This window comes from Aquarana catesbeiana, linkage group LG03 (assembly GCF_042186555.1).
Source record: "Aquarana catesbeiana isolate 2022-GZ linkage group LG03, ASM4218655v1, whole genome shotgun sequence".
Lineage (NCBI taxonomy): Eukaryota > Metazoa > Chordata > Amphibia > Anura > Ranidae > Aquarana > Aquarana catesbeiana.
The window spans coordinates 647,207,692-647,279,780 of NC_133326.1; the positions used below are offsets into that span (position 1 = coordinate 647,207,692).

At 44.1% G+C, this 72,089-nt stretch overlaps 1 protein-coding gene across 1 annotated transcript; it reads right to left on the reverse strand.

The window, feature by feature from the left end:
* Positions 1 to 7,728: 7,728 nt before the first annotated feature.
* LOC141134710 (beta-1,3-galactosyltransferase 2-like) lies at positions 7,729 to 49,467 on the reverse strand. Its single transcript, XM_073624146.1, has 2 exons — positions 49,361 to 49,467; positions 7,729 to 9,156 (listed from the first exon to the last, which is right to left on the reverse strand). Exon 2 carries the CDS (start codon positions 9,131 to 9,133, stop codon positions 8,114 to 8,116), a length of 1,020 nt encoding a protein of 339 aa, XP_073480247.1. The 5' UTR covers positions 9,134 to 9,156; positions 49,361 to 49,467; the 3' UTR covers positions 7,729 to 8,113.
* Positions 49,468 to 72,089: the final 22,622 nt, after the last annotated feature.

The following is a 72,089-nucleotide window of genomic DNA, read 5'->3' on the forward strand; positions in this document are numbered from 1 at the left end:
AAAGTTCGTACAAAAAAAAAAAAGGGAGCTGTGCGATGCGGTGAATCAGGGGTCACACTACCCCCTACCACAGCCGGCAACGGACAGCTGGCAGAGTGGTAAGCTACCTGTTGAAGTGTGAATACAGCCTTAGGCCCATTTTACATGGGCGATCCAATCAGATCCGCCTGTCAGTTTTTCAGCCAGTCTCTTCTATGGAGCAGTGGATGTGTCCGCTGACACCGGCCGCCATCTGATCTGATCCTGTCCACCAAAATCGGATGGAAACGGACAGGCGATAGCCCCATAGACGAGAGCTGGCTGTGTTGGTGTCTGCTCTGCATATCCTGTCATCAGTGTTGCCAACCGCCCGTGTTTTTACGGGCAGCCCGTAAAAACGGGGCTATTTTTTCATGTCAGTGAAAACCCGTAAAGAAAATTTCATGCCCGTAAAAATGACGGTCCCGGCTCGGAACTGCGCATGTGCAGTCCCGAAGCATCCCGAAGCATTGCCGAGAGTCTCCGATCATCCCTGTGACTGCTGCTACTTGTCTTGTACCCTCCCCCTTCCTCCGACAGCGCGCCTTATTTGATTCTGGGAGATGCTGGGAGGTGGGGGAGGAGAGGAGTGGAGTGAGCGAGCCTGCAGTGAAGCGCCCGCCCGGACGGACTTCAGCCTAGCAGGGGGTAAGCTTATCTAGCCTAGCAATTAGCTAAATGCAGTTGTGTCTTTACTTGTGTTAATGGGCAGGAGGAGGGGGGCAGAGGATGGGCTGTGTTGCAGGCTTCTGTAGCAGGCTTGTGTGCACTGTGCAGATGTTTTTTTTGTGTGTCAGATCTGCTTTTCTTCTAAAGGGAGGAGGTTTTCTCCCCAATCTCCTATTACCTGCAGTGCTCACCACCAGTACAGGCACAGCCACGTCAGTCCTCCCCAGAGTTAGCAACTCATGTGTCTGAGGCACAGTGGCACTACAAATCCAAGCATGCCAGGAGAGGGGAGGCAGCAGCAATATGATTTGGCTGGTATTTTCTGATGAAAAAGTGCTGCTGTATATTGTGTTTGTACTGTATGGTGATAATATAATTATGTAATCTGCTTGATGGTCTTGAGGTGTTTATTTATATATTTTTTTTTATCTGAGTAAGTAGTGAGCACATTTGGTCTCCTGTACCATGTCCGCAGCCTATGACCGTCTCCTGTAGCATGTCCGCAGCCTATGACCGTCTCCTGTAGCATGTCCGCAGCCTATGACCATCTCCTGTAGCATGTCCGCAGCCTATGACCGTCTCCTGTAGCATGTCCGCAGCCTATGACCGTCTCCTGTAGCATGTCCGCAGCCTATGACCGTCTCCTGTAGCATGTCCGCAGCCTATGACCGTCTCCTGTAGCATGTCCGCAGCCTATGACCGTCTCCTGTAGCATGTCCGCAGCCTATGACCGTCTTCTGTACCATGTCCGCAGCCTATGACCGTCTCCTGTACCATGTCCGCAGCCTATGACCGTCTCCTGTAGCATGTCCGCAGCCTATGACCGTCTCCTGTAGCATGTCCGCAGCCTATGACCGTCTCCTGTAGCATGTCCGCAGCCTATGACCGTCTCCTGTAGCATGTCCGCAGCCTATGACCGTCTCCTGTAGCATGTCCGCAGCCTATGACCGTCTTCTGTACCATGTCCGCAGCCTATGACCGTCTCCTGTACTATGTCCGCAGCCTATGACCGTCTCCTGTAGCATGTCCGCAGCCTATGACCGTCTCCTGTAGCATGTCCGCAGCCTATGACCGTCTCCTGTAGCATGTCCGCAGCCTATGACCGTCTCCTGTAGCATGTCCGCAGCCTATGACCGTCTCCTGTAGCATGTCCGCAGCCTATGACCGTCTCCTGTAGCATGTCCGCAGCCTATGACCGTCTCCTGTAGCATGTCCGCAGCCTATGACCGTCTCCTGTAGCATGTCCGCAGCCTATGACCGTCTCCTGTAGCATGTCCGCAGCCTATGACCGTCTCCTGTAGCATGTCCGCAGCCTATGACCGTCTCCTGTAGCATGTCCGCAGCCTATGACCGTCTCCTGTAGCATGTCCGCAGCCTATGACCGTCTCCTGTAGCATGTCCGCAGTCTATGACCGTCTCCTGTAGCATGTCCGCAGCCTATGACCGTCTCCTGTAGCATGTCCGCAGCCTATGACCATCTCCTGTAGCATGTCCGCAGCCTATGACCGTCTCCTGTAGCATGTCCGCAGTCTATGACCGTCTCCTGTAGCATGTCTGCAGTCTCTGACCGTCTCCTGTAGCATGTCCGCAGTCTCTGACCGTCTCTTGTAGAATAAAACCCAGAGCCACCAAGCTGGAGCCATTTGACTGAGCCCTGCACGGTGCACCTGAGAGGAGGTCAGTGACAGCGCCGCCAGGCCAATCTGAGGGGGAGTCACTGATGTAAGGGGGCACCGATATAAAGGTTTCCCCCCTATATTAGTAAACCCCCTTACCTTAGTGTATTCACTGTATGGAAGGTGGTCTCTTGTCACCAGAGTGCGCCCCACATCAGAGTTCCTGGCGTTCCCCTTTACATCAGAGTCTGCAGGATTCCCCCTTACAGTGCAACAAGGAACTCAATCTGAGGATCCTGATGTAATTGGGAACTCTGATGTAAAGAGAACAAAGTGGACTCTGATATAAGGTGGTCTCTGGTCACCAGAGCCCCCCTCTACATCAGAGTTCCACCTTAGATCATGATTTGCAGCATTTCCCTTTACATAAGAGTTTCATTTCACTGCAAGAGGGAATCCTGCAGACTCTGATGTAAGGGGGAACTCTGTGCTGGCCGGGTTATAGTAACCTGACCTTCGTGTCAATGCAGAAATATGTTTTTTACTTTTGTTAAACTTAAACACATTGCTAATAGCACTAGATATATGTTTATAGTTTAAATATTCATATTTGCACTGTTTAGCACTGAAAACTGTAATTATAGGTACTTTTTTGCAGTGCCAGTAAAAAATTTGTGCCGTTTGTAAATTTTTGGTATCCTGCCAGTAAATTTTGCCTCGGAAGGTTGGTAACACTGCCTGTCATCCCCCTGCTCAGCAGGGATCAGCAGAGAGATCCCCTGCCGAGCAAGCGGATCCGCTTCAGAAAGGTGCCTGTGTGAAAGGGGCCTTACATCGGCAGTCAACAAAAATGTCTTCCTTATATTGGCATATCTCCCAACTTTTTGAGATGGGAACGAGGGACACCTTTTAGCAAAAGTATGTAGGCATAGGACACACCCCCTGCTACACCCCTTTAGAGGAGAATTATACAAATAAATGATTAGTTAAGCCCATGAGTGCTTTTTTCTTACCACTACTATCACTTTATATTGGCTTTTGAAATTTACAGATGCAGCAATTTAGAAATTGTATGAAAGGTTTAGCACCGGGAAAAACTTTTTGAAAGATAAAAAGTGCATCTTATATACTATATAGATCAGACCAAAATGAGGGCCAAATGAGGAGGAAAGAGGGACAGAGGGACTTTGTTCCAAATCAGGGACAGTCCCTCGAAATCAGAGACAGTTGGGAGGTAAGTATTGGTAGTCAGCGAAAATATCTTCTTTAGGCCCGGTTCACACTTGTGCGATGCCAGACATCGCATGTAATTCGCAGCGCACTGCTGTTCACATTACATGCGATGTCTATGCGGTGCGATATCATCCATACAGATAGTATGGCTGATATCGCACCATATTTGGTCCAAACACGCACAGGACCCTTTTTTCTGTTCGGACCAGAATCGGATCGCATGTGTGCTCACACATATGCGATCCGATTCATGTCCGAACTGTCAGTTCACAGTGCGATATGCAAGCTGAACTGGGGGTGTTGTTAGCAATGTATTGACACTCCCCAGCGATTCGCATGTGGCAGTGTGAACTGACATGCGAGTCGGTGCGATGCGGGAACCCGCAGTGGATTCGTGGTGTTCTCGCATCGCACAAGTGTGAACTGGGCCTCATATTGGTAGTCAGCAGGAAAGGTCACATTTACATTGGAAGCCAGTGACCTTTACATTAACAGACAAAACTAAAACAAAGAGTAATCAGCGCAAAGGATCTTGGTTTAGTAAAAACAATAGGTGTTTATTGAACATTGAACAAATAGCAAAGGCACTCACAAAAAGACAGTTTCAGAGGCTGCAGTTATAATGAGACAATGTCCCGCTGTACCCCCCGGACTGCTCCTGTCATCCAGCTGATCCGATGGTGAACTGCCCGGCCAGGCTGTGGAGTAAGCAGCTGACAGAAGCCGGTTCTGGCGCTGACACTTGTAAAGCCCGCCTCCAGGGATGTCGTCTTTTGATGGCATGTGCCCATAACAATGCATTTCTGGGGGGATTCCCCTCTCCTCGGGCTGAAGCGAGGATAATCCCCCCAAAAAAGTGTTTTATGCATCTATGCAATGTTTTTTAGTCTTGACCGTAATAATATAGGAATTCAGGATACATTTCATTTAAAGGAGCAACGATAATATTTGTGAAAATAAATATAAGACAATAAATTCAACAGTAATGCATTTTTAATTTAAAAACAAATTATGCAGAGTAATAAAAATACCACACTGATGGTGAACTGTCTGGCAAGGCTGCAAAGTAAGCCGCACTGCTGTCATGCTGGTACCCGCTGACAGAAGCCCGCTCTGGCGCTGACGCTTGTGAAGCCCGCCCTCTGGGATGTCATCTTCTGATGGGGTGTGACTGTAATAAAATGTGTTTCTGGGAGGATTCCCCTTTCCTCAGCCACGAACCGAGGAGAGAGGAATCCCCCCAGAAATGCATTCTGTGCATCTGTGTTATGTGTTTTTTAGTCTTGACTGTAATGAGATAAGAAAGCAGGATACATTTCATTTTAAAGAGCAGCAATAATATTCGTAAATATAGTGCAATAAATTCAACGATAATTTATTAATTGGAAAAGAATACATAAATGATGCAAAGTAATCAAAATACCGCGCATGTTATGAATGTGCAAAGTGTGCCTGGGCGGCCATCCCACTTGTGATGGGTGGAATTGTGTTGGCCTGGGAGAGAAGATTAATCAGCTGAAAAGTAGACTGCCCTTTTCAAGCCTGGGCTAGTGGATTGGCTCTTCATTTACAATGAAGAAAGAATGGCCAGCTTGGTTTAACCTCTAATTGGCAAGGGCTTATACTTTGTGCATAGCTCTTGTGGATTTAATTAACCTTTTTTTGGGGTTAATTCTTCTTTAAGGGGGTGTGGCAGGGGGCGTGTTTTATGCCTACATACATTTGCTAGTAGGTGTCCCTCATTCCCATCTGAAAATGTTGGGAGGTATGCTTTGCGTCATTGAATTTAAATGGTTAAAATAGTAGTAATAACAGCTGCGAACATTTTTTATCATTTCAGGGAGGTTCGGGGTGGGGAGTAGTGGAAGATTAGTGAATAATCTCTAGGCTGAAGGAGTTATCAGTGGCCAGGTAACCAGTAGATCAGGGACATCTCTTATGTCTCTATAAAGGGTAAAAGTCGCTTGTCAAATAAAAAAAAAAAATGGTTAAATACTGTATATTGGAATAAATAGAAATGATTAAAAATACTCCCTGCACGTGCGCACACACACAAACAAACAAATACGTGCAGCTATGATGAACGTACTTAAAAGTGTGCGACACAAATTAAAATAATTTTTGGGCTATCATTTACTGTAGGTCTATCTATAATCTTATGAGCTGTAAAGGTTTTTAATGTGTCACCTATTTGCAAATTTGGCAATCATAGTTTTTCACGGTTTTGCAAACATGCGATTTTAAGGCCTTACATATTTGGCATTAACTTAAAGTTGAAGTAAACTCTCTCCCATCACTTTAGCACATATAAATCAGCATTAAAAGCATTATTAACCGCTGTACTCAGATGTCACCTTACTTGCTTAGTTTGCTTGTAATCCATCCCGTTATCTGTAATGACGTCACTGGTGCATGCACATCTCTCCCACGATTCAAAGCACGCTCTTTGTGTTGTCAGTCCTTTAAGCAGTGAGCACTGCACTCCAATACCACGAGACTACATTCTCAACCTCGGGAACTAGAAGGAGGCTTGGCTGAAAAACTATCGCACATGCGTGAGATTATAGCAAGGACTACATAGAGGGGCGGAAGTATTTTCCACTATAGACGCGGAAAACAACACTTAATATGGCACTGGCTTATCCCGGGACGAATAAATGTATAAACAACTTAAACACAGTAAGGAACATGCGATTGGGGCTAATATATATATTGGTTTAAGGGTCCTTTCACACTGGGGCGGTTTGCAGGCGCTATTGCGCTAATAATAGCGCCTGCAAACCGACCCAAAAGTGCCGCTGCTTTAATTCCAGTGTGAAAGCCCAGAGGGCTTTCACACTGGAGCGGTGCGCTAGCAGGACGGGAAAAAAAGTCCTGCTAGCAGCATCTTCGGAGCGGTGAAGGAGCGGAGTGTATACCGCTCCTTCACCACTCCTGCCCATTGAAATCAATGGGACGGCGTGGCTATACCGCCGGCAAAGCGCCTCTGCAGAGGCGCTTTGCGGTGGTTTTAATCCTTTCTCGGCCGCTAGCGGGGAGTAAAACCGCCCCGCTAGCGGCCGAATACCAACGGTAAAGCGCCGCTTACAATAGCGGCACTTTACCGCCGACAACGCCCCCGCCCCAGTGTGAAAGGACCCTAATTGAAAAGCAGCATAGGAGGGGGGAGAGTTTACTTCTGCTTCAACACAGCCATATATACAGTATATACTGCATATTATGTACTTTTAACTTGTGAGTTGTGATAACATAACATTTTTAAATAAACTGTTTGTTTGCCCATTGCTGCACTTCTTAGACCCCATACACACTCTGCACGAGCTGCACGATTCAAAATGAGAATCACAATTTTTTTGCTTAGAATAAAAAGATCACGATTCTCGCTACATAAAATCTTTTACATTATACAAAAAAACTGGGCTAACTTTACTGGTTAGTATTTTTTTTTTAATTCATTAAAGTAATTTTTTCCCAGAAAATTGCATTTGAAAGACCGCTGTGCAAATACAGTGTGACATAAAATATTGCAACAACCACCATTTTATTCTCTAGGGTCTCTACTAAAAAATATATATATATAATGTTTGGAGGTTCTAAGTAATTTTCTAGCAAAAAAAAAAAAGATTATAACTTGAAACCAACAAATGGCAGAAAAAGGTTTAGTGTTTAAGTGGTTAAACTTTCTTCATTTACACACAAAGTCTATTCCTTTGACAAATTGTTACAATGTTTATACTTAGTTCCACTGCTAAAGAATGTTGTGATTCTTGGCAGACTACCCGGATTTTCTCTTCCTTTCTTTTGAAGGCTGTGGCTTCGGAAGAGCAGAGAGAATTCTTTGCATAGACAGAATCGTGAAACACTTTTGTCAAGATCGCAACAGGGAAAAAATTGCAATAACGATTCTTGATGATTAATCGTGCAGCTCTACAACACTGTACAACTTTTGCTGTCTGATTTCCTTTAGATTTACCAAAACTATGTAGGGCAAGGGCCTGCCTGATTAAAAATCGACATAAAATTGCATAGTGTGTATCCAGCCTAAGATGGCGCTTTCCTGCAATTCTATACTGGGATCACACAAGAGCGGTGGAGGAAACCGCTTGCGATTAGGACCCCCCCCCCCCCCAGAAAAGTAAGTATAAATCTTTTTTTTTTTTTCCTTGTCAAAAGAAGTTTATTGAGTATACAATGTTATAAAGATACATAAAGTAAGTTTACAAGGATCTATAAAGTAAGCTCATTGTTTTACAGTAGGGTTTATATAGGTAAATATCATAAAATTTCAAATAATAAACATTGGGTTCACGTAAACCTAAATTAAAGATATATATCATTTCCTTAGTTACTTTTGTAGGTATTTAAATGATTTATACCTACTATACATATTGTTAACAAGCTTTTTTTTTTTTTTTTTTTTTTTAAGGCAGGGTCTCTTTAATTTTTTTAGGTCCTTTTACAGAGGAAATCCTAACAGTTGGGTGCTACCTAGTGAACCAAAATTGGTGTGCATACAGGATACTGTAAAGTCTAGCACTCTTGTGTCCCTGTGTTGTAAAATATTTAAATGCCTTTTATCAGCATTCTAAAGTTTTGTTAGTCCAAAAATCTGCCCATACTGTCCTCAGCTCAGTAACCCCATAATGGTGGACTGTAATGAGCTTGTTAAATTGACAACGATTATAATTTATCCGGTGTTCATTGAATATACCTTGAGGGGATGCAGTGGGTGCAATATGGAGTTCATAAAGGCAAATTCCCATAAAAGCATCTTCCATGGGTATGACTCGAATCACCTGTGCTATATCATATATTTTTTTTGCCATGTCTGCAGAAAAGACATAGCCAGGTCCAGAGCAGTAGGGTGGGTAGGTGTCATTGGGGTAGACTTCCTTAGGGACATACCATTTGTGTTCTTTACCCCTCAGTGGTCCTGCATTTTTCCATATGTGCCCTGTGAAATAGTTGGTACGGACTGGAAATTCTGGGCGAAGAAGCTGGTCGACAAGGTAGTCTACATTGAGGAACATGTCATCATCTATTTTCAACACGTAGCTGGCTGTGGGGCAGAATTTAGTAACCCATTCCATGCCCATTAAGGTTTTTAAAGTAAGATTATAGTACGTGTCCATGAAGTCTTGTTGGACAATATCCCCAAAGGCTTCACTTTCCTCCTCCAGCATCCTCTGGGTTCTGTTCACAACGAAATTTGGAAGACCAACCAAAAAGATCCTCACCACGTCAACATTGTAATTACTCTCATTGCCCCAGGTTTCTCGAATGACATGCCTAGTATTGATATTATGAGACCTACTAATTACCATCATGACTAGAAAGGGGTTCCGGTCTCTGCACTTCTTCTCCTGGTTGATGAGGAACTTGTATGGGTAAGGGTAAGGGGGGGCCAGAGGGTGTTGGAAGCCTGGATAGATCAGGTTGTTTACAGGAGGAGGGATTCCCTGGTCACTTAAATGCCCCCAAAACATCATCAATCTTTTATTGAGCCATTCTTCATTTTCAAAGTACAGGTATCCAGATGCAAATATCAATGTGAACAGAAGGGAACTAGAAATCCTCGCCACACAGCGTCGTTCCATTGAGCTGAATCCCACCGGAACCTCTGCACAAAGATAAGAGAGGCACCTAATTTTACCACAAAAAACTGGGAAAACTTATTGACTTAAGTATAAGCCTACGGTGGAAAATGCAGCGTAAACAATGCACATCTGCAGCCTCACTGTGCCCACCTGTAACATCAGTATCCATCTGCAGCCTCACTGTGCCCATCTGCAGCCTCACTGTGCCCATCCGCTGCCTCACTGTGCCCACTTGTATCATCAGTGCCCATCTGCAGCCTCACTGTGCCCATTTACAGCCTCATTGTGTCCATCTGCAGCCTCACTGTGCACATCTGCAGCCTCACTGTGCCCATCCGCAGCCTCACTGTGCCCACTTGTATCATCAGTGCCAATCTGCAGCCTCACTATGCCTATCTGCAGCCTCACTGTGCCCATTTGCAGCCTCATTGTGCCCATCTGCAGCCTCGCTGTGCCCATCTGCAGCCTCACTGTGCCCATCTGCAGCTGTACCTTTGATAACCAAAACAGCGGGTGTCTCCCACTGTGTCATGCAGTCTGTTCGGTGGCCGTCCACTGTAACAAAGCCCCGCCTCCTCCTTGTCCGTGATGGATGGAACAATGATTCCCAGCATTGTATCAGTGTTCAGTGTTCCTTCTATCATGGACGAGGAGGAGGCGGGGCTTTGTTACAGTGGATGGCCGCCGAACAGACTGCATGACACAGTGGGAGACACCCACTGTTTTGGTTATCAAAGGTACAGCTTCAGATGGGCACAGTGAGGGCACAGTGAGGCTGCACCACCACTCGAGACCCTCACTCGAGTATAAGCCGAGGGGGTTTTTTCAGCATAAAAAAATATGCTGAAAAAGTTGGCTTATACTCAAGTATATACGGTACATAATTAGTCTGGTTGAAAAAAAAGTACAAGTCTGTCTAGTTCAACCAATAAAAGGGGAAAAAAAAAACTATACAATCCTATACCCACAGTTGATCCAGTTACATAGTAGGTGAGGTTGAAAAAAAGACACAAGTCCATCAAGTCTAACCTATGTGTGTGATTATATGTCAGTATTATATGTCAGTATTACATTGTATATCCCTGTATGTTGTGGTTGTAATGGAAATTTGTACGTTCTGTATATAATTGTATTGTATTTTGTATGTATTGCACACTGCCCTCACTGTGCACACAGCACTAATAATGTTTTCAGTAAATGTTTATATTCTTTTGAGTCCTGATTAGAATTAGCCTGCCTGTGTAACGCCCCTTGTTACCATAAACGTACAATTGTAATATTAATGTGATACCTACGTAATCATGTGCATAAAAACCTTCAATTGCGTCATAATAAAGCAGAACAGTTATTTGGAAAGATGCTGAGCGTATCTTTTGTGTCTGTTCCCTACTGCAGTACTTATTATTAATTTGGAACCACTAATCAATATGAGGATAGGAGTTGCCTATCATCAATTTAACCGAGTCAGCATCTCACATCTTGCATTCAAGTGCTTATCTAATAGTTTTTTGAAACTATCGATTCTCCCCGCTGAAACCACTGCCTGTGGAAGGGAATTCCACATCCTTGCCGCTCTTACAGTAAAGAAACCTCAACTCAGTTTAAGGTTAAACCTCTTTTTTTCTAATTTTAGTGAGTGGCCACGTGTCTTATTAACTACTTCCATACAGGGCATTTTCACCCCCTTCCTGCCCAAGCCAAACAAAACAAGAGTGACAAGTTTGAAAAAAACACAATATTTTTTACTTTTTGCTATAATAAGTATCCAAATTTTTTTTTTTTTAAACAAATTTTTTCCTCAGTTTAGGCGGATACGTATTCTTCTACATATTTTTGGTAAAAAATATCGCAATAAGCGTATATTTATTGGTTTGCGAAAAAGTTATAGCGTGTACAAAATAAGGGGATAGATTTATGGCATTTTTATTATATATTTTTTTTTTTTACTAGTAATGGCGGCGATCTGCGATTTTTATCGTGACTGCGATATTGCGGCGGACACATCGGACAATTTTGACACATTTTTGGGACCATTCACATTTATACAGCGATCCGTGCTATAAAAATGCATTGATTACTATATAAATGTGACTGGCAATGAAGGGGTTAACTAGGAGGGGGCGCTGTAGGGGTTAATGTGTTGCTAGGGAGTGATTCTAACTGTGGGGGGAGGGGATTCACAAGGGGAGGAGACCGATCGGTGTTCCTCTGTACAAGGAACACACCATCGGTCTCCTCCCATCTGACAGGACGTGGATCTGTGTGTTTACACACACAGATCCACGGTCCTGCTCGGTTACCGGGCAATCGCGGCCGCCGGGCACGCGCACTGGGACCCGAGCGATGCGGCGGGCGCACGAACGCCCCCTGGGCTGCCTGGAAGGCTGCGCCGTCATGTGACGGTGGCCCAGAACAACAGCTGCACCGTCCCGCCGTTATATGACGGCGGGCGGGCAGCAAGTGGTTAAACTCCCTTCCGCGGAAGTTTTATCCCTTTTGTAGGGTCACCAGTACGGTATTTGTAAATTGAAATCATATGCCCTCTCAAGCGTCTCTTCTCCAGAGAGAATAAGTTCAGTGCTCGCAACCTTTCTTCATAACTAATATCCTCCAGACCCTTTATTAGCTTTGTTGTCCTTCTTTGTACTCGCTCCATTTCCAGTACATCCTTCCTGAGGACTGGTGCCCAGAACTGGACAGCATACTCTAGATGCGGCCAGTCCAGAGTCTTGTAGAGTGGGAGAATTATCGCTTTATCTCTGGAGTTAATCCCTTTTTTTAATGCATGCCAATATTTTGTTTGCTTTGTTAGCAGAAGCTTGGCATTGCATGCCATTGCTGAGCCTATCATCTACTAGGACCCCCAGGTCCTTTTCCATCCTAGATTCCCCCAGAGGTTCTCCCCCCAGTGAGTAGATTGCATTCAAATTTTTGCCACCCAAATGCATTATTTTACATTTTGCACATTAAACCTCATTTGCCATGTAGTTACCCACCCCATTAATTTGTTCAGATCTTCTTGCAAGGTTTTCACATCCTGCGTAGAAGTTATTGCCCTGCTTAGCTTAGTATCGTCCACAAATACAGAGATAGAACTGTTTACCCCATCTTCCAGGTCGTTTATGAAAAAATTAAATAGGATTGGTCCCAGCACAGAACCCTGGGGAACCCCACTACCCACCCCTGACCATTCCGAGTACTCCCCATTTATCACCACCCTCTGAACTCGCCCTTGTAGCCAGTTTTCAATCCAGGTACTCACCCTATGGTCCATGCCAACGGACCTTACTTTGTACAGTAAATGTTTATGGGGAACTGTGTCAAATGCTTTTGTAAAATCCAGATACACTACGTCTTCGGGCCTTCCTTTATCTAGATGGCTGCTCACCTCCTCATAGAAGGTTAATAGATTGGTTTGGCAAGAACGATTCTTCATGAATCCATGCTGATTACTGCTAATGATATCGCTTTCATTACTAAAATCTTGTATATAGTCCCTTATCACCTCTCCAAGAGCTTGCATACTATTGATGTTGGTCTGTAATTCCCAGGGATGTATTTTGGCCCTTTTTTAAATATTGGTGCTACATTGGCTTTTCTCCAATCAGCTGGTACCATTCCAGTCAGTAGACTGTCAGTAAAAATTATTTACAATGGTCTGGCGATTACTTGACTGAGTTCCCTAAGGACCCTCGGGTTCAAGCCATCTGGTCCCAGTGACTTATTAACCATTTGCCGACCAGCCACCACAGATTTACTGTGGCAGAATGGCACGGCTGGGCGAAACAATGTTATGTATGGTCGCTTCGCCCTGTGGCCACTAGGTGTGCACGCCGCCGGAGCTGATGTGAGTGCCTGGCGGTCGCGATCACTGCCGGTCTCCCGTGATCACTGCTGAGACACCGGGAACTGGGATCTGTGTGTGTAAACACACAGTTTCCGGTTCTCTGAGGGGAGAAGTGACCAATCGTCTGTTCATACAAAGTATGAACAGCGATCTGTCATCTCCCCTAGACAGTCCCATCCCCCCTTCAGTTAGAACACAGAGAGGGAACACAATTAACCCCTTGATTGTCCCCTAGTGGTCAACCCCTTCCCTGCCAGTGACATTTTTACTGTAATCAGGGCATTTTTATAGGACTGATCGCTGTATGTGGATAATGGTGAGAAAAAACAGTCTCTAGTGTACACAGATGGAGTTTAAAGCTGATAATTGATGAGTGCACCTTTCACCAAAATCAGTGACAGTGACATCGAGGCTTGGGCAATACCCGGACACCTTTTTACAAAAAAGTGATATGGCTACGAAAGCCTATTTGAAAGACGCAAAAAGTTTACTGCAGGAATTACAAGAGATTATCCTCACGGGAAAAGATGAAGTATATCTGGTTACATTTGATGTGACCAGTTTATACACGGTTATCCAACATGAGGATGCTTTGTTGGCCCTTAATCAGTTGCCGACTGCCGCACGACGATGTACGTCGGCAGAATGGCACGGGCAGGCAAAAGGGCTTAAAGGTACGTCCTTGTCTGCCCGCGTGTGGGGGGTCCGATCACACCCCCATCCATTCGTGGCCCCCCCCTCACGATCGCTCCTGGCCAATGGGATCATTTCCCTGCCTCTGTATTGTACACAGAGGCAGAGGAAATGATGTCATCTCTCCTCGGCTCGGCATTTTCCGTTCTGGCGCCGAGGAGAGAAGACTGGAATGTGAGTACACCAACACACACACACACAGTAGAACATGCCAGGCACACAATACACCCCCGATCACCCCCCCGATCACCCGCCGATCCCCCCCGATCACCCCTCCCCCCGTCACACTGACACCAAGCAGTTTTTTTTTTTTTTTTCTGATTACTGCATGGTGTCATTTTGTGAGAGTTAGTGTGGTAGGGCAGTTAGGGTTAGCCCCCTTTAGGTCTAGGATACCCCCCTAACCCCCTCCAATAAAGTTTTAACCCCTTGATCACCCCCCGTCGCCAGTGTCGCTAAGCGATCATATTTCTGATCGCTGTATTAGTGTCGCTGGTGACGCTAGTTAGGGAGGTAAATATATAAGTTCGCCGTCAGTGTTTTATAGTGTCAGGGACCCCCATATACTACCCAATAATTGTTTTAACCCCTTGATTGCCCCCTAGTTAACCCTTTCACCACTGATCACCGTATAACTGTTACAGGTGACGCTGGTTAGTTCGTTTATTTTTTATAGTGTCAGGGCACCCGCCGTTTATTACCGAATAAAGGTTTAGCCCCCTGATCGCCCGGCGGTGATATGCGTCGCCCCAGGCAGCGTCAGATTAGCGCCAGTACCGCTAACACCCACGCACGCAGCATACACCTCCCTTAGTGGTATAGTATCTGAACGGATCAATATCTGATCCGATCAGATCTATACTAGCGTCCCCAGCAGTTTAGGGTTCCCAAAAACGCAGTGTTAGCGGGATCAGTCCAGATACCTGCTAGCACCTGCGTTTTGCCCCTCGGCCCAGCCCAGCCCACCCAAGTGCAGTATCGATCGATCACTGTCACTTACAAAACACTAAACGCATAACTGCAGCGTTCGCAGAGTCAGGCGTGATCCCTGCGATCGAAAACAGTTTTTTTGGTAGCGTTTTGGTGAACTGGCAAGCAACAGCCCCAGGCAGCGTCAGGTTAGCGCCAGTACCGCTAACACCCACGCACGCACCGTACACCTCCCTTAGTGGTGTAGTATCTGAACGGATCAATATCTGATCCGATCAAATCTATACTAGCGTCCCCAGCAGTTTAGGGTTCCCAAAAATGCAGTGTTAGCGGGATCAGCCCAGATACCTGCTAGCACCTGCGTTTTGCCCCTCCGCCCGGCCCAGCCCAGCCCACGTGCAGTATCGATCGATCACTGTCACTTACAAAACACTAAACACATAACTGCAGCGGAGGGATCAGGCCTGATCCCTGCGATCGCTAACAGTTTTTTTGGTAGCGTTTTGGTGAACTGGCAAGCACCAGCGGCCTAGTACACCCCGGTCGTAGTCAAACCAGCACTGCAGTAACACTTGGTGACGTGGCGAGTCCCATAAGTGCAGTTCAAGCTGGTGAGGTAACAAGCACAAGTAGTGTCCCGCTGCCACCAAGAAGACAAACACAGGCCCGTCGTGCCCATAGTGCCCTTCCTGCAGCATTCGCCAATCCTAATTGGGAACCCTCCACTTCTGCAGCGCCCGTACTTCCCCCATTCACATCCCCAATCAAATGCAGTCGGCTGCATGAAAGGCATTTTCTTTATGTCCTCCCGAGTACCCCTACCCAACGAACCCCCCAAAAAAAGATGTTGTGTCTGCAGCAAGCGCTGATATAGGCGTGACACACGCTATTATTGTCCCTCCTGTCCTGACAATCCTGGTCTTTGCATTGGTGAATGTTTTGAACGCTACCATTCACTAGTTGAGTATTAGCGTAGGGTACAGCATTGCACAAACTAGGCACACTTTCACAGGGTCTCCCAAGATGCCGTTGCATTTTGAGAGACCCGAACATGGAACCGGTTACAGTTATAAAAGTTCGTTACAAAAAAAAGTGTAAAAAAAAAAAATATATATATATAAAATAAAAAAAAAAAATTTTCGTTTTATTGTTCTCTCTCTCTCTATTCTCTCTCTATTGTTCTGCTCTTTTTTACTGTATTCTATTCTGCAATGTTTTATTGTTATTATGTTTTATCATGTTTGCTTTTCATGTATGCAATTTTTTATACTGTACCGTTTACTGTGTTTTATTGTTAACCATTTTTATGTCTTCAGGTACGCCATTCACGACTTTGAGTGGTTATACCAGAATGATGCCTGCAGGTTTAGGTATCATCTTGGTAAATTCTTTTCAGCCAGTGGTCGGCTTTCATGTAAAAGCAATCCTAGTGGCTAATTAGCCTCTAGACTGCTTTTACAAGCAGTGGGAGGGAATGCCCCCCCACCGTCTTCCGTGTTTTTCTCTGGCTCTCCTGTCTCGACAGGGAACCTGAGAATGCAGCCGGTGATTCAGCCAGCTGACCATATAGCTGATCAGAGACCAGAGTGGCTCCAAACATCTCTATGGCCTAAGAAACCGGAAGCTACGAGCATTTCATGACTTAGATTTCGCAGGATGTAAACAGCGCCATTGGGAAATTGGGAAAGCATTTTATCACACCGATCTTGATGTGGTCAGATTTTTTCAAAAAAGAGTACCTGTCACTACCTATTGCTATCATAGGGGATATTTACATTCCCTGAGATAACAATAAAAATGATTACAAAAAAAAAAAAAATGAAAGGAACAGTTTAAAAATAAGATAAAAAAGCAAAAAAATAATAAAGAAAAAAAAAAAAAAGCACCCCTGTCCCCCCCTGCTCTCGCGCAAAGGCGAACGCAAGCGTTGGTTTGGCGTCAAATGTAAACAGCAATTGCACCATGCATATGAGGTATCACCACGAAGGTCAGATCGAGGGCAGAAATTTAGCAGTAGACCTCCTCTGTAAATCTAAAGTGGTAACCTGTAAAGGCTTTTAAAGGCTTTTAAAAATGTATTTATTTTGTTGCCACTGCACGTTTGTGCGCAATTTTAAAGCATGTCATGTTTGGTATCCATGTACTCGGCCTAAGATCATCTTTTTTATTTCATCAAACATTTGGGCAATATAGTGTGTTTTAGTGCATTAAAAGTTAAAAAAGTGTGTTTTTTCCCCAAAAAATGCGTTTGAAAAATCGCTGCGCAAATACTGTGTGAAAAAAAAAAAATGAAACACCCACCATTTTAATCTGTAGGGCATTTGCTTTAAAAAAATATATAATGTTTGGGGGTTCAAAGTAATTTTCTTGCAAAAAAAATAATTTTTTCATGTAAACAAAAAGTGTCAGAAAGGGCTTTGTCTTCAAGTGGGTAGAAGAGTGGGTGATATGTGACATAAGCTTCTAAATGTTGTGCATAAAATGCCAGGACAGTTAAAAACCCCCCAAATGACCCCATTTTGGAAAGTAGACACCCCAAGCTATTTGCTGAGAGGCATGTCGAGTCCATGGAATATTTTATATTGTGACACAAGTTGCGGGAAAGATACAATTTTTTTTTTTTTTTTTTTTTTGCACAAAGTTGTCACTAAATGATATATTGCTCAAACATGCCATGGGAATATGTGAAATTACATCCCAAAATACATTCTGTTGCTTCTCCTGAGTATGGGGATACCACATGTGTGAGACTTTTTGGGAGCCTAGCCGCGTACGGGACCCCGAAAACCAAGCACCGCCTTCAGGCCTTCTAAGGGCGTAAATTTTTTATTTCACTCTTCACTGCCTATCACAGTTTCGGAGGCAATGGAATGCCCAGGTGGCACAAATCCCCCCAAATGACCCTATTTTGGAAAGTAGACACCCCAAGCCATTTGCTGAGAGGTATGGTGAGTATTTTGCAAACCTCACTTTTTGTCACAAAGTTTTGAAAATTGAAAAAAGAAAAAAAAACGTTTTTTCTTGTCTTTCTTCATTTTCAAAAACAAATGAGAGCTGCAAAATACTCACCATGCCTCTCAGCAAATAGCTTGGGGTGTCTACTTTCCAAAATGGGGTCATTTGGTGGGGGGGGTTGTGCCACCTGGGCATTCCATGGCCTCCGAAACTGTGATAGGCAGTGAAGAGTGAAATCAAAAATTTACACCCTTAGAAATCCTGAAGGCAGAGATTGGTTTTCGGAGCCCCGTACGCGGCTAGGCTCCCAAAAAGTCCCACACATGTGATATCCCTATACTCAGGAGAAGCAGCTAAATGTATTTCGGGGTGCAATTCCACATATGCCCATGGCCTGTGTGAGCAATATATCATTTAGTGACAACTTTGTGCAAAAAAAAAAAAAATAAATAAATTTGTCACTTTCCCACAACTTGTGTCAAAATATAAAATATTCCATGGACTCAACATGCCTCTCAGCAAATAGCTTGGGGTGTCTACTTTCCAAAATGGGGTCATTGGGGGGGGGGTTGTGCCATCTGGGCATTTTATGGCCTTCAAAACTGTGATAGGTAGTGAGGAGTGAAATCAAAAAGCCGGCTTTTACAGACCCTATACACTGCTTTTTACTTTGTGATCACTTTTTATATGTATTGTGGTTTTTTATGAATAAAAATACCCAGAGTTACACTATGTGAAAGCATTCCTTCTTTTTTCCACATATCCTGGGGAACTGAGAAACCACTTTGTTTTTTGGAATCCATTTTGGCTCTACTTCGATGGATAAAGAGGGGACGTCCCGGCCTTGCAGAGGCTCTACCCTTGCCTCCAACACTTCACCACTTTGCCCAGGGTGGCATTAAGCTCCATTGATTCTATGCTCATGGCAGTAGAATCCAACCTCTCTTTTAAGCGTATTCCATCTATTCGCTAAAGTTGATGATATACAAGTTGACGGTTGGGAAGCAGACAGGATTGATACACGGATTATTTATTCTCACTGCGGACTGTTGTCCTTTTGGATTATATATTCCTTTCTTTCTTGGGACATTATGTTTATATGCACTTTGAACTTTTTATTCACCATTAATATATGTGTGTTTTTAGCGCTACAATTTATTCTATATTTGTTACTTTTTTTGTCACATGGTTTGTAGCAGCTGGTTTTGTTTCTTCTGGGTAGCGCATTAATCATCCCCTTTTTTCACTGTGTCTACTTTCCAAAATGGGGTCATTTGGGGGGGTTTTGTACTGCCCTGCCATTTTAGCACCTCAAGAAATAACATAGGAAGTCATAAACTAAAAGCTGTGTAAATTCCAGAAAATGTACCCTAGCTTGTAGACGCTAAAACTTTTGCGCAAACCAATAAATATACACTTATTGACATTTTTTTTACCAAAGACATGTGGCCGAATACATTTTGGCCTAAATGTATGATTAAAATTGAGTTTATTGGATTTTTTTATAACAAAAAGTAGAAAATATCATTTTTTTTCAAAATTTTCGGTCTTTTTCCGTTTATAGCGCAAAAAATAAAAATGGCAGAGGTGATCAAATACCATCAAAAGAAAGCTCTATTTGTGGGAAGAAAAGGACGCAAATTTCGTTTGGGTACAGCATTGCATGACCGCGCAATTGGCAGTTAAAATGACGCAGTGCCAAATTGTAAAAAGTGCTCTGGTCAGGAAGGGGGTAAATCCTTCCGGGGCTGAAGTGGTTAATTGGGCACTCAGTCATAAAGTATTTTTAAGAAATGCATTAGACTTCTGCCTTTCGCACAACTATTTTTGGTTTGGTCATAATTTTTTTACCCAAAAGAGGGAAGTGGCAATGGGCGCAAAATTCTTGCCCAGTATTGCCAACCTCTTCATGGGCGAGTTACGTAACTGGTGACCCCACCCCCCTCTGACGTCATGGGGAATGCCACAGGGAAGTCCCTGTCAAGTCCCCGTGCGTCAGAGGGGGGCGGGGTCACCGGATGGCCCCACCCCCCATTATTTAAGAACCGTCAGAAGAGGAGAAGCATCACACAGCGGGAGCCTCCCTCCATGCCATCATGGATGCGGAGCTGCCCGAGGAGAAGAAGATAAGAAGACGCCGCAGATGAAGATGCAGGACGAGAACACCAGAGGAAGAACCAGAAGAACCAGGAGAACCAGAAGAAGAAGATGGAGGAAGGAACCGAAGGAAGAGAGAAGATAAAAGAAAGAAGAAGCATTTAAATAAAGGAATTGTCAAAAACTGTCTCTTGTCACTTTTAACATTTTTGACAGTTTTTTTGTGAAATGGTAGGGGTACAGTACCCCCTTACCATTTCACACAGGGGGGAGGGCCGGGATCTGGGGGTCCCCTTGTTAAAGGGGACTTCCAGATTCCGATAAGCCCCCCGCCCGCAGACCCCCACAACCACTGGGCAAGGGTTGTGGGGATGAGGCCCTTGTCCCCATCAACATGGGGACAAGGTGTTTTGGGGTGCTACCCTAAAGCACCCTCCCAATGTTGAGGGCATGTGGCCTGGTACGGTTCAGGAGGGGGGGCGCTCTCTTGTCCCCCCTCTTTTCCTGTGGCCTGCCAGGTTGCGTGCTCAGATAAGGGTCTGGTATGGATTTTTAGGGGGACCCCACGCCATTTTTTTAAAAAATTTTGGCGAAGGGTTCCACTTAAAATTCATACCAGACCTGAAGGGTCTGGTAAAGATTTTGAGGGGGCCCCACGCCATTTTTTTAAAAAACATTTGGCCGGGGTTCCCCTTAATATCCATACCAGACCTGAAGGGCCTGTTATGGAATTTAGGGGGACCCCCACATCATTTGTTTTTTAAATTGTGGTTCGGGGTTCCCCTGTGGTGAATTCCCATGGCGTTTTTATCAATGAACTTTTATGTGTATTGTCGGACCGGCAATTCATTAATAGCCGCGAGTAGTTTTAAATGACTTTTTTTCCTTTGAAATGTCATTTTGCTGTCAGACTGTTCTAAACACGGGAAACATGCGCCCCTTTACAGGCATACTATAGACACCCCCAGGTACGAAATTTAAAGAAATATTACACTTTTATTGTTTCACTTTAAGCATTATTAAAATCACTGCTCCCGCAAAAACGGACGTTTTTAAAACTTTTTTTTGCATTGATCCTTGTCCCCTGGGGCAGGACCCAGGTCCCCAAACACTTTTTATGACAATAACTTGCATATAAGCCTTTAAAATTAGCACTTTTGATTTCTCCCATAGACTTTTAAAGGGTGTTCCGCGGCTTTCGAATTTGTCGTGAACACCCCAAATTGTTCGCTGTTCAGCGAACGGGCGAACAGCCAGTGTTCGAGTCGAACTCAAAGCTCATCCCTACTGGTGATGATCCCTCAGCCTTTTATTTTTTTGAAGGCCTTCTCCTTTGCTTTTATATGCATTTTTACATTGGAGTTAAGCCATCCAGGACTTTTGTTCCCTCTTTTAAATTTATTACCCAATGGGATGCATTGGCTAATGCCCTTATTTAATATGCTCTTAAAGCAAACCAATCTCTCTGTGTTCTTTGTTCCAAAGATTTTATCCCAATTTATATCTTCTAGCAAGGTTCCTAGTTTAGGGAAGTTGGCTCTTTTGAATATTAGTGTGATTTATACTGAAGCTAATTGACCTGTGACCGCTGTTTCCTAAATTTCCCCTTATTTCCACATCCGTGATCAGGTCTGTATTGTTGGTAATCAGTAGGTCTAGTAACGCTTTGTTTCTAGTTGGTGCATCTACCATCTGACCCATGAAATTGTCCTGCAAGACATTTAGGAACTGGCGAGCCTTAGACGAATGCACGGTTCCTTCCGCCCAGTCTATGTCTGGATAATTAAAATCCCCCATTATGATTACACTTCCCATCTTTGCTGCTAATCCAAATTGTGATAGGAGGTCTGTCTCCCCCTCCTCCCTCAGGTTAGGGGGCCTATAGCATACTTGCATACTCCCAGTATTATTTTCCCCTTAGTTTCATCCCTTTGGAGCTCTACCCATAAGGATTCCACCTCCTCCCTAGCTCCCTTAGTGATGTCATCTCTCATATTCACTTGTACATTATTCTTGATATACAGGCATACCCCTCCCCCTTTTTTACCCTCTCTATCCCCGCGATAAAGGGAATACCCTTGAATGGTTGCCAGGCATTCATGAGAGCTGTTGAACCAAGTCTATGAAATTCCCACAAAATCAAAATCCTCCTCGTACAACGGTATCTCTAGTTCTTCCCTCTTGTCCACCAGGCTTCTGGCATTGGTGAACAACATGCCACGTCGTTTAGACCGGTCGCATACTGTCCTCTTATTGGGTGTTCCGAGATTGCAAATAGGACTTGTTACTATACTTACCTCCGGTTTATGTGCTTTAGTCAACCTACCACTAATTCCCCCAATACTACCCTCTGGAATATGTTCCGTGCTGACTATCTCTACCTCTGGACCCTCCCCCCTTGCCTAGTTGTAATATATTTTTATTTTTTATGTATTTCTAAACATACAGTATGTATTTACTAGACTTTGCCTGTTAAAGTGACAAGGTCTTTTTAAATTGTTGGCACTTGAGTCACATAGTTGAGTCCTTTTTTTATGGTTTAATCTCTTTGAGAATTGTAATTTTTTAATTGGATTTATAATTAATATAACCCAAAAAAGGGCATAACAATCCAGACATCAATTTACTCTGTTTATTTAATTGATATTTAAGTTGGGATTTTTAATAATGTTTTGATTTTTTTAAGGTCCCTTTATACATACACTATATTACCAAAAGTATTGGGACACCTGCCTTTACACGCACATGAACTTTAATGGCATCCGAATCTATGTCCGTAGGGTTCAATATTGAGTTGGCCCACCCTTTGCAGCTATAACAGCTTCAACTCTTCTGGGAAGGCTGTCCACAAGGTTTAGGAGTGTGTCTATGGGAATGTTTGACTATTCCTCCAGAAGTGCATTTGTGAGGTCAGGCACTGATGTGGATGAGAAGGGCTGGCTTGCAGTCTCTGCTCTAATTCATAACAAAGGTGTTCTATCGGGTTGAAGTCAGGACTCTGTGCAGGACAGTCAAGTTTCTTCATCCCAAACTCACTCATCCATGTCTTTATGGACCTTGCTTTGTGCACTAATGCGCAGTCATGTTGGAACAGGAAGGGCCATCACCAAACTGTTCCCACAAAGTTGGGATCATGAAATTGTCCAAAATATCTTAGTATGCTGACGCCTTAAGAGCTCCCTTCAGTAGAAATAAGGGGTCAAGCCCAACCCCTGAAAAACAACCCCACACCATAATCACCCCTCCACCAAATGATTTGAACCAGTGCACAAAGCAAGGTCCATAAAGACAAGGATAAGCGAGTTTGGGGGAGGAATTTAAATGGCCTGCACAGAGTCCTGACCTCAACCTGCATTCATGGAAGGAGACTCACCCCTTTTTACACAATGCGGAAGATTACCCCTTAGGTTCCACAGTGAGTATAACAAGCATACTGCATATACAGACTGATTTTACTGTTGTGGGTTTAGTAGCACTTTAAGTATAGAGCAGGGTTATGGAATGTGTATACTTTTGCTGTTGCCCTCAAAGTCCCTTGAAAAGATCCTTTCTTTGCTGTACAGAATTTTTCTAATGTTTTCTTTTTTGCATTGGTAGCTGTCCACAATAGCAATAAACAGCTTCTCATCCCTTTTTTTTTTTTTTTATAGTAGTTTGCCTATTAGCCCTTAAAATGGCCAGACATTATTAACATGTTTCGCCTCCTCCGTAGACTTCAGTGGGACTTCTAAGTTTGGGCTTGCCAAATTTCAAGATTTGCCAAACCCTTGATGATGTGGACCCAGGCAGATTTGCTCATCCCTAGTTGGACTAACCTGATCATTAGGCAGTGAAGTCCTCAACAACCAAACTGACTTTTCAAAGCCTTATTATGGATAATGGGTGGAGTGGCACCTCAGTGCATAGGTATTGTAATTAGAACTCCGTAGGAGGTAAATGTACCTCCCCATCCTCATTCCAATGATCAATTCAAAACGCTGCATATCTTTGAACACAAGAGGATAGATGTGTTAAGCTATCAGCTTACCTGACTAGCATTGGTCATTCAGTCAACTTGACATCCAGGTTTACTGGCAACATACACACTCAACAAATAAATAGGAATATTATTACAGAGTTCACCTAATAAAAAAACACCATACATGACTAGTAAATTGTACAGTAGGGATTGTCCTAAGAATTTTGATATATTATCTATTGTAGTAGTGTAATTCTATACACTAAACTAAATAGTAATTATTGTTGTCAAGGTCGCGGTATATAGAAGTTAAAGTGTTACTAAACCCATAACAGTAAAATCAGTCTGTATATGCAATAAAGCATCTTTGTTATACTCACCCTGGAACCTAAAGAGTTAATCATCTGCATTGTGTAAAAAGGCTGTTTGATCCAGTCTTCTCTGGTCCTCCCCTTCTTTTACTGTTCCCAATCCATCTCCTAATAGTACAGAACCTTAGGAGTCACTTTGCGCATGTTCAGTCCTTTTTTTTTTTTTTTTTTGGGGGGGGGGGGTGCATGTGATCAGCACTGTCCAGACAGAGGGTCAGAGGTCCCGCAGCTTCACAGGACAATCAGAGGAGAATGAAAACTCCTCCTACAAGCTTTGAACCAGTGCTCGGCTGGACACTGATAGAAGTTGATGAGAAAAGGAATTTAGCAGTTTAAATTTACTAAAATAATTGCATTTCCATGTTCTGTGTACTGTGGGAGACCAGATATAGTGAATACAGGGTTCTGGGTTTAGTATTTTTATATACATTTTTAGCTTTCAGGGCTCATATTTGTGCAGGGTAAATATATACAGCAAAAAATATGTGAAGAACAAAAAAAAAAAACAGGCCATCAAAGCGTAACTCCAGTTTTTTTGGTAAACAAAAAGGAAAGAAAAAAAGAATTATAACATATACCATTGCTACACAAGCCATATTGTAATTGAAAGTTTCCTTTTCAATCTGCAGCATTATCATTTTCTGTAAAATTCAACACAATATGGCAACCTGGAGGCATTCTGGTCCATGCAACACCCCTAGAAATGTAATTTCCTGCTTGTGTGATTAGCTTACTGACTTCCCAGAAGTCTGCAGAAAAGTACAAGTACATCAGCTGAGTGATAATGAAAAAGTCACTCCCATTCAGATTCTGCAGACAACAAACAGCTTTTTCTTTAAAGCCGAAACAGGTAGGAATCTGCAATAAAATTTGTTAAAATCCTTGCATTATACATTGATTGTTTCAACAAAAGTGGTGCTATTTTAAACAATGCGTTATGGATTTACCTAATTCTTTCCTCAGAGTTAAACAAAATGTGCCTATTCCTGCAGGACTTAAAGTGCTTGTGAAGTCTCGTTTTTTTTTAGTTAAAAATAACAAACATGTTATACTTACCTGCTCTGTGTAGTAGTTTTGCAGAGAGCTGCCCGGATCCTCCTCTTCTTGGGTCCCTCCTCTGTGCTCCTGGCCCCTCCCTCTTGCCGAGTGCCCCCACAGCAAGCAGCTTGCTATGGGGGGCACCTGAGCCGAGCCACAGCTCCCTGTGTCCATTCAGACATGGAGCCGCAACCCGAGGCCCGCCCCCTCTCTCTCCTCATTGGCTGACTGACTTTGATTGACAGCAATGGGAGCCAATGGCACCGCGCTGCTATCTCAGTCAAAGAGGAGGGGAGTCCCAGGCAGCCAAGACACTCCTACAACATTGCTGAATCTAGCTGGACCTCAGGTAAGAATTAGGGGGGCTGTGAGAGGCTGCTGCACACAGAAGGTTTTTTATCTTAATGCATTAAAATAAAAAAACTTCTGCCTTTACAACCACTTTAATGTTTTACGCTATCATTCACCTTTAATTTCTTTTTTGCAGGTGTGTGTTTTCCAAATTTGTATTTCTGCTTCCTAAGAGATTAACCAATTCCCACCCGCCCCATTGTGGATTGATGTCTGCAATGTCGCTCCGTTATCCTGACTGGACATCATATGACGTCCAGCAGGATAAGCGGCGATCGGTGGTGCTGTGTGTCACTCTGACACAACGCATCTCCAATCGTGGTAAAGAGCCTATGATGTAGGCTGTTTACCACATGATCAGCTGTGACCAATCACAGCTGATCACAGCGGGAACCAGGGAGTGACGGTAATCAGCTTTCCTCGGCGGATCTCCTGTTAATGGTTGGTCTGCGCTGATAATCAGCACATTGATTATCAGCACAGCCCCCACCAGATGTGCCCACCAAAGCTGCCAATCAGTGCCCATCAGAAGCCAGTCAGTGTCCACTAAAATGCTAGTCAGTGCCCAAAGTGCCAATCAGTGCCCATCAGTAACGCCTGTTAGTGCCCTTCACAGATGCCAATCAGTGCCCATCATTATTGAATGTCAGTACCTCCTCATCATTGTTGCCCATCATTGTTGCCCATCAGTGCCACCCATCAGTTCCGCCTGTCACTGCCCATGAGTGCCACCTATCAGTGCCCATCAGTGCCGCCTATCGGTGCCCATCAGTGCTGAATATCAGTGCCACAAGGGGTTAATTAACTGCCACTGGTCACTAATGCATCAGTGACCAATGGCAATACATTACCCCCCTCCATGCTGCATATTCCAAATAGCATTGTAGATTAATTAACCCCCCCAGCCAAAAAAAAACTTCAGTAAGATCAGGCAAAGCAGTGCAGCAATGTTCAGCCTCTGCTCACTCACCCGCAGTAATGCATGTCCCCGCAGGTCGCAGAAGCAGCACTCCTTCTCTTCCATCCCGCCTCCCGGCCTCTGAATGACGTCACGACAGGCGGGACCTGGGAAGCTCCTGTCGGGCGTAGATCCCTGACAGGGAAATGACTGATGGTACACTTGCCGGCCCAGTGCAAGAGCGCACGTGGCATATTCGTACCGCTCCACTGCAGCTCTACAAGCACAGCACTGTGTACTGGCGGACGGTGGCCCATATTTACCCCAGCCCTGAGTGCGGCCTTTTTACCAGGCATCAGTGTGGCCTGGGGGGAGATTGCCACCCTGCCCCCAGGCCCAGTCCGCCCCTGTATACAACCCCCCTCCCTTCCTTCCTTTCCAGGCTATTTTCAGTATATACAGTATCTCTCAAAAGTGAGTACACCCCTTACATTTTTGTAAATATTTATTATATCTTTTTATGTGATAACACTGAAGAAATTACACTTTGCTACAATGTAAAGCAGTGAGTGTTCAGCTTGTATAACAGTGTAAATTTGCTGTCCCCTCAAAATAAATCAACACACAGCCATTAATGTCCAAACCACTGGCAACAAAAGTGACTACACCCCTAAGTGAAAATGTCCAAATTGGGCCCAATTAGCCATTTTCACTCCTCGGTATCATGATCTATCAAAAATAGATTAATATATAAAAAACAAACTACCAAAAAATTGTGAGAAAACCAAAGTGCATGTGTGCCATTAAAGTGCAATCGAATATAATAGACACAGTTTGGGATCACCCTAGTGAAACAAACAGCTATTCTTTCACAGCAACAAAAGTACGAGAACAATATGAGGATGTGGATCTAAAGCTTCCAGTCAAGTTTAACATTAATTGGAACGGAGGACCCCCTAGTGGTGGATGTCGAAATAGCGGAACAGATTCTCTTTACAATTTTTGCTGTTGATCCAAGATATTAAGGTGAGGATTCTGTGAGCTCATTGTTGGGATTTCATAACTCTCGCTTGTAAGATGTGCAGTTTGTTTAAACCCATTTCATAGGAATATTTTGGACACTAATTGAAAACATCTGAGTAGAAGATTTTCACCACATTGACTTTTACTTGATTTAATATATTTATAATTGCCCCTGGATCGATTCGCCAGTTTATTAATTAATTAATTGTACACCATGTATTAATTGTATTTATTTAGCACTATTTGCACTTTATCTTTATTTGATAGCTGTAGCGCCGGATCATTATTTGTTTGAAACCCTAGACATGGTTGTGTGTGAAAATCCCAGTAGATCAGCAGTTTTTGAAATACTCTGACCAGCCCGTCTGGCACCAACAACCATGCCATGTTCAAAGTCACCTAAATCCTCTTCCCTATTCTGATGCTCGATTTGAACTTCAGCAAGTCGCCCTTCACCTCATCTAGATGGTTGCCTTGACAAGCTTCCTGATGATGTGGAAACATGAAATGCATTGAGGCTGCTCGCTCGCCCGCACTGAAGTCACTTCTGGTACGCCTGGTTCCTATCTCTGGGGTGTTGGAACGCACGCCGAAAGCTTCAGGAACGGCGTGGATCCCTGCTGTTTGGCCGTACATGTTAGTGCTAGGTTATTAGCACCCACAAATGTAAGGGCATTACCTGGCAATTTGGCTGCCAATCTTTATAGGCTGTATTGCGATGAACTTTGCTTTTTTTGAGCTCCTGTCTTTGCACAAGTCCAAGGATACACCAGCTGACAGTGTTAAGTTATGAGGACCTTCCCTCCTGGTATCCCTACCTCTTAAGGAATTGATTTTGTATTAGCCATCATTTTTTAGTTATCTGGTGAGTTTATTATTCTCCTGCACAAGTGATGGAGGAGCACAGATCACTCAGGACACTTTCAATCACACCAATTTCTTTACATAGAATTCTTTCCTTTGGTGTATGGAGGTTTCTTTAAAGATTTTCAGAATTTTATTTTATTTATTCACCCAATTATGATGTGATTCTAAATTACTTGTGTTATGTTTATGTACATTCACTTGAATTAGCGCCAACCTTTTATATTATATTTTAATTTAATTATCTTTAACGACTAACAGATTATACTTCACTTCTACTTTGACAGAAATAGTAGTCATATGACCTAGCCATAGACAGAGAAGTAAAACCATTGCGATATTGAAAAAAAAAAAATTACATCCTTAGCTTAGGAGTTACCAGATGGCATATATTTCTTCCTTCTTCCTTGGAGATTCATTCAATCCAGTCATTGAAAGCTTTAGGGTCCTTTCACCCGGGACGGATCCGTGATGATCCACCCCGTGAACATCCGCTTGCTCAGCGGGGATCGTTCCGTTGATCCCCGCTGAGCCAGCGGTGGACAGGGCGGTCCCTGCACACTGTTCAGGGACCGCCCTGTCAGTTCTCTGCTCCCCCCTATGGGAGGATCAGATGAACACGGACCGTCTGTCCGTGTTCATCCAATCCACTCTGCAGACAGATAGAAAAATAGGATTTTCCTCCGTCTGCAGAATCGGACCATAGCGGGGACAGATAATATCGGGTGTCAGTGGATGTTCATCCGCTGACACCCGCTATCCCATAGGGATGCATGTATATCCGTATTTCATCCAAAAACGGATGGATGAAATACGGACATACTGTCCGCACGTGTGAGAGGGGCCTAAGAATGAAACTGCCCTACCCTATGGCTACACAGGTGAATGAATCTCCTTGTAACTAAGAGGATCAAAACTTAAATCCATGTTTTCTATAGAGCAGGAAGTGCTTATATATAAATCAACTTCAGTATAACCAGCCTTTTGGGTTTTTTTCCTGCAATCTCACTCATCTGAATTATTTTTTTTTTTTGCTGCTCCTTCTTTCCTGTTATCTTATCTCTAATGCCATGTACACACGAGCAGGCTTTTCGGCATCAAAGGTCCGACAGTCTTTCCGACGGACTTTTGACAGACTTTCGAACGAACGGACTTGCCTACACACGATCACACCAAAGTCCAACGAATTCGTACGTGATGATGTACGACCAGACTAAAATAAGGAAGTTGATAGCCAGTAGCCAATAGCTGCCCTAGCGTCGGTTTTCATCCGTCGGACTAGCATACAGACAAGCGGATTTTTCAATCGAGTCCGCCGGAAAGATTTGAAACATGTTCGAAATCTAAAGGCCGTCTGATTTTCGATCGAAAAAGTCCGCTGCAGGTCCGATGAAGCCCACACACGGTCGGATTATCTGACAGATTCGTCCCGTCGGACCAGTCCGGTCGAAAAGTCCGCCCGTGTGTACATGGCATCACTCCCACTCAATACCTTCATCCACAATAAACAATGTAGTTTATTGTGGATGAATGTCACAATGAATGTCAGAATACCCAAACACCAGCTGGGTCTAATTGGACGCAGCCACTGTTCGGTCAACAATTTTTGCAGGTTGGCACCCAGAAGATTCTGGCACCAGCAAGGGACGGCAGACTGTTGAAAGATAAGTAAGTATTTTAGCTAGGGTTGCCACCTCATCTCTTTTCCGAACAACGGAAAATTGTTACCAATACTTACCGTAATTTTCTTTTCCTGGCCAGACTCATGTCAGCACACAATGGGATCTGATTTATCTGATATAGGGTGGGATAACAAAACTAAAAAAAAACAACTAGCAATGCTGCTTAAGTGAATATTTTATTTTGCTTGGAAGGGTGCTGACACCACTGCATTTCCAAAATTTGATGCACTAGCCGTCATGACATCCAAACTGTAATATTTAGCGAAGGTTTCGCAGGAGCTCCAACTAGCTGTCCTGCATATGTCTTCAACCGATATTTTAGCAGAAGCTGCCCATGAGACTGCCCCCCCTCTTGTTGAATGAGCTCTAATAACTTGTGGAGGTGTCAGCCCCTGTTTCTCATACTTAAGGCTTATCACCTTGGTGATTCAGGTAGCTATGATTCTAGCTGACGCGGCTTCTCCTCTCCTAGGTCCTGATGGTAGGACGAATAAAGTATCAGTTTTGCGCATCTGCAGAGAGCGGTGTAAGTATGTTGAGAACAAGTTGACCATATCCAGCGGTCTGAGATCTACTTCCTCCGCTTGTCTCAGCGGTTGTGTGAAGATAGGTAGGACCGACTCCCAATTTACATGAAACTTGGAAACCACCTTATGGGTTAAGGCTGGTGAGGGCCTTAGGATTACTTTGTCTGGGAGAATGATGCAAAAAGGATCCCTGCAAGATAGAGCTGACAGCTCTGAAACTCTCCTTGCTGACATTATGGCTGTAAGAAAGATCAGCTTGACTGTCAGGAACCATAGTGGGCATGTTTCAGCAGGCATGAATGGATGTTTGAGCAGAGCTCTTAGCACTGTGCCCAAGTCCCAGGCTGGGAACAGGGACCTCCTTGATGGTTTCATTCTTATGGCCGCTCTAAGAAATTTCTTTATTAGCAGCTCGTCTGCCCACTTGCGGCCTGTGAAGCAAGACAAGGCTGACACCTGTACTTTTATAGTGTTATATGCTAAGCCCATCCTTAGTGCTGAGTGTAAAAACTCTAGCACCTGCGCAATGTTTGCGGTCAATGGGGAGAATTTCTGTTGTGAAGCGAATGCTGTAAACTTCTTTCAAATCCTGGTGTATGTGGCATTGGTGGTGGCCCTTCTTGACTTCAATAGTGTCGAGATTACCTCCTCTGAAATGCCTTGAGACTGCAGTCTGGCTAATTTAACAGCCATGCTGTCAGTTGCAATCTGCCTGGGTTGGGGTGATTCCAAAGGGCCTGCTGTAGTAGGTCCCTCTTCAGTGGCAGCCACACTGGGGTGACTGACGCCATCTACAGGAGCAGTGGGAACCATGGCCTTCGTGGCCAGAAGAGTAGGATTACAATTGCATGAACGTTCTCTCTTGCAATTTTTAGTAGGGTTTTCAGGATTAGAGGCACCAGTAGGAAGAAGTAGACTAGGGGAAATTCCCAAGGAATTGAGAAGGCGTCTTGAGCTAGTGCTTCGTTGCAGTGGAATCTTGACATGAACCGAGGCACTTGCGCATTCCATGGGTTTGCCATCAGATCCCCCGAGGGCGTACCCCACCTGCCAAAGATTATTCTCAGATAGTCCCTGTTGAGTGATCACTCATTGTTGTTGAGAAAATCTCGACTCAGATGTCGAGATATTATATGTAATTTTGACTGCCTGGAATGTAGGCTGGCGTCAAAGCTTCCACATGTGCTTTGGCCCAGACGAATATCTTGGTTGCCAACTGCAGCAGTGGCAAGCTCTTGGTTCCTCCTTGTTTGGTTATGTATGCGACCGCCTTCCGGTTGTCCAACATAAGCTTGACTCGAGCTCCCTGAATCAGGTTCTCGAATGCTAGTAGGGCTAGGTATGTTGCCTGTAACTCCAAAAGGTTGGAGTGTCTGGTCTCCATTTTGCCCCATTTTCCTTGGACCTGACTGCCAAGGCAGTGAGAGCCCCAGCCCCGGAGACTGGCATCCAAGGTTATCTGGATCCAATCTCCGGGGGTGAGAGGCATACCCCGTGACAGAGTCCCTGGCGCTATCCACCATGCCAAGCCCTAGTAGATCCATCTTGGTAGGAAGATTCTCTGGTGGAGTGACACGCCATTCCACTGGTTCAGAAAGGATGTTTGGAATCCCCTTGTATGGAATCTTGCCCAGGGAACAGCTGGAGTTGCTGCTGTGAACATACCCAGGAGCTTCATACAGTCTCTCAACGAAAGCGTTGAGGATTCCATCACACTGTTCACGCAGGTTACTAACTCGGCCATTTTGCGTTATGGTAGCGAGATCTACTCTCTCCTTGTGTTGAAAATAAGCCCTAGATACTCTATCTCTTGGAACGTGTCAGAAACCATGAACCAGACCGAGACAGAAGTACAGTAAAATCACACATGTTTATTAATAGAAATAAAAAGGTAAATAGAGTAAGCATAGTCAAAGCATAGCCAGAGTTCAGTAACCAGATCAGGTAATCAGCCAAGCCAGAGTTCAGTAACCAGATCAGGTAATCAGCTAGGCCAGAAGTCAGGGATCCAAGTAGAGGAACAGCAAGCAGGATAAGGAGCCAGAAGGGATGTCAGAAAAGCCAGTCTTTAAACAAGAAGGCAGGAGATGGTTTCTTGTGATGTGACCAAGGCGAAGGCAGGAATGAAGTGAGCTGGAGAGCTTTAAGTAGGCGGGACTGACGAGCAGATCTACAACAGCTGGTTAACTGTGGAGAGAGATGAGAGCTGGCAATTAGCTGACAGCTGAGCGGCCAGCTCAGAGAAGGAAGGGCTGAGCCAGCCCTGACAGGATGGAACTGGCTCTTCTGCTTGTTGATAATCCAGCCAAATTCGGATAGAACCTTCAGCACCACCTCACGTTGTGTCATTAACTCCTTGCTTGCGCGGGCCACTACCAAGATGTCGTCTAGGTAGTGGAAAATTTTTATCCCCCACAAACGTATAACTGCGATGGTAGCTAGCAAGATTTTGGAAAAGATTTGATGTGCTGTGCTGATTCCCAAGGGCAGACATTTGAACTGGAAATGATTCTCCCCCACCATGAATCTTAGGTATTTTTGGTGATGCTTGTTGATTGGGACATGAAGGTAGGCATCGGCCAAATCGACTGATATTAGCCAGTCCCCTGGTTGCAGAAGCTATATAATTGTAAACATTGATTCCATTTAGAATGTTTTGGGATCAATGTAGTGGTTCAAAGACCTTAGGTCTAAGACTGGTCTGAGATGTATTGGGCACCAGAAAGATTGGGGAGTAAACTCCTGTTTTCTGCTGCTTTAGAGGAACTGGTGAGATTCCTTCCTTTTGAAGTAACTTGGTCACATATTCTTGCAAGCACCTTTGTTTTCTCTGGTCTTGTGGCCATTCTGTCTGGACAAAGATGTCCAGTGGTTTTTCTCAAAACATTATTTTGTAACCTTGTTTGATTGTTTTCTGGACCCATTGGTCCGTGACTTTCTCCGCCCATACCTGGCACCCACTTGGAGGGGACAGATGGCCAAACCGTCTCCATTTTTTTAGTCTGTGCAGCCTTGGACTTCACATTCCGAAGAAAGGAGCTTTGTGTGCCTCTCCATTGGGATCTTGCATAATCTCGACCTGGTCTATAAGACCTGGCCTCACACACTTTTCTGAACTCTGATTGGCCTGACCGAACGGTTTGCTGTCTCCTTTTTGGGTTTCGGTGGTAGCAGACCCGACTTTCCTCCAGTGTCTCATTTGATAGCCTCCTCCAGGGTGTACACGAATAGTATCCTGCCATTGTACTGGATGTTAGAGTGCCTGTTTTGAGGTGCCATCCGCCACCCAATGGCGCAACCACAGGGCCCTTTTTGCCGTTACTGAAAAAGTCATGAGCCTTGCTAGCAGCTTCACCAGGTCTATGGAGGCTTCTGCCAAAAAAGTGGCTGACAGATTAAGTTCCTCCACCGCCGTAATGATTCTGGCCATCTCTACACCAGACTTCAGGGCTGTCTCCACATTTGTGACCCAGATCTTTAGAGCCCTGGAGATTGAGGTTAGGGCCATGGGATCTTCTTTAGATCTGCATCTGTGCGCCTGTCCATTGGGTCTCTGAAGGTTGTAGAATCCTCCAACGGCAGTGACACCTACCTTGCTAAGCTCTGCAAGGCTGCGTCGAATCCTAGAGCTGACTCCCAAAAGGCAACGTCTGAGGCCTTGAATGGGTATAAATTTAAAAAGTGGTTTTGTATGTTTGCCTTCTTTTCCGACTTTTCCCATTCCTTCTAGAATAACTCCCAGATCTCCATCATGAACGGAAAGGTTGCCCCCTACTTATTCAGGTTAGGGAAATATCTCTTAATGGTTGGGAGTCTTGCTCCCACTCTATGGCCTCCTTCACTGCCATAATGTAAGGCTCTATGAGCTGAAAGTCGAATAAATATTCTGACGGTTCATCAGACTCTGATGAGTCTCCTGAAGATATTTCAAGCACCGGTGGTGAGTCCCGCTTCTGATTAGATGCGCTTTTGACTCTAGGCTTAGTCTCGGAAGCATTTGCGCTAGAGACCAACTGCATACTTTCAGCCACCGCCTCATGGATATAATCCTTTATCCTAAGTGGATCTGTCTCTTTATCTGTGGCTACATCTCTTATGCATTCTGTGCACAAGAGTCTCTCAGGGGCGGATGGTGCTGAATAAGCCCAGCAGAGGCCCACGGCCGGAAGACCTCTTGTCACTCTTGGCTCTTCCACTGGAGATTTACTGTGGCCTGGACTGGCAGTTGCTTGGGGTCTATGCCCTGTGCATGACCCAGATGCATGCAGAGAATTTGAGCAGGACTTTTTCTTCCGCAAATGCCTTTTTTAGGGCTTCTGCTCTAAAGACAGAATACCTTATTAGACTGGTTTATGGCACTCTTGTTTGTAACCCCCGTAGACTCCTCCTACCTTTCCGACGATCTTCTTGCTCTTTGGGGCTGTGGTGAGCTCATAGCTAAAGCAACAAAAAGATAGGATTTAGATAAGAAGAAAAAAACTCAATTTTTCTTTTTTTTTTCCTTTTTTACTGGCTCTTTAAGAGAAACAGCTTTACCTGGGTAGGTAGTCAATTGGGGTGGCAGCAGAGTTAGAAAATATCTGACAAGCTGTAAACACATAGGATTATGCATTAGGGATATTCAGTGGTCACAGCCTAGTAAACACTGACAACAGCATAGCCACCCTTCCCCCTGTCAGGAGGAAACTCACCAGTACACTTCCCTCTCTAGCTGTGGCATACAGCACTGGAGTCTCTGTATCCCCAGGCTTTATCCTGGGCGTTTGCCGGGCGATGCCTGTCACCCCCGCCCCCCCACAGCTCCACCCCCGTGACATCATCACCAACTGACAGAAAACACAGGGGAGGTGGCCAGCGTGGCTCCTAGGGACAGGATAGCAGCAGGAGAGAGTGCACAATCTTCAGGGAACACCACAGCCTTAATTTGGTATGCTCTTTAAGCATTTATCTGCCCGCATGGCTCCGGCACCTGGAGCGTTCAGTGTTTAAAAGGATTTACTTTTATCGTTCTGGACCTTCCAACCCAGGAGAGGCTTGAACCTGGGAGGGTAGGTTCGGTAGGGGGTGTAGTCTATTCTACATTAATTCCATTCCATTAATTACACAGGTTCTGAGGCTAATTTAATGCAGATAAGGCACTAAGAGAGTTTAATTACCACCTTAATCAGCCACAGAACCTGTGTAATTAATGTGTTGTGGCTTAAAGGGATGAGGTGGCAACTCTAAGTTTAGCTCCGCTTTAATAGAAACACAGGGGGTTGAGAATCCCTCAAATTAAAGAGGTTTAGACCGCTTTCACACTGTCGTGACTTGGACGCGATTTCAGGCACTACCTTTGTAAACTATGGACCTCAACTCGCATCAAAGTTGGACTAAAGTAGTACAGGGACTACTTTGAAGTCAGTGCGACTTGAAATCGCACAAATATGAATGGAAATCATGGGGTACGACTTGTCATGCGACTTTGCAGTCCCAAGTCGCAGGACAAGTTGCACAAGTGTGAAAGGAGCCTTAGCATACAACTTCTAGTAACCTACTCACTCACTATAGTATAGTGGGGCTTTATGGCCAACAAACATAGCATAAAAAAGAAGAGGCAGAAAAACATGGCTGCCTAAGGACCATAACCGTTGAGCCACTGGAGTATGATTACTGAAACAAAATTCCACAAAGATAATCAGGAAAATGATATAAATTTTATTGAATACAAAAATTGTTCAATGCAAAACAAATGAAACTGAAAAATGTAAAAAGAAACTACCCGCCATCACCAATAAAAAGACATTGTCTAATAATCAATAAAAATGCGCCAGACGCCAAGACTCACACACACACAGTTCAATCATATGCAATAAAACTACATTTGAGCAATAAATGCTTGGAAACAATGTATATATGACCCCCAATATCTGGAAGGGACACAGCAGTGTGGCAACGGTAGCAGTGCCATGCCAAGCTGACCAAGATTTTCCATAGACACCAATGTTAAATGTTACGGGAGCAGTGCCATGCCAAGCTGACCAAGATCTCCCAGGAGCCAATGCAAAACCGGAAATGACGTATGGCGCCGCGGCAGCTAAAGGAGGAAGTGAAATTAGATATAGGCATAAATCAGGTAAGTGAACAGAAAAAAAATAAATAAATTGCCAAATCATTTTAAGGATGCACATTAGTAATGCATGGTGAGGAGTGAAAAATGTGGGTGGAACTCCACTTTAAGACAAATTCAAAACAGCACACTTCCACAATGGGTTAAGCCGTGGTCACAGTGCGGTGCACTGTAATAAATGTATGAGAAGGATTATCCTCTGTAATTAGGGTGACCATGGACCCTTTGGCAAGCGGAACAAAACAGCCAGATAGCAATTGGGAACAATGACAAGTGACTAGTCTATTGTACATGGGTTGAAGTGACAAACAGCGGCACCAGTTTGTGGGGGGAGCAGAGGAATTGAAAATATTGGATGGCTTGCAGAGTGTCCTATATACTCATAGTCCTCATCCAACCTCTATGCTCTAAGAGCATTCAGCTCTAAATCAAGGCAGGAAAACAAGCACAGTCCCATGGATCAGGTGATGCTGCAAAGTAGGATTTATATCAAACCTGATAGCTGGATGAGTTTCCTGCATTGGAGGATGCCGCTCAATAAGGGATCAGCAAAGGATGGCTGCCTGTGGTTGCTCCAAATTGTTCATGGTGGCTGAACCATGCTCCACGTGTCTGAATTTGTGTACCCACCGCGGCATTGAGAGTATGACCGCGGCTGTCCGGGTACGGTTTTTTTAGCTCCACTTTAACCCTAAAGCTGGACGTATGCTAGCAGGTTTTCGAGGGCAAACATTCGTATGAAAATTCTTATTGGTACATTTGTTGATATGATGAATGTCATTTAAAAGTACTTTAACCACCTGCCTACCGTTCACAGTAAATATACTGCGAGCAGGCGGCAGGTAGAGACACAGTCATGTACATGCACATGACCGGTCTTTTTCCGGGTTTGAGGCACGCATGCACGTGCCCCCCTGTCAACCCGTGCTGTGATTGGACACAGCACGAGTTTGGCAGCAGATTTCAGCCAATAATTTTGGCTGAAACCTACTGATCAGCTGTGTCCAATCACATACAGAGTTTTGTGGTTACAAAACCACAAAACTCTGTGTACAGCGATCTGGCTGAAAAGCAGGGAGAAAAAAACATCCAAATTATAATGTAAAAAAGCAGCACATATTTCTAGGCACTCCGTTAACCCTTTGATCGCCCCTGACGTTAACCCCTTCAAAGCCAGTGCAATTAGTACAGTGTCAGTGTACAGTATTATAATATTATAGTGTCACTAGCGCCAGCACTGTCAGTTAAGGCCCGTACACATGATACGAAAATCGGAAGTAAAATTTCATCTGACAAACGTTCTGCCAATTTTTGGATCATTAGTACGGTGTTTTCGACAGCCGATTCCGATTTTTTGTACGACATAAGCTGGATGTGCAGACTATAAAATTTTTTTCGAGTGTGAACACAATGTCCGATTTTCGTTTAATTTGTACGGTTTTCGTCTGAAAAAAAATCTTAAAAGCAAGACTACGCATTCACTCAGAAACAAAAGAATACATACAAAACTATTCAACACATGACGTCACGTCTGGAGTTGTATTCTGTTGTACGAGAATTTTTGTATTGGTGAGTAACCTCTTCACTTTCGACATGAGACTAGCATGCAACAAAAAAATGGACGACCATTTCTGAAAATCTGATTGTGTGTACGAGGCTTTAGTGACCCTCCCAAACAGTGTCTGTTAGCGCTAGATTTCCTGCCACCCTATCACAGTCCCACTATAAGTTGCTGATCACCACTATTATAGTATAGCACCTATAGTTGTGTAAATTCCAGTAAATACACCAAAGTTTGTAGATGCTACAACATTTGCACAAACCAATATATATACACTTATTGGGAGTTATTTATTTTTTAACCACTTCAGCCCCGGAAGATTTGGCTGCTGAATGACCGGGCTATTTTTTGCGATTCGGCACTGCATCGCTTTAACTGACAATTGCACGGTCATGCGACATTGCACCCAAACAAAATTGAAGTCCTTTTTTTCCCACAAATAGAGCTTTCTTTTGGTGGTATTTGATCATCTCTGTGTTTTTTATTTTTTGCGCTATAAACAAAAAAAGAGCAACAATTTTGAAAAAAATGCAATATTTTGTACTTTTTGCTATAATAAATATCTTCTTTTTTTTTTTTTAAAAGCATATTTTTTCTCAGTTTAGGCCAATATGTATACTTCTACATATTTTTGGGGAAAAAAAAATCGCAATAAGCGTATATTGATTCGTTTGCGCAAAAGATATAGTTTCTACAAAATAAGGCATAGATTTATAGCATTTTTATTATTATTTTTTTTTTACTAGTAATGGTGGCGATCTGCGATTTATATCGGGACTGCGACATTATGACGGACACATCAGACTCTTTTGACACATTTTTGGGACCATTGGAGTTCATACAGCGATCAGTTCTATAAAAAGGCATTAATTACTGTAAAAATGTCACTGGCAGGGAAGGGGTTAACACAAGGGGGCGATCAAGGGGTTAACTGTGTTCCCTGTGTGTGTTTCTAAAGCCCCATACACACTATCAGATTTTCTGCTGATTTTTGTCTTCAGATTTACCAAAACCATGTAGTGCAAGGGCCTGCCTGATTGCATACAAATTGAAGCTCCTAAGGTTTGACCTTATATTATATGGTTTTGGTAAATCTGAATGAAAAAATCAGCAGAAAATCTGATGGTGTGTATGGGGCTTTACTGTAGGGGGAGGGGACTGAACTAAAGGAAATGACAGATCGTGGTTCCTAGCTATTAGGAACTTACGATCTGTCACTCCTCACAGAACAGAACAGCATACCTCCCAACTTTTTGAGATGGGAACGAGGGACACCTATTAGCAAAAGTATGTAGGCATAGGACACACCCCCTGCTACGCCCCCTTAAAGGAAAATTATACAAAAAAAATGATTAGTTAAACCCAAAAGTGCTTTTTTACCACTACTATTTCTTTATACTGGCTTTTAAAATTTACAAATGCAGCAATTTAGAAATTGGATGAAAGGTTTAGCACTGGAAAACGCTTTTTGAAAGATAAAAAGTGCATTTTATATACAATTATATGGATCAGACCAAAATGAGGGACAAATGAGGAGGAAGGAGCAACAGAGGGACTTTGTTCCAAATCAGGGACAGTTGGGAGCTACGGAACATGGATTTGTGTTTTTATACACACAAGTCCCTGTTCTGCCTCTCATGCCCGCGATCGCTGGTGGCCGGCAGTCATCGCGACTGTCGGCTACGAGCATCGGCACCCCCGCAGTGCAGCCTGCTATCCCGCTTAAAGGAGCCGACGTAAAGCTACGACGGCTCGCGGAAACTTGCGGACCTGCCGCAGTATAATGATGGCGGATGGTCGGCAAGCGGTTAACCAAAGACTTTGGCCTCAACGTATTAAGAAATTCGATCTTCTGATTTTTTTTTTTTTTTGGATATGTTTTAGAACAGAAAAAAAAAGATACTTTTTTTTCTTCAAAAATTTCTGTCTTTTTTTATTTATATAATAAAAAAAACAGTGGTAATCAAATACCACCAAAAGAAAGCCATATTTGTGTGAAAAAAATTATATAAATTTCATTTGGGTACAGTGTTGCATGACAGCGCAATTGCCAGTTAAAGTAGCACAGTGCTGCATAGCAAAAAATGCCCTGGTCATGAAGGGGATAAAACCTTCCAGAGGTCAAGTGGTTAAAAAAATGTGCTTTTTGCATTCAGTTTTGAAGTAAAGGAACTCTTCTGAAGAAAAATCATATATACTGTTTACCTGGCCAATTTTGTATGAACATTTTTGATTTTAGGCTCCATTCACACTAGCGCGTTTTTTGATGCATTTTGCATTTTGCAGAAATGCACGGGAATTTTTTAACATGGGTTCCTATGGAACATGTTCACATCAATGCTTTTTTGTTTCTCTGCATTTTTGGAAAGGGTCGGGGACTTTTTTTCATGCAAAAAGCAGCGTTTTGCATGTAATGGATTTCAATGGACAAGCATCAAAAACGCAAGTGCACCGTTTTTCCAGCGTTTTTGATGCGTTTTTGCTGCGTTTTTGCCGTTTTTTTTTTTTTTTTTTTTTTTTTTTTTAATTTTTTTTAAATTTTTTTTGTAGACTGTAAAAAAAAACTGTAAAAAAAAAAAAAAAAAAACGCAAAACGCAAATCGCGGCAAAAACGCAGCAAAGCGCCGCAAAAACGCTGCTCAAAAACGTGGCAAGCATGAAAAAAAAAACCTCCAAAAACGCTCAAAAGCAACATGCATAGGTGTGAATCGAGCCTCAGGCCTGATTCGCACCTACACATTTTAGTGCTTTTTGCATTTTGCAGATTTGCACCACAGAACGTGTTCCATAGGAAACCATGTTAAATGGGCTGTAGTGCAAATCTGCAAAATGCAAAAAGCACTAAAAATGCATAGGTGTGAATCAGGCCTAAGAATGTTCATTAGACTTATAATCATTAGTGTGGCCATATTGACAATCATATTTGATCCCAGTGATGAGAAAATTCAAAGGACCAGGATAGAGCACTTTTCTTAAATGAACAAATTATTAACACTGTATGTGTTTTTTTGTTCAGGAAATTGCATTCAATCCAAAAATGTGTTTGAAGCACTTTTGCACAATCATAGCAAGATACATCGGGGGGGAGGGGGGGGGGTGGGTAACTAAAACTGTTGCACACAGAATCTGGTGTAGTTATGCATAGCAACCAATCAGTAGACATGTGCGGTTCGTTTTATTCTGAACTTCCGAATTACAATGGTACCGAATTTAAACAAATCCGAAATAACGGAAAAAAAATTCAGCCGAAATTCGAATCTGAATCGTTTTTGAATATTTTTCAAATAGTTTTCGAATTCGAATAGTTTTCACATTTGACTAGTTTTCGAATTCGACTAGTTTTCGAATTTTCAAAGAGAATAAAATAGAATAGAAAATAAAGGAATAGAATAGAAAAGAATATAACAGAAAATAAAAGAATAGAATATAATAGAGTAAAACAGAACAAAATAGAATAGAAAATAAAAGAACAGGATAGACTAGAATATAATAGAAACAAATAGAATAGAATTGAATAACACAGAAAGAATATAACCATCAAATTTGAATTTCAAATAGGAGAAATTTGAATACATAAGAAAAGAATAGACTAGAATATAATAGAAACAAAAAGGATAGAATAGACTATAAAAGAATAGAAAAAAAGAATAATAAAAAAACAATAGAATAGAAAGAATATAACCATTTCCAAAAATTTCAATAGAATCAATTAAAATTTGAATAGATTAGAAAAGAATAGAATAGAATAGAAAATAACAGAATAGTATAGAAAAAAACAATACAATAGAATATAACCATCTTCCGAAATTCAAATTTTGAATAGAATAAATTTGAATAGAAAAGAATAGAATAGAAAATAATAGAATAGAAAAGAATAGAATAAACAAATAGAAAAATAATACAATAAAAAACAGAAAAATAGAATAAAACCATTTCCCAAATTCAAATAGAATCAATTTGAATAGAATAGAAAAGAATAGATTAGAATAGGAAGATGGATATATTCTATTCTGTTTTTTTTCTATACTATTGTGTTATTTTCTATTCTATTCTACTTTATTCTTTTTTATTCTATTCAAATTCGAATTGATTCTATGTTAATTTTGGAAAATGGTCATATTATTTCTATTCTTTTTTTATAATTTAATCTTTTATTATAAGTTTTATAGATATATAGTGGGGACGGAAAGTATTCAGACCCCTTAAATTTTTCACTCTTTGTTATATTGCAGCCATTTGCTAAAATCATTTGAGTTCATTTTTTTCCTCATTAATGTACACACAGCACCCCATATTGACAGAAAAACTCAGAATTGTTGACATTTTTGCAGATTTATTAAAAAGAAAAACTGAAATATCACATGGTCCTAAGTATTCAGACCCTTTGCTCAGTATTTAATAGAAGCACCCTTTTCATCTAATACAGCCATGAGTCTTTTTGGGAAACATGCAACAAGTTTTTTCACACCTGGATTTGGGGATCCTCTGCAATTCCTCCTTGCAGATCCTCTCCAGTTCTATCAGGTTGGATGGTAAACGTTGGTGGACAGCCATTTTTAGGTCTCTCCAGAGATGCTCAATTGGGTTTAAGTCAGGGCTCTGGCTGGGCCATTCAAGAACAGTCACAAAGTTGTTGTGAAGCCACTCCCTCGTTATTTTAGCGGTGTGCTTAGGGTCATTGTCTTGTTGGAAGGTAAACCTTCTGCCCAGTCTGAGGTCCTGAGCACTCTGGAGAAGGTTTTCGTCCAGGATATCCCTGTACTTGGCCGCATTCATCTTTCCCTCGATTGCAACCAGTCGTCCTGTCCCCGCAGCTGAAAAATACCCCCACAGCATAACAAGGGGACCCCCAGATCCCGGCCCCCCCTGTGTGAATTGGTAATGGAGTATAGATGTACCCCTACCATTTCACAAAAAGTGTCAAAAAGATTAAAAAACACAAGAGACGGTTTTTGACAAGTCCTTTATTAATTTCTTCTTCAGAGGGGGGCGGGGGTCACCCGGCGGCTCAGAAGTGTCAGAAGAAGCGACGCGTCACACGGCTGAAGACTCCCACTGAGGCAGATCATGCGGACGGAGCGGAGAAGAAGTCTGGAGGAAGATGCGGGACGAGAAGAGCGGAGGAAGAAGAAGATGGAAAAGAAGAAGATGAAGAAGAAGATGGAGGAAGAAGAAGAACACCGAAAGAACACCAGAAGAAAGAAGGTGGAAAAAGAAGCCAAAAGAAGAAGAAATTATTAAAGGACTTGTCAAAAACCGTCTCTTGTGTTTTTTAACCTTTTTGACACTTTTTCTGTGAAATGGTAGGGGTACATTTGTACCCCATTACCAATTCACACAGAGGGGGCATGGGGTCTGGGGGTCCCCTTGGCTTCCAGATTCCGATAAGCCCCCCGCCAGCAGACCCCCACAACCACTGGGCAAGGCTTGTGGGGATGAGGCCCTTCTCCCCATCAACATGAGGACAAGGTGCTTTGGGGGGCTACCTCAAAGCACCCTCCCAATGTTGAGGGCATGTGGCCTGGTACAGTTCAGGGGGAGGCGCTCTCTTGTCCCCCCCTCTTATCCTGCAGCCTGCCAGATTGCGTGCTCTGATAAGGGTCTGGTATGGACTTTTGGGGGACCCCACGCCATTTTTTTGTTAAATTTTGGCGCGGGGTTAACCTTAAAATCCATGCCAAACCTGAAGGGCCTGGTATGGAATTTAGGGGGACCCCACACATTTTTTTTTTAATTTTGGTTCGGGGTTCCCCTGTGGGGAAATCCTGTGCCGTTTTTATCAATTAACTTTTATGTGTATTGTCGGACCGACAATTCATTATAGCCGCGAGTAGTTTTAAATGACTTTTTTTCCTTTGAAATGTCATTTTGCTGTCAGACTGTTCTAAACACGGGAAACATGCGCCCCTTTACAGGCATACTAGACACCCCCCAGGTACGAAATTTAAAGAAATATTACACTTTTATTGTTTCACTTAAGCATTATTAAAATCACTGCTCCCGAAAAAACGCCCGTTTTTAAAACTTCTTTTTGCATTGATACATGTCCCCTGGGCAGGACCCAGGTCCCCAAATACTTTTTATGACAATACCATGCATATAAGCCTTTAAAATGAGCACTTTTGATTTCTCCCATAGACTTTTAAAGGGTGTTCCGCGGCTTTCAAATTTCCCGTGAACACCACAAATTGTTCGTTGTTCGGCGAACTGGCGAACAGCCGATGTTGGAGTCGAACATGAGTTCGACACGAATGCGAAGCTCATCCCTAGTGTTAAATCTTTCTCCTCTCTAATTGGTTGGGGGATTGTGTTTACAATAGTGGTTCTAATGCAATTATGTATAGGAGTGGCGAGAGCGGGCACCTTTGCCTTGTCCCGTTGAACATCTCGAAAGCAGACGACACACTCCCATTGACCCCCACCCTGGCGGTAGGGTGATTATAAAGGTTACTAATCCATCTCATAATTCTTGGTCCCAGCCCTATAGTCCGAAGTGTTTCCATCATAAAACCCAAGTCTACTCGATCAAATGCCTTTTCGGCATCGATCGATTTTAAGATCATTGGGGGCCTGCCGTCCTTCTCTCTGTTCATTAATAGCATGGTTCTTATACTGTTATCCCTACCTTCTCTTCCTGGTACAAAGTCAGCTTGGTCAACGTTTATCAGGCCTGGCATGAGGTTTTTTAATCTCGATGCCAGAACTTTTGCATTTAATAACGCCGATAATTAGAGCAAATAGTTCTATCTTTCCCTGGCTTTGGTATAACAGAAATATTTGCCAAGGGGGATTTCCTTTCTTATTTCCTCGCTCTCCCCTAATCTATTTAAATAATGACATAATTCTGGGACTAATTGTTCTTTAAATCTTTTATAATATTTAATCAAAAAGCCGTCTGGGCCTGGGCTTTTCCCCCCTGGTGTTTCCTTTAAAGCTTTATAAATTTCATCTTGAGTAATAGGTTCATCTAGTAAATCTGCGCTTTCTGCTTTTATTCTTGGTAGAGTAACTTCCGCTAGGTATTCCTGTATTTTGCACTTTCTAATCTCTTCCTCTTTTTGTGTCTCCTTATTTCTGATTGCATATAGTGCACTACAATATGTTTTAAAGGCGTTAGCTATCTCCGTTGTTTTATATTTCATTTCACATTTCTCGTTTTTTATCTTTTTAATATAATTTAAAGTTTTTTTTTCCCTTGATATTTTTGCTAGGTATTTCCCACGCTTATTCCTCCACATGTACCTTTCTTTCGCCACATTCTTAAATAGCTTTCTAGTTTCTTGCTCCATCATATCATTTAGTTGACATCTTTTTATGATGATCTTCTGATGTTCATATGTGTCTAGTTGTGTTTTGTGTTTTTGCTCCAGCTCATACAATTCCTTTATTATGTTTTTCATTTTTACTTCTCTATTTCATTTTAACACACTCCAGTATTTCGTAGCCAACTAGAATATAATCCAATCTCGCGTACATGTCATGCACCATAGAATGAAATGTATAATCCGTTTTCCTTTTGTTAATTATTCTCCATACATTGAGTAATTGTTGACTATGCATTTTTTAAAATCAATTTTAATTGTTTATTTTCTCTGCATGGTGCACGAGAGGGTCTATCGAGATCATGGTCCATTAAAGGATTAAAGTCTCCTGCTAGGATTAAATGTCCTTGCTTAAAGTCTGTTAGAGCGTTCAAAATCCGATTTAAGTATTTTTTTGGGCATTTGTTGGGACAATATACGCTTACTAGCGTGCACCTTAATCCATAGAGAGTCCCTTTTAGAAACAAAAAGCGACCCTCTGGGTCTACCTTCCTTTCTTCCAGGATAAAACTAGTATTTTTTGGTATTCCAATAGCGACTCCTTTCGCCTTCTTGTTTGGGGAATCAGCATAATATCAAGTTGGGATTGCCCGTGAGTATAATTTGGTATTTGAGTCTAGCGATATATGCGTCTCCTGAAGGAAGATTATGTCTGCGAAGTACCTCTCCAACTCTTTAAGCACTGTATATCTTTTTTTAGGGGAATTCAACCCTCTTACATTATATGTGATAAACTTAACATCTGTCATTAGTTAGATTGCTTAGGGTTCTTACATTCACAGGCAGTTGAGGAGAAACTATGGGCTATGTTTTGATTAACACTGCACCTTTATATCATTGAAAATATTTTATATAAAGTTTTTGTCTATTACCAACATTTTTTAGCACTACTTTATCCCACACCACCATGATATGCCATATCTGATGGTCACATACTACAGAAGGGAAAGAACATGGAAAACACAGAGGAGAGAGAGGGCAAAAAAGGGACAGGGGGAGAGAGAGAGGGGGGGAGAGGGGGGAGAGAGCAAGAAGGGGAGAGAGAGCGACAGAGAGAGAGAGGAGGATGGGAGAGAGAAGGATGGAGAGAGAATAAGGGAGAGAGAGGAAGGGAGGGAGAGAGGGGGGAGGAGGGGGAGAGGGAGAGAGAGAGAATAAGGGAGAGGTGGGGGGGAGAGGGAGAGAGAAGGATGGAGAGAGAATAAGGGAGAGAGGGGGAGAGAGAGAAGGATGGAGAGAGAATAAGGGAGAGAAAGGGAGAGGGAGAGAGAGAGAGAGGAAGAGAGGGAGAGAGGGTGGGGGAGCAAGCAAGAGAGGGAGAGAGAATAAGGGAGAGAGAAAGGGAGGAGGGATGGAGAGAGAATGAGAGAGAGGGAGTGAGAGAGAGAGAGAGAGAAAGAGAGACGGATGAAGAGAGAGAGGGAGAGAAAGAGAGAAGGATGATGGGAGAGGGCGATAGAGAGAAGGAGAGGCAGAGAGGGAGAGAGGGAGAGAGAGAAGGCGGAAGAGAGAGGGGGAGAGACAGAGAGGGGGAGCTAGGGGGAGAGGGAAAGAGAGGGGGAAGGAGAGAGGGAGGGAAGGAGAGAGAGAGACAAAGTAGTCATATATTGTAACTGTAATGGACACCCCAGCCACCACCATGATATGCCATATCTGATGGCCACATACTACAGAAGGGAAAGAACATGGAAAACACTAAGGAGAGAGAGGGCAAAAAAGGGAGAGGGAGAAAGAGGGGTAGAGAGAGAGGGAAGGGGGAGAGAGAGAGAGAGAGAGAGAGAGAGAGAGAGAGGGAGAGGGAAGGAGAGAAGGAGGGAGGGAGAAAGGGAGAGGGAAGGAGATAGAGAGAAAGAGAGAAGGAAAGAGAGAAAGAGAGAAGGAGAGAGAGAAAGAGAGAGAGAGGAGGGAGGGAGAGAGAAGGAGGGAGAGAGGAGGGAGGAAGAGAGGAGGGAGAGAGGGAGACAGAGAGAGAGAGAGAGAAAGAGAGAGAAAGGGAGAGAAAGAGAGGGGGGAGAGAAGGAGCCCTGTTTGAAAATGACTTGCTAAGCTATTGCTAGACTTGCCAGTCTTCACAAGTTTGTTGCACTGAAGCAAGTCCGCATTGCATGACTCCAGATCAACTTTCTTTACAAACATTCTGCAAGTGTGCTGCAAGTTTTGGTTCAGTTATGTTGTGCAATAATCATCCCACCACATGGGTCACTGTGGCTGAATTTTCATGTTGTAGACTTGCAGAGCTCTTGGTTTAGACTCACCACTGCAACTTTACTCTTGCTAGAGACTTGCCACACAAATTTGCTACAAATTGGAAAAGTGTTAACTAGAACTCATGCTCCAAGTGCTCTGCAAATCTACAACTTGTCAGTAAAAATGTGCAGCAAGTTAACAAGACTTACAATTCATTACTGCCACAGATGTTTGACAAGTTATCCTTGCTATCTAGGAGGGAGAGAGAGAGGAGGGAGAGAGAGGATGGAGAGAGAATAAGGAAGAGAGAGGAAGGGAGAGGGAGGGGAACGAGCAAGAGAGGGAGAGTGAATAAGAGAGAGAGGGAGGGAAAGAGAATAAGGGAGAGAGGGAGAGAGAAGGATGGAGAGAGAATAAGAGAGAGAGGAAGGGAGGGAGAGAGGGTGGGGGAGCGAGGAAAAGAGGGAGAGAGAATAAGGGAGAGAGAGAGGGAGGGAGAGGGAATGAGGGCGAGAGAGGAGGGAAGGAGAGAGGGAGTGAGAGAGAGAGAGAGAGGGAGTGAGAGGGGGAGAGAAAAAGGGAGAGGGCATGAAAGAGAGAAGGGAGCGAGAGAGGAGTGGGAGAGAGAGAGGAGGGGGAGAGGGAGAGGAGAGGGAGAGGAGAGGGAGAGGGGGGTGGAGGGAGAGAGAGAAGAGAAGACAGAAGGAGCAAAATGGAGGTAGAGAGATGGAGAGAGAGAGGAGAGAGAGCAAGAGGAGTGAGAGAGGAGGGAGGACAGAGGAGGTAGAGAGAGGGGGACAAGAGAGAGGGGGAGAGAAGGGAAGACAGAAGGAGCAAAAGGGAGGGAAGGGGGAGAGAGAGAGGGAGGGAGAGAAGGCAGGAGAGAGGGAAAAGTAGGGAGAGAGAGAGAGAAGGGAGAGAGGGGAGGAGTGAGTGAGAGGGAGAGAGAGAAGGAGTGGGAGAGAGGAGGAGAAGGAGGGAGAGAAAGAGAGGAGGGGGGAGAGAGATAGGAGAGGGAAAGAGAGAGGGAGGGAAAGAGAGGAGAGAGAGGGAGTAGAATGAGGGAGCTAAGGGAGAGAGAGTGAGAGAGAGAGAAGGAGGGAGAGGGAGAGAATGAGGGAGAGAGGGAGGTGGAGAGAGAAAGAGAGAGAGAACAGACAGAGGAACTACATGAGAGGAGAAAGTAGTCATATACTGTAAGTGTAATGGACACCCCATCCACCACCATGATATGCGATATCTGATGGCCACATACTACAGAAGGGAAAGAACATGGAAAACACTGAGGAGAGAGAGAGCAAAAGATGTAGGCTGAGATATACTAAGGAGTAGAGGGGAAAGAGTAAAAAAGAGAAAAAGGAAAGATAGATCGGGAAAGAATAAAGCTGACCATAGATGGATCTTTTATTTTTTTATCTACAACCACCTTGTAGTGTTTTCTCTGCTTAATCAACGCTGTAGGCTATAGCCAGCTTCGCTGATCAGTGTTTTCTGATGGTGGGGGAGCCTCCCCTCTGTCAGAATACAAAGGCTCAGTGGGGAGGATTCCCCCCATCCACATTAAATGTGTGGACGGGGAAATTGAGTCTTTTTTTTTTTTCATTCACCATGCTGGTTGGACTAAATAAAATTATATCATCACAGAAAAGAGGATAGGAGGGAAAAAAAGAGATGAGAAAAAAGCAAACCCATAAAGTAAACACTAAAGTGTGGACAGAGACACACAGAAATAAGCGTTGCATGTACATGCACAGAGGTGAATACACACATTAAAGAGTATGGTAGCAATACATTGTCAGAGCTGTGTGCTGTACCTGCTGTCACTGATGCTGCCTTCTGGACTGATGAGTTAACGTTCCGCCTGGTGAGCAGACATCGGAGGTGTTACAGTGGGCAGGCACATAACTAAACATCTACTGATTAGTCTCTAATTGTGCTGACTGTTTGTTTTATTACATCAGTGATTGACAGTTGTTGCGGCTTTGTGACACTGCTAGTTCTGCTGTTGGGAACACCAAAATGCAATGCTACTTTCCTTACCAAAATCTTTTCTTTGCTGGCCAAAATGCTGCAAAGTATCATTCGCCAGTGAGGAAGAATAGATAGAGTGATGTTAGCTTAACACATTGAGCACAATAAGATAAACATCTCTCAGTAGACCATTTGTTAAAATTCTTACAGCAGCACATGCAGTTTACAACTTTTAGACCCCTTTCACACTGGGGCTGTGCCAAGATAGTGGCGCTATACCGTCGTTTTAGTGGCGCTTTTTAGCCGCTAGCGGGAGCGCTTTTAACCCCCGCTACGACCGAATAAAGGGCTAAAAGCGCCCATGTTTCGGCGGTGCCGAAGCGCTTTGCAGGCGCTTCAGCAGCGCTACCCATTCATTTCAATGGGCAGGGTGTTTTTGGAGCGCTGTATACACTGCTCCCTAACCGCCCCAAAGATGCTGCTTGTAGGACATTTCAGAACATCCCGCAAGCGCACTGCCCCAGTGTGAAAGCACTCGGGCTTTCACACTGGGGAGGCATGGGAGGCGTTTTTCAGGCGCTATACAGGAGCTATTTTTAGCACTAAAACGCCTGAAAAATGGCTTCAGTGTGAAAGGGGCCTCAATGCTGCGGGCTCCTGCTTTCTAAGTGTTGCTTCTCTGAACCTCCGATCTTTACAGGAAACTGTTAAAGTGTACCCCTGTGCACGTGATCTATGACGCAACAGGTTGGGAGGAGCCGGGTGACGTTACTTCCGGTCGCGGCCACGACCGGAAGTTTACATTTTATGTGAAGTTGATTGCTGCAATTTTAAATGTAAGTTTGCTACTGTTTAACCACTTTCTGACCAGCCCCTGTCATACTGTGGCAGGTCCGCACGTTCCCGCGAACGGTCGTAGCTGTAGGTCGGCCCTTTAAGCCGGGATAGCAGGTTTGCGCCCGCTGCACTGTGGGGGTGCTGATGAGCATGGATGTGGTCGCGATGACTGCCGGCCACACACACTCATGGGCACGAGAGCCAGAACAAGGACGTATGTGTGTAAACACCCAAATCCCTGTTCTGTGAGAAGAGGAGAGACAGATTGTGTGTTCCTTCTAGCTAGGAACAATGATCTGTCATCTCCTCTAGTCAGTCCCATCCCCCTACAGTTAGAACACACAAGGGAACACATTTAACCCCTTGATCGCCCCCTAGTGTTAACCCCTTCCCTGCCAGTGACATTTACATAGTAATCAGTGCATTTTTATAGCACTAATCACTGTATAATTGTCAATGGTTTCCCTCTCCCCGCAGGCCTCACGCACGTGGCGCTGGCGGCATGTACTTATAGGTCCCCCAGTGGTAGCGGGCTGCTCACACGGCCAGTCTCCTCTGTTGGTTTCTGCACACTAGCTGTTTCCATCTTGCTAGTTGCATGACATGTAGCATCAGGTAAGCACTCTCTGTCTACACCAACTCTCACTGTTATGGTTCTACTTTGTCACTATTTTTGCACCAGCTCTTCAAAATCCTCCACCTAACAAAAACAACAACACCCCCCCCCTCCTTCTTTTATTACTCACTCACACATTTAGATCCTTCACTGGCTATCTCCTTCATTAGATTCCCCTTACCACACGATCCCCACTACATCACTCACCAACACTCTGCTTTATTCATACTTCATCTCACATAATCTGTCTATCTGTAATTAACATATATTCATACATTACTTCCCAGATATCCCTCCTCTTTTTTCTGACAAGCTATGTTACATTGTTGTTTCTACATATACTTTCTTATTCAGACTTTCTTCACTACAATTTCCATTATACTAGCTACCAGTACTCCCCATTTATGAGTCTCTCTGGGTATAATATCTACATATTACTCAACGTAATCTAATTTATTTAGTTAATTTTATAATTTATACTGATATATTATCCTTTAACATCCATTCCCAGATTTTCTCTATCTTTGACAATTCATGTTTTACCCACGGAGATCATCTCACTACTCATAGCGTCACCCCACTATCTGATGCCATTCAGACACTACATGCTGCCTCAGCTCCCGCCGCGAGGCTTGCTGCCCCCGGCCTACTCCATGCCATCCGCCATGCGCTGCGCTCAGTGTCAGGGTTGGTAAGTGTATTTTTGGCCTTACTTTTCCAACACTTTTTCTATTCCTCCCCTACGGATTGAGGTTGATTAGATGTACATATCTTACAGGATTATCATGCATCAGCTCCTGATGAGTGGAAAACATCACCCACGAAACGCGTCGAGCTACAATTGATGCCTACTCTATCCATTATACTTTGATGCCATCATTGCTCGTTACTATGATTACATTATCCCTGTATGTTACTATACTATTAGCTGCCGGGTATGCTACCATTGGCACCCATGCTATGGTCCACCAATACCACTTTGACTACCATCTACTTTGTGAAATTATGTATCCAACTGTGTGTACTTGTTCATCGATTATGTCTATATTTTTGTGCCAATTATCTGTACATGTGTATATATGAAATTCCTTTATTTTATCTACTATGACTAATAAATGTACAATTTTAACCCTCCGCATTCCAACTGCTTCATTTTAAAGTCCCATGCCCTTTCTATATATACCTTCGGTATTACCGGGATGGAGGCGACTTGTGCGCCTCATATAAAGTCCCAATTCCCCCTCCATAGTACAATTTATTAACCGGGATGGAAGCATTTGGAAGAGTTGGATGAGCAGTGTTCCCCTGCTATCTACGCGAGAGGTTTAATACATGCCCTAAGTGGGGCTTAATTCCCGGAATGGCTATATATTCTGTACATATTATGTATATTTCCATCTGTTTTATACATTGGTGCTATTGATGGCATTTCCGGCACTGGTTGCGTTTTATATACAATTTTCTTCTTTGGTATTAATAACTTTTTCTTTGCCATCCATCCCATCCTTACCGCTCTGCCACTGATCCGCAGTTGCGTATGCGCTTGGTGTGGTTTTGTGTTGGGGTGTGTTCGTCCTCAATGCGGGAGCTGCGATGCGCTCTGAGGATCCTCCCTCCCCTCCCCTTTGGGAGGTCTGGGCGGATGCCTCTCGGCGCATCGGCGCCACGTCCCCCACGTCATGCGCGGGACGTTGGATTCGACGTCACCGCGCCGACGTCTGGAGTACCATCTGCATGATCGCCATGGGGGAGGGCTGTTCTGGCGCCAAACACCGAGCGACCATCCAGCTCAAGTGCGTACGCCGCTCCCCTCTCCCCGCAGGCCTCACGCACGTGGCGCTGGCGGCATGTACTTATAGGTCCCCCAGTGGTAGCGGGCTGCTCACATGGCCAGTCTCCTCTGTTGGTTTCTGCACACTAGCTGTTTCCATCTTGCTAGTTGCATGACATGTAGCATCAGGTAAGCACTCTCTGTCTACACAAACTCTCACTGTTATGGTTCTACTTTGTCACTATTTTTGCACCAGCTCTTCAAAATCCTCCACCTAACAAAAACAACAACACCCCCCCCTCCTTCTTTTATTACTCACTCACACATTTAGATCCTTCACTGGCTATCTCCTTCATTAGATTCCCCTTACCACACGATCCCCACTACATCACTCACCAACACTCTGCTTTATTCATACTTCATCTCACATAATCTGTCTATCTGTAATTAACATATATTCATACATTACTTCCCAGATATCCCTCCTCTTTTTTCTGACAAGCTATGTTACATTGTTGTTTCTACATATACTTTCTTATTCAGACTTTCTTCACTACAATTTCCATTATACTAGCTACCAGTACTCCCCATTTATGAGTCTCTCTGGGTATAATATCTACATATTACTCAACGTAATCTAATTTATTTAGTTAATTTTATAATTTATACTGATATATTATCCTTTAACATCCATTCCCAGATTTTCTCTATCTTTGACAATTCATGTTTTACCCACGGAGATCATCTCACTACTCATAGCGTCACCCCACTATCTGATGCCATTCAGACACTACATGCTGCCTCAGCTCCCGCCGCGAGGCTTGCTGCCCCCGGCCTACTCCATGCCATCCGCCATGCGCTGCGCTCAGTGTCAGGGTTGGTAAGTGTATTTTTGGCCTTACTTTTCCAACACTTTTTCTATTCCTCCCCTACGGATTGAGGTTGATTAGATGTACATATCTTACAGGATTATCATGCATCAGCTCCTGATGAGTGGAAAACATCACCCACGAAACGCGTCGAGCTACAATTGATGCCTACTCTATCCATTATACTTTGATGCCATCATTGCTCGTTACTATGATTACATTATCCCTGTATGTTACTATACTATTAGCTGCCGGGTATGCTACCATTGGCACCCATGCTATGGTCCACCAATACCACTTTGACTACCATCTACTTTGTGAAATTATGTATCCAACTGTGTGTACTTGTTCATCGATTATGTCTATATTTTTGTGCCAATTATCTGTACATGTGTATATATATGAAATTCCTTTATTTTATCTACTATGACTAATAAATGTACAATTTTAACCCTCCGCATTCCAACTGCTTCATTTTAAAGTCCCATGCCCTTTCTATATATACCTTCGGTATTACCGGGATGGAGGCGACTTGTGCGCCTCATATAAAGTCCCAATTCCCCCTCCATAGTATGGTTTCAAAAATGTGTCAAAAGTGTCTGTGTCTGCCATAATGTCGCAGTCCCGATAAAAATCGCAGATCACCGCCATTACTAGTAAAAAGAAAATAATAATAAAAATGCCATAAATCTTTCCCCTATTTTGTAGACGCTATAACTTTTGCATAAACCAATCAATATACACCCATTGCTATTTTTACTTTCAATATGTTTTTATTTTCAATGACGTCATACAAATTATGCATTAACATATTTAGATTGCACAGGAGGGAACGCCTCCTCGAACATGAGACATAAAGGTTACAATTCGAGTGAGAAAAAAACAGATAATATACGGTATCTTCGCCTCAAGGGCTGGTGGTGAGGACAGCCTGATATATAACCTTAACTAAGCTTTAAATAAGCAGTCTCCATGTTTTGCCCCCAACACAGCACGGGATCTTTCCCCATCCTCGGCACCCCTGACGGGATCTAGCTGTGCCAGGTGGGGAAATCTCCCTACTTCTCCTTTGCCCATTTGGTCTGGGCCATCAGGAGTGTTGAGGGGTTATGAGTCCCCGTAAGCTAGGTAATTTACCGTATGGTAGCTTTCCATTGAATTGCAACCAGATAGTTAATTAAAGTGAGATAGAAGACAGGAAGAAGAGTTGAAAGAGAAGAAGAGAAGAGTGAGGAGGGAGGTGTGGTGGGGGGGTTCTTTAAGGTGGGTGGGGAGGGAAAAGGAGTGCCTTTGTGTACCTCTATTAATACTGAGGGATGAAGTAGTCTAGGTGTGGGTTAGGTGGTGATGTGCACCTGAACCCCTGGTATGAGGGAGGTTCCCATAAATTGGGCCCAAGGTTCCCATATTGTTTGGAATTTCTTGGAGGTGTTTGACGTGATGCTATAAAGTTTTTCTTGGGCCATAATCCATGAAACTTTCCTTTTTACTGCGTTAAACGAGGGCCTCGGCTGTTTCCAGGCTTTGGCAATGGAGATTTTAGTGCCCAGTAATATAAAGTTGATCAGTGTTTGGTTAGCCTTCGAGATTCCAGGAAGGTTAGCATTAAGAATAGCCACCTCTGGGGACCTAGGGATCTGGCAAGTCATCACCTTGTAAATCATAGAGAAAACTTTCCTCCAAAAAGTGCGTAATTTGGGGCATTCCCACCAAATGTGGGCCATTGTGCCCAGATGTTGACATCCTCTGTAACATAGGAGGTTCGCCGAGGGATAGATTGCTGCTAACCTGGTAGGGGTCATGTACCATCTGGTTATCAGTTTGATGCTTGCCTCCATCAAAGAGATGTTCTGGATCCCCTTAAAGGATTTAGTTAGAGCTGCTTGCCAAATCTCTATGTCCCTGCTGCATTGGAAGTCAGCCTCCCAGGCCTGCATGTATGTGGTTTTGTCCGTTGGGTAAGTGAGGGCCGAGTATATCACAGATATGCCTCCCCTCTGCTCCATGGCTTGTCCACACCATTGTTCATATGTAGTAAATTTAGGGGGGAGCGGTTTCTCCTGCCAAATTGAGTGTAGAAAGTGAGTGATTTGGTGAAAACGGAATCGTTCCGAATGCGGGAGGTCTAGGTGTTTGATACAGAATTTGAGGGTGATTGGTCCATTGGGGGTGAAGAAGTGCCCTATCCGGTATAGCCCTTTGTCCAGCCACCATTTGAATGCTGAGATGTCAAGTCCAGGTGGAAAGTCAGGGTTGTGGAATAAGTGTGCTAGGGGACGACCTGTGGAGACCAGGGCTGTGGAGTGTCGGAGGGAGTCCCAAAGGGCGCAGGAGTGGGATAAAGTGGGTGACAGGATGGGCGGCCTAGATTTAGTCGGGCACCAAAGTATGTAGTCTAGTGTATGTTTGGGGGTGGCCTGTCTTTCAATAGTTACCCAGTCTGGTTTTTCATACCGTGAGTAGATGGAGGATAGTTGGGCTAATCTAGCCGCTAAGTAGTATTTATGTAGATTTGGAAGACCCAGCCCTCCCTTGCGTCTGTGAAGGAATAGGGTGTTCTGAGGGATACGATATCCTTTCTTACCCCAGATAAACTGGAGAATTTTACTCTGTAAAGCTTTTAGGTGATCTTTCCTGATTGGGATAGGGAGGGAGCGGAAGAAGTAGAGGAGCCTGGGGAGTAAGGTCATCTTAATGGAGTTGATCCGACCCAGCCAGGATAATTCATGTTTTGACCATGTAGTAAGGTCAGCCTCCAATTTCCTAAAGAGAGAAGGGTAATTTTGTGCATAGAGAGTTTCCGTCGTGGCCGTCAATGTGATACCTAGGTAGCTAATGGAGGTGTCGCCCCATTTAAAGTGGAAGGATTGTTTTAGAAAGTCAACTGTTTGTGGTGGTAACGAAACATTAAGGGCTTGAGATTTGGCGAAATTTACTTCTAGTCCAGAAATTTTAGCAAAGTTCCTTAACAATAGGCAGAGGTTAGGTAGTGTAGTGAGGGGGGATGTCAGGAAAAGGAGGATGTCGTCGGCGAAAAGCCCACATTTGTGCGTCTGGTCTCCACAGGTCACCCCCTTTATGTCTGGGTTCTGTCGGATTGCGATCGCTAAGGTTTCTATGGCTATTGCGAAGATTAGGGGGGATAGAGGACACCCTTGTCTAGTGCCACGTAAAATGTCTATTGATTCAGAGTAATGTCCCTGGAGGCGTATTTGGGCCTTTGGTTGTGAGTAGAGAGCATGCAGAATTCCTAGGAAACGGTCGCCAAATCCCCATCTCTCCAGCATGGTAAAGATGTATTTCCAGGAGACCGTGTCAAAGGCCTTCTGCAGATCTAATGATAAAAGGAATCCCGATTGGTTTGGCCCCCCTTCCCAGTTTGTTTGAAGAATCGAGGTGATATCTATTGCTCTCCTTATTTGGTCAGGACCCTGTCTCCCGGGTATGAATCCTACCTGGTCCTTATGTATATATTGACTAATAAAGGATGACAGCCTGTTGGCCATTATTTTGGTGAGTATTTTTAGGTCATTGTTGATGAGTGAGATCGGTCTGTAATTGCTAACGTCTTCGTGGGTTTTTGTCAGGTTTGGGTATGACCGTGATTAAGGCGGTATTGAGGTGGATGTCAAGGGGGGTTCCATTGGTTTTGTAGTTAAAGAAGGAGGTCAGGTGAGGTGTCAGTATGGCTGCAAAAGATTTGTAGTATGCTACCGAAAGACCATCAGGACCTGGAGCTGACCCCCTTCTTAGATCTTTTATGACCCCCAAAACCTCCTCCTCTGTGATGGGTATTTCCATCTTTCGTTTATGGGTATCTTTTAGGGGTGGTAGGGAGATACCCTCCAGGAACTGAGGGATTAAGTTTGCGTTTGGTGTATTTGTTTGGCTATATAATTTAGAGTAGAAACCCGAAAGGCTTCTAGAATCTTTAAAGGGTTGGTCGTGGGGGGTTGACCATTTATTCTGAGTTTGGGAAAGGCGAGGGTCCTAATGGGGGGGGAGAGTTTTTTAGCTAGGAAGGGACCTATCTTGTCTGCCTAAGTGTAAAATTTTTGTCCATTCCAGCGGACAGCCTTTTCGGCCTTGGATGTGAGTGCTAAATTAAGGTCTAGTCTAGCTTTGTCGATAAGGTGAATAGGGGTCTTGGAGGGGTCCTTTTTATGGGCAGCCTTCAGTGTGGTGTATTCCCTGTCCAACCGGATTATGTCTGCTTTTTGTGCACGTTTGGTTTGAGTGGCAATCTGGATGAGTTTACCCCGTATAAAAGCTTTATGTGCGGCCCATAACGTTTCTGGAGAAATATCCTCCGATTTATTGAGTTTAAAGTATTCTTGTAGGGCTTTTTCGAGTTCAGTGACCCTGATGGGGTCAGATAATAGTGACTCATTCAGTCTCCAATGTCCCCTGGGTCCGCCCAGGGGGCCAGTTTTGAGAGATATGGTGACTATGGAGTGGTCCGAAAGGGCCGACTCTCTGATTTGAGCTCTGTGGATCAGGGGAAGAAGGGTGGATGGGGTTAAAATGTGGTCAATCCTCGCATAGGTGTTATGAGGTGACGAGTAATGGGTATAGTCCCTTTTGTTGGGATTAAGTTCCCTCCAAGTGTCAGCTAAGCCGTGGGCGTGGATTATTTTTGCGATCCTGAGGCTCTCCTTGGTGGGTCGTGTTAGTTGGGTCGATAGGGGTTTAGACTTGTCCAAACCCTGATCGAACGCTGCGTTCGAGTCTCCACCAAAGATGACCGTTCCCTCCAGTTTCTGAGCGAGGCTGCGCAGTAGGGTGTCAAAAAATTTCGCTTGACCTCTATTTGGGGCATAGTAGGAGACCAGGGAATACAGGTGGTCCCCCACTGTGCCTTTGATCAGGATGAACCTGCCCTCTGGATCGGCGAATTCAGAGATCTTTACAAATTTAAGATGTTTGGAAATGATGATTGCAACTCCCTTAGTTTTGTTGTCAGCGCTCGCTAAGAAGAACTGAGGGAAGTGAGGGTGTAGATACTTAGGGCTATACCAGGAGGGGAAGTGCGTTTCTTGCAGCATAACAATGTCTAGCTTGAGGTGTTTGTAATAATCGAGGACCTTTCTCCTCTTGATCTGGGAATTGATTCCCTGGACATTGTGTGAGGCTATGCGGAGTTCATCTGTGGTGTTATTAGCCATGGAGCAGATGGAGTGCAGTGCAACGGTCCTCACTTACCCTTTGATGTGGGGGAACCCGGGTTTTAGGATGATGGTCATTCAGTCTTCTTGGTGGAAAGATATCAGGGACTTCCGTGGGGGTGTGTGTGGTATCTGAAACACAAAATGTGATTAGGTACATTGACGTGCACATGGAGGAGGGGAGGGGGAGAAGGATAGCAGAGAAAAGGTCTCCTAGAAAGGAAAGGAAAGACGCAGGGAAGGAGAAATCCCCCATGTCTTTTAAGAAAAAAATGGAGTGTGTCTGGCCCATCTGGGCTCAAACAACCTAGCCCCCAGAGACCTACGGGTGTCTAAGGGCTAGGTGGGTATGCATGTGTTTCCTCATGAAACCGAACGCCCAACAGAAAACTTATTTCCCTGAGGGAAAAAAGAAAAGAGCAAGTAAAAACAAAGAAAATTTTAAACTATTACCGTTGACTATCAGGTTTTCACAACAGTGTGGCCAACTAGTGGCCCTAAGCCTACGCCCAGTGCAGTAACCTTCTAGGTCTTCATTAAATCGCTATCTCAGCAGAGCGTCCATAGACTAGACCTCCATAGCTAGGCGCAAGGGTACTGCCCCCCTCGATCCGGAGAGGTACAGCTCCCCTGCGCCTAGTAGATATGGCAATGGGCCAGTAAAAAGCAGCAAAAACTAAAGAGGGAAGAATTGAACAAAAACCTAAAAAAAACCCTCCTTGGAACCAGCAAAACACAAAAAAACCCCCAAAAAATTCTGATAAGTCAGAAAACATAGCCCGGTTGGCTAGCCTGCCTAATAAATAGGCACGGGGGGATCCCCTATATTCATGGGGATGATCAAACCAGTCCCCACTTCACAGTCGGGATAGAAGCGATGCAGTTCACATCATCACTGGTTTCAGGTTTGGTTGTTGTCTTTGGCCTTCTTTGCTTTTCCTGTTGACCACAGGGGAGATTGAGGGCTGGTGGGGGTCTGACGTTTGTTGGAGTTGGTCCCGGCATTGGTTGTGTCCATTTCGGCTTCCTGGGAGATGATTTTTAGGTGCAGGAGAAGTTTTTCACCTTCTGGGAGGGAGGAGAAGGCATATTGTTTCCCCTTGACGGAGAATTTAACCGCGAACGGGAAGGCCCACTTGTATTTCACGTCTCTTTGGGTGAGAGCGAGAAGCAGAGGCTTCAATGATCTCCTCTTCTGGATCGTAGAGGGTGAGAGGTCAGCGAAGATCTGCACTGGGTGTCCCATACACTGCACGGAGTGAGAGGACCTGGCCTGTCTCATCACTTCCTCTTTAACTGTGTAGTGGTGTGGCTTAGCGATAATATCTCTTGGGGTGCCGTCTTTTCTGGGGGGCCCTAAGGCTCTGTGTGCCCTGTCCAATTCAAGGCGTTGAGAGGAGATATTTGGGATTAGCTGTTTAATCAGGTCTTGGACTGCTTCTGGGACATTGAGAATTGTTTCCGGTAGGCCACGGATTCTGATGTTATATCGTCTCGACCTATTCTCGAGTTCGTCAATACGAGCCATTGCTAGGTCCAATTGATCTTGCACAGTGCTGATGTGCTGCGATTGTTGGTTAGTGATAGCTATAGTGTCCTCCATTTTGTGTTCGATTGCATCGATTCGGGCCCCTAAATTAATAAAGTCTGCCTTCAGGTCCCCTGTAATTTTTGCTGCTGTTTGAGCCAGGCCTCTGTCCAAAAGTTCAGAGAATCTGTGGAAGAGGGAGTCTATGTGAAACGCTGGGTCACTGGCAGGGAAGGCATGTGGAGGGAGGCCTGAGTGACCTGAGGCAGATCCCATGGGGGAGAGAGGGCCTTCACAGGGGGAGCAATCCTGCAGGGATCCTGTAGAGGCTGGAGAAGGGGTCAGCAGAGGAAGGTAGCCCGGTTGTCTTCCTGGGGTGAAGTGAGGGGGAATGTGGAGCTGCATTGATCTGTAGTCCGCCGGGCCTGTGGCGCTGAGATCCTGTGTCTGTGCCTGTGTAGCGGTGGCCATCTTGGGCGTCTCAGCCGTACCTGCTCTCTCCAATTGCGGCCACAGATTTCGTTTTACCGGGGGCCCCGGTCATATGGGGGTGTAGCTGGGACCTTGGGGAACGTCTCCTGATGCTTCAGTTGTGCTGATGTGCACTGTGGTTAGTGCTATGGGCGCCGGTGGTTCGTGAGGGAGCGGAGCTCTAGGCGTTAGCGGTCATCTTGCGAGCCCCGCGCATGCGCACTCCCACCCATTACTATTTTTATTACCAAAAATATGTAGAAGAATACATATCGGCCTAAACTGAGGAAAAAATGTGTTTTTTTTTGTTTTTTTTAAATTGGGATATTTTTATTATAGCAAAAAGAAAAAGCGCTCATTTTAAAGGCTTGATGTAAGTTATTGCCATAAAAAGTGTTTGGGGATCCGAGTCCTGCCCCAGGGAACATGTATCAATGCAAAAAAGTTTTCAAAACAACCGTTTTTTCAGGAGCAGTGCTTTTAATAATGCTTAAAGTGAAACAATAAAAATGAAATATTCCTTTAAATATCATGCCTGGGGGGTCCCCTCAGTCTGCCTGTAAAGTGGCGAATCTGCCTTGTGTTTTACTGTGCCACAGCAAAATGACATTTCTAAAGAAAAAAATGTAATTTAAAATTGCTTGCGACTGTATTGTATTGCCGGGTCCTGGCAATATAGATAAAAATCTATGAAAAAAACAGCGTGGCTTACCTCTCCAGTCCATACAAGGCCCTTCGGGTCTGGTATGGATTTTAAGGGGAATGCCAAAATAAAAAAATTGGTGTGGGGTACCTCCCAAAATCCATACCAGACTCTTATCCAAGCAAGCAACCTGGCAGGCCAGGATAGCGGGGGACGAACACGTGCCCCCCTCCTGACCATACCAGGCCACTTGCCCTCAACATGGGGAGGGTGCTTTGGGGTCCCCCCAAAGTACCTTGTCCCCATGTTTATGGGGACAAGGGCCTTGTCCCCACAACCCTGGCCATTGGTTGTGGGGGTCTGCAGGCGGGGGGCTTATCGGAATCCGAAAGCCCCCTTTAACAAAAGGGCCCCAGATCCCACCCCCACTTATGTGAATGAGTAGGGGCTACAACCCCTACCCATTCACCAAAAAAAGTGTCAAAAATTCAAAACCACAAAAGACGTTTTTTGGCAATTCCTTTATTAAAAAAGAAAAAGTGTCCTGCGATGTCCATCCATCTTCAATCACGCCACCCGACAGACCCGAAAAATAAAAAAAACAAAACAAAAATACTTCGCCTTGATGGGAGGTGTCCCGCCGACTACTCTGTTTTCGCTGTGACAGCTCTTATATAGGCAAGGGCGGGGCCACCCGCTGATGTAACCGGATGACCCCGCCCCCCTCTGACGACACATGATGTCAGAAAGGGCAGGGTCACTCGGTTCAGGAAAGGGGGCAGAGTCTACCAGCTAAAAAAGGCAGCAGTTGAAGTGCTAGCAATTTGGCCAAGCTAGCATTTAGACGCTGAGCATGTAGATGGCTGGGACAGTATTTTTTTTACGGTTCAGCAACTGGAGTAGCAAAATTTGCCTGCTGATATCAACTGGGGGTGTACTGCTAGCAGATTGGCTGCAAGTACTTGTGGCACCTGTTGCTATACCTTCATTTCTCTCAGTGCAAGTTTTTTGATAGGACAGGAGGTATAGTAGGGTTGAGATCACAGAGGAGGAGCAAGGAGAAGTCTGCCTTTTTTTATTATGTTGGTCTTTCAGGTGCTGTTGCCAACGAACTGCATGTCAGGTCTTCATATGTCTTGTCAAGCATGTGGGACCCAAGCGGGTGCTGCTTTGGCCACGCTTGATCCGCTTCAGACATAGATTGCAAACAGTAATGGTGCGATCTACTGCACATGTGTTGAAAAAAGCCCACACTAATGAAATTTTGGAAGTCAGTAGGGAGTCAGCAGCGACCTGCACCTGTGGAGCTCTGTGATGTGATGCAAAAAGGTGTTTCCTCCTCCTCCTCACTTTCATCTTCTCTTCTCTCAGGCACCCAAGTACAGTCAGTGACCTCATCATCTCCTCCCTCCTCATCACTGGAGCAAATTTGGTAGTATGCTGCAGCTGGGGGAACATGACTGCTAGTTTCTTGTCCTTCTGTGGCACCCCCTATCTCTAGGCTCACGTTACTCCCTTCCTCAATCTCGGAACCAACATCGGAGCCTTCAAACTGCTGCTCATCCTCCAGCAGCATGTAACCGACACTATGGTTGAATAATTCTGGTGACTCCTCCGTGCATGATGGTAGGGCTATGGAAGGAAGAACTGTGGACAAGGAGCCGGTGGAACAGGCCGCTTTGGCAGCTACATTGGAAGGCAAACTAGTATGAGCCTGGGTGACAGAGGATGAGGGCAGCTTAGTTATCCACTCCACCAACTCTTCTGTATGTTGTGGCTCAATAACACGGGCAGCAGCAGATGCCCCACAGATGCTTAATAGGGTTTAGGTCTGGAGACATGCTTGGCCAGTCCATCACCTTTACCCTCAGCTTCAAGGCCTGTTCTGAGTGAAACCTGTCCTGTTAAACCGCTGTATGGTCTTGGCCACTGTGCTGCAGCTCAGTTTCAGGGTCTTGGCAATTTTCCTATAGCCTATGCCATCTTTCTGTAGAGCAACAATTCTTTTTTTCAGATCCTCAGAGAATTCTTTGCCATGAGGTACTATCAGGAAGGGCATGCCAATAATCAAGATGGCGGCCATAGAAGATCCACTGTACTGCATGTCCCACTGAGAAGGGCTGCGCGGGCACGCTTGTGTGCACTGATGCACACGCTTATGTGCGCTAATACAGAACAGAATGCCAACGAGTGTGCGCATGCCTGTGACAGTTCTTGGCACTAAACAGACTATTTATACTGACTAATTCTCCGGGATCAGTGCTGTCTGGTCTACAGCGTTCCCTGTGATTCCTGCTATCTGTTTGTCTGTACCTGTTCCAGTTGCCCTACCCAGCTTCTCCCTGACTATTCCTGCTATCTGCCTGCATCCAACCCCGGCTTGTCTGTGACTATGCTCCTGCCTGCGCCTTCTGCTACCTCGCTACCAGCCTATTACCGAACCTGCCTGCACCTGACCCGTGGCATCCCAAGTACCAGTCTACTCCAGTCTCCAGCCTGACAGCTGTTCATGGTTATCCTGCTGTGTCGGTGTTCCACCCCGGCTCTGCCATCATTTCCGGTCCAGCTCCACTGCTAGCAACTCTGCCAGGCACTTGTGCGACTCTGCACTCCCGCACCCCCCGTTTACTCTACCAGGGGCCTCCCTCTGCATATCAGACTCTACCACCAAGTACATGACAGTGACCAGTATGAGAGAGTGAGAGCGATAACACCAAATTTAACACACCTGCTCCCCATTCACACTTGAGACCTTGTAACACTTGCCCTGTACACTAGGTCGGACATTGATCGGACATTCCGACAACAAAATCCATCGTTTTTTTCCAACGGATGTTGGCTCAAACTTGTCTTGCATACACACGGTCGCACAAAGTTGTCGGAATCCCCGAACGTCAAGAACATGGTGACGTACACCATGTACGACGGGACTATAAAAGGGCAGTTTAATACCAAGCGCGGCACCCTTTGGGCTTCTTTTGCTAATCTCGTTTTAGTAAAACTTTGGTGAGAGACGATTCGCGCTTTTTCAGACTTGTGGTTTTCAGATGGTATTTCTGGTGTTCAGTTTGTGCTTGTGGGTTTGTATCTGTTCTTCAGTGTGTGCAGTGAGTTCCCATTGATTTATCAGTGTGTTCTTGTCCTTTCGTTACTGATTTTCAGGTCGCTCTTCACAGGCCTTGCTGTTCATCAGTGCGTTCTGTTACTTCGTTATGACCAGCCGACCGTTCTCTAGCCATGTTGCGTGTACGTACTCATCGTAGAGTTCGTGCTGTGTGGGGGCTTGGTGTTGGGGTTTTTATTTTGACCCAAGCCCAGTCCATGAACAGGGCGAGGAGGAGTTCATGGACCAAGAATTGGTTGCTCCAGCGTGACCAATTCTGTCACATGCCTTTGCTCCGTGAGATCTGTGAGAATAATCCTGAGGATTTCAGGAACCTTATCCGGATGACCCCGTTTTTTACCGTTTGTTGGCTTTCCTTACCCCTTATATCAGCAGGCAGGAAACCTGCATGCAGCAAGCCATCACTCCGGAACAGAGGCTAGTCGCCATGTTGCGGTACTTGGCGACGGGGAGAAGCCTGTAGGACCTCAAGTTCTCGACAGGCATCTCCCCCCCAGGATCTGGGGATCATTATCCCAGAGACCTGTCCTGCCATCATCCAGGTCCTGCAGAAGGAGTATATTAAGGTTAGATTTTTATCCTTTAACATCACATTTTATTGTATTTAATGTTTGATAATATATTGTATTTCTTTCCTCATTCCCTAATTACCATGATTGTAATATGCTGTGAATGTCCCCCTTGTCCTCATTCATGCTCTCCTGTGCCTATATCCACCTCGTCTAGTCACTTAACAATGTATTTTGTCAGCTCCATAGTAGTGCTTTACCCTAAATACCCCCTAAAATGTGTAAAAATGTGATTTGTGCTTTAAATTCAGGCAGAGTGCCAGAGGTTTTTTTTGGGGGTCCCAAAATCATTTGGACCCCCCCCCCACTGCTAAGTCAGCTGATACAAATCCTTTATCTGCTGACTTTGCCAAACCCATACACACTATACTTACCTCTTTTGTGGTCAGATTTATGGATGAATTCCCCAAAGCATGTAGTGCAAGGGCCTGCCTGAATACTTTCAAATGGTACTGTTTAAAGTTTTTGTATCCTATTATTATCTTGATAGGTAATAGCAGAATGTAAAAATGTGCTAAAATGTGGACAGTGTGTATTTATATCTTTGTATTATGACACTTCTTACCTGTCCAGTGGGCTGCCAATAGTGTAAGTAAGGAGGGGCTGGCCAAAGTAATACACATTATTTAGGCATTCATCTCTCAATGAAGTGGAGATGGTTACCTGTCCAAAACATCTCCCCCCCCTAAAATTTTTTAAATGGCCCATGGGAGGGGGGGGGGGAATCTGATAGGTGGACCTTATACCTATGTCTTTAAATACTCCCTAAAATAAATGTTATACTGATATTGGCCAAGAATGTTTGTGTCTAATCTGCTTTCAATGTTTATGTGCAAAATGATTAATTTTTTTTTCTTGTTTGACTCCACAGTTTCCTTCCAATCCACAGGAATGGCAGATTGTGGCCTCCCACTTTGCCCTGTGGTGGGATTTCCCAACTGCATCAGGGCAATTGATGGGAATCACATCCACATAGTCCCACCCCCCCAACTCGGGGTCATACTATTACAACTACAAGGGGTTCAATAGTATTGTGATGTTGGCGGTGGCGTCGGCTACTTACGAATTCCTGTATGTGGACGTGGGGAAGAATGGCCAGATGTCAGATGGTGGAGTCATCGCCCATACGGAGTTCTACAGGCGTCTCCAGAATGGCAGCTTGAGCTTGCCACCTCCAGAAGACAATGCGGAAGGACTCCCATTCGTCTTCGTTGCGGATGAAGCGTTTGCGTTGGGGGACCATCTTATGCGGCCATTCCCTATGAGGGCCCTTACCCCGGACCAGAGGGTTTTTAATTACTGGCTGGCCAGAGCCAGAAGAGTGGTGGAGAACACGTTTGGAATAATGGCCAGCCGGTTCCGCATATTTCTTACACCCATACACATGGCGGAATGTAAACTCAATCACATCATCCTGGCTCGCTGTGTTCTCCACAATTTTTTAAGGAGAAATTCTGTGAACTATGCTGCCTCAGTTGGGCCTGAGGCTGGAATTCAGAATGAACCAACCCTGACAGCGCTTAAAACTGGCCGTCCTGGCTTTCCCCCCCAGAGTGCCCATGAGGTCCGTCTAAGATACATGGAATACTTTGCGGGTAGGGGGGCCATCGATATGCCAGACAATGTCTGAGACATTTTTTAAATAAAAATATATTTTAAACTGAAAAAATATTTGCTTTGATTTACTGCTTGGCTCTCTTTTAGCTGACCATGACCAAAATTTGGAGAGTCCTGAAAATGTGTAAAATTAGAAAGCACTGTTGGGTGTTATTTACTAAAGGAAAATACACTTTGCACTACAAGTGCACTTGAGACTGCACTGAAACAGCACTTGTAGTGCAAAGTGGATTTGCCTTTAGTAAATAACCCCCATTGTCACTGAAAACAACAACTTTATACTCCAAAAAATGCTTTTGAGCATTAGAGAAAATTGAGTACTGTCCGTGATACTTTTTTTATTTGCACTAACATACAATTTTTCAGGACAAGCTTTCAGGGTATGCCCCCTTCTTCAAAGTCCAAGCAGTACTGATTCACAAATTTTTAAGCAGAATGTTAAAGAAGAAAAAAAAAAAAAAAAAAGAGAAAACCAAACACATACAAATCAATGGTAATAAAGATAGCAGCAGAGTTAGTGAGATAAGACAGAGGGAGAGCTATAGAATGCAGGGGGGGGGGATACTGGTCACAGAGGGGGTCGTAAAACTTTAGCATAATGTTTAAGGAAACCAATATCTAAATTCAGGCCATTATTTTTCATGTCAAAAAGAAGTATCATTCTTAGTTCAAACGTTTTCCTTTCCTGGATAGTTCTGAAATTCCCTTTAAGAACTAAAACATTGAGGTCTTCTACAGTGTGGTCCGGTTGTGAGAAATGATGTCCCACAGGTGTGCATAAAATTCATCCTCGCTTGCAGCTTCTGTCCTGTTTCACCAACATACGATCCTTTGCTGCACTTTTTGCATTGGATGAGGTACACAACATTACTGGAGGTACAGTTGTAAGATCCCATGGTATTGAAGGTCCCATTTGTGTGTGTGTAACACTTTTGGATAGATTGATCTGGTTGCATAGTTTGCAGCGTTTTTTATTGCAGGGTTTGCTTCCATTATTTGTGACTTCATAATCAGAGTGAAGTTTCCTGCTGATTAGTTTGTGTCTGAGGTTGGGTGGTTGTCTGAAAGCCAATAAAGGGGGTTGTTGGAATATTCCTTTCAGAGTTTCATCCTCTGTTATAATGGGTTGTAAATCTTTGATTATCTTTTTGATCCCTTCAAGTGTTGGGTTGTATGTGGTGACTAGAGGTACTCGGTTATTTGTTTTTTTCTCTGTGTATTGGAGGAAAGTACCCTTTTTAGTTCTTAAAGGGAATTTCAGAACTATCCAGGAAAGGAAAACTTTTGAACTAAGAATGATACTTCTTTTTGCCACAAAAAATAATGGCCTGAATTTAGATATTGGTTTCCTTACACATTATGCTAAAGTTTTAAGACCCCCTCTGTGACCAGTATCCCCCCTTGCATTCTATAGCTCTCCCTCTGTCTTATCTTACTAACTCTGCTCCTATCTTTATTACCATTGATTTGTATGTGTTTAGTTTTCTCTTTTTTTTTTTTTTTTCTTCTTTAACATTCTGCTTAAAAATGTGTGAATCGGTACTGCTTGGACCTTGACGAAGGGGACATACCCCGAAAGCTTGTCCTGAAAAATTGTATGTTAGTGCAAATAAAAAAAGTATCACGGACAGTACTCAATTTTCTCTGTCACAATTGCACTAATACGGCTACAATCAAATCAAGTATGATGGAAGTCACTTTTGAGCATTGAAAGAAGAAGCCACACATTGTTGATTATCAATCTTTTTCATCAAAGCACAATCACATGTGCGTTTCTAAAAGGGTTTTTGAAGAAACCAACATGTTTGTTGTATAACAATTTTTGAGGTCACATTAATAATAAGTAGAAATTGCCTTTTAAGGTAAAACAGGCATGTTTTAAACAATAAAAAAATACACAACTCTGGAACTTACAAAGTTCAACTTTTATAGAAAGTGAAGGCAATATCAGACATGAGTATTTATAAACTGTGTTTGATATTGCGTTCAGCAGATGGGGTGAGATGTCACCCCTGGAAAAGCCAAATTTTGATGATGCACACAAATTGCCTAATGTCAACATGTGCTATCTGCCATCATGGGGTATTAATGAACGTGTTTTGTGGGTGCAACTCCTTCCTCTCAGCTACTTTATTATTGAGGAAGGGGTTGCACCCACAAAATGCGTACATTGATCTCCCGTGATGGCAGATAACACATGTTGACACACTGTGTGCATCTTCAAAATTTGGCTTTTCTATAATATGTCAAAAATTAGTCATAAAAACAAAAATAAACCTGCAATAAGTTAGGGATTTCTGGGTGTTTATATTCTCCCTAAAACATCAATGATGTTCTTCATTTTGTTTTGAACATCATTGATGTTTTGCTTTATGTTTTCTAAATCCCTATTAGACCCCATTATCTCCCCGATGAGGATCTGGGCACTTTCACTTGTGAAATTACATTCCTCTTCCACAACATCACGATCACCTAAAAGAAAAAAAAAAAACACACCATGTATTATATATATATGCAGGCATCCATCTCTTACCTGAGCCTGTGGTCGCAGACACTCACCTGTTGTGGTGACAATTTCTATAACGTCTCCCCCCTCCTCCTCCTCCTCCTCCTCCTCTGGCTGGGTTTGGGGGATTTCCCCTTCTTCCTGAGGTGGGGGGTCCGTGGTCTCCTCTGATGAGTGGTGTCCTCCGAGTCTTTTCTCTCCTATGTGAAAAAAAATAGGCATACTTAGTACAGATATTTGAGGCCAGAAATAGGAATATGAAACATTGCTTGGAAGTGGGGTACAATTGTCTGTTTTGGCAGAGTTTCAAGATGAAGAAATATTTTTGTCCTTTGTCAAGCTTGAAAACTTACCTGTTTTGTGCAAGCTTCACAGCTGGAGACACCCCTATAGTATACACTGGAGCACCTGTGTGAGCCCCCTAATAAAAAGGGTGTTCTGGTGTCCACACTAGTGCTCCTGTGTCCAGATGTGTAAACAGCTGCTGAGTGTCCTCTCCTTACACAGAATCTAGTTTGCATTTCATTCTAGTTACAAACCCATCTAGACAACAAACTTATTTTAAGAGAAGTAGGGCATAAAAAATGTATTGAACTGCATCTGGACAAAACATGGTGTTTTAGTGGCCGAACGAACAATGTTTCCTACGAACGAATAATGTGTCTATGAACATAAAAGTTGCCATTTTAAACTGTACAACAGTAAAAAAAAAGCACATGAAGCAGCACGAACGTAATAAAAATAAAGAATAGGAACACAGGAAAACTACTTACTTTTGCAGCACTCTCCTGATCCTTCTATACTGATCGTGCTCCCTTAATCTGAGGTCCGACCACCGCTTCCTCAGTTGATCCTTGGAACGTCGTACCCCAAAATTCCTGTGCAGACTCTTCACAACTTTAGCAATGATCTTCGCCTTTCTGACATTTGGGTTGGGGTAAGGTCCATACTTCCTGTCATAGTCGGCCCTTTTCAATATGTCCACCATCTCAACAAAGGCCATATTTGAGGCCTTAAATCTTCTCCTCCGGGATCGTGACATTTCTGGCTCCGGGCTTTCCTCCTCCTCCTTGTTGCTGTAATTATCACGCACCTGTTGTGTCTCCGCCATGTGCTCTCCCCCACTGCGCCGAAAGAGAAGGGGCGGGGAATAGACTAGAAAGAACGTCAGGGGCGGGCGGAGTTTCACGCATGCGCAGTGTATAAAAAGCGTAACACGCGTGCGTCGTACGTACGATCTGTGAGTGGAAGAAGGAATATCGGAAGCGCCAATTGTGATAACAAAGGTAACATTTAAACTTGGGCCTATACTGCTTATAGATTTAGGCCTATATTGGGACAAGATTAGGAGACTTTAGCCTGACATTAGGGTTTGTCTTGTGTATTGCAACTAAAATGGATGGCTTCAATGACCACAACTTCCTCCCCCTGTTCATAGACAAGTACAGGGAGCTGCCCTGTCTGTGACAGGTGAAACACTCGCATTAAATTCATAAATAAAAGAGGCAGGCAGCGCTGGAGAAACTGATGGAGTTGGTAAAGCCGGTGGTCCCCACGGCAACCATCCCCTATTTAAAAGCCAAAATTGGTGGCCTGAGGAGCACTTATCTTAGGGAGCGCAAGAAGGTCCGGGATTCCCAGAGATCAGGAGCTGCAGCAGATGTCGTTTATGTCCCCAGGCTGTGGTACTATGAGAGACTGAGATTTCTGACAGACCAGACTGAAGTCAGGGAATCCTTCTCAACCCTTCCTTCCACTCTTAATTCCACTCTATCTTCCACCCCAGCTGAGGCTTCCGATGTCCAATCTGGGACTTCCAGCCAGGAAGAAGTGGAGGAGCCCAGCTTAAGCCAGGTATAGCATTATTCTACAGATTTCTGGTCGGTAGTGGGTAAAAATAATTGGGACAAGAATGAAAAATGCTGGGCTCAGAATGATAGTCTGTTATATTTGTTAACATTCAATTTGCAACAGTCATGAGATGAAAATTATGTGTGATTGGTGAAGAAAAAACTAAAACTATGTCCCTTTTTCATACATGGGAAGACCTCAGCCAGGAGGAGGCTGTGGAATGTGGCAGCCAGGAGGAGGCGGGGGTTAGTGGTATCCAGGAGGAGGCGGGGGTTAGTGGCAGCCAGGAGGAGGCCAGGCCCAGTAGGAGCCTCACAGAATCCCAGGTTCCTCCCCTCCGCCTTCCAACCAAAAGACCCAGGAAGGGGAGTAACGTGGAGGAGTCAGTGCTCAGGCTGATTCAGGAGGCTTCTGCGTCCCTCAGAGCCACCCCCACTCATGAAGAGGACTTTGCCTGCATGGCTGCCACAAAACTGCAGGACATGCAGGAGGACCAACGCCTCATGTGTGAGGAAATCATTTATAAAACATTAACTAAGGGGGTGAGGGGCAAAATCACAACCAATACCCACCTGTGTGAGTTACATCATCCTCCCCCTCCTCCTGCCACAACTCCAACACCACAGACACAGCCTGGAAGGAAGAGTGGAAGGAAGACAAGAAAGTGATGGCCTGGGTTCAGTCTGGTCTGACAAAAGATGCAGGCTCTTGTATGACCACAGCCAGGGGACATATATGTCATCTGCTGCTGTTCATGATCTCTTGGACTGGACCAGATTGTACTCCCTTATATATGGCCACCAATTTTGCCTGAAAATAATTAATGTGTGCCCTGGGGGCCAAAGGCTTCACCAATTTCTGCAGTTTCTCCAGCGTTGCCTCCCTCTTTCTTTGGTTAGGACCCCTTAATAAATGTTTTTTGGGTTTTTTTTAAATAATAGTCGCCTATGTGTGTTTTCCTTCAAAATGGACAGTTTGTTTGTGAGGAGGCAGGTACATTTCAAA

Excerpts from the sequence above, each read along its gene's own strand:
- LOC141134710 (XM_073624146.1), bottom strand. The coding sequence starts at position 9,133 with ATGGAACGACGCTGTGTGGCGAGGATTTCTAGTTCCCTTCTGTTCACA.